Here is a 72,089-nt window from a genome sequence, read left to right as displayed (position 1 = left end):
CGCCACTCCCTAGCATACTACTCGCCAATGTCCAGTCTCTTGACAACAAGGTTGATGAAATCCGAGCAAGGGTAGCATTCCAGAGGGACATCAAGACTCCCGAAATTGTATCAGCATATCGATTGCGCAACCAGGGCTGGTAAAACCTTGGATCATTGCTATTCTAACTTCCGCAATGCATATAATGCCCTCCCCCGCCCTCCATTCGGAAAAGCTGACCACGACTCCATTTTGTTGATCCCTGCCTAAAGACAGAAGCTAAAACAAGAAGCTCCCACGCTGAGGTCTGTTCAACGCTGGTCCAACCAATCTGATTCCACGCTCCAAGACTGCTTCCATTACATGGACTGGGATATGTTTCATATTGCGTCAAACAACAATATGGACGAATACGCTGATTCGGTGAGCGAGTTCATTAGAATGTGCGTTGAAGATGTCGTTCCCATAGCAACGATTAAAACATTCCCAAACCAGAAACCGTGGATTGATGGCAGCATTCGCGTGAAACTGAAAGCGCGAACCACTGCTTTTAATCAGGGCAAGGTGACCGGAAACATGACCGAATACAAACAGTGTAGCTATTCCCTCCGCAAGGCAATCAAACAAGCTAAGCGTCAGTATAGAGACAAAGTAGCATCGCAATTCAACGGCTCAGACACAAGAGGTATGTGGCAGGGTCTACAGTCAATCACGGATTACAAAAAGAAAACCAGCCAAGTCACGGACCAGGATGCCTTGCTCCCAGGCAGACTAAATAACTTTTTTGCCCGCTTTGAGGACAATACAGTGCCACTGACACGGCCCGCAACCAAAACATGCGGACTCTCCTTCACTGCAGCCGAGGTGAGTAAAACATTTAAACGTGTTAACCCTCGCAAGGCTGCACGCCCAGACGGCATCCCCAGCCACGCCCTCAGAGCATGCGCAGACCAGCTGGCTGGTGTGTTTACGGACATATTCAATCAGTCCCTATCCCAGTCTGCTGTTCCCACATGCTTCAAGAGGGCCACCATTGTTCCTGTTCCCAAGAAAGCTAAGGTAACTGAGCTAAACGACTACCGCCCCGTAGCACTCACTTCCGTCATCATGAAGTGCTTTGAGAGACTAGTCAAGGACCATATCACCTCCACCCTACCTGACACCCTAGACCCAATCCAATTTGCTTACCGCCCAAATAGGTCCACAGACGATGCAATCTCAACCATACTGCACACTGCCCTAACCCATCTGGACAAGAGAAATACCTATGTGAGAATGCTGTTCATCGACTACAGCTCAGCATTTAACACCATAGTACCCTCCAAACTCGTCATCAAGCTCGAGACCCTGGGTCTCGACCCCGCCCTGTGCAACTGGGTACTGGACTTCCTGACGGGCTGCCCCCAGGTGGTGAGGGTAGGTAACAGCATCTCCACCCCGCTGATCCTCCACACTGGGGCCCCACAAGGGTGCGTTCTGAGCCCTCTCCTGTACTCCCTGTTCACCCACGACTGCGTGGCCACTCACGCCTCCAACTCAATCATCAAGTTTGCAGACGACACAACAGTGGTAGGCTTGATTACCAACAACGACGAGACGGCCTACAGGGAGGAGGTGAGGGCCCTCGGAGTGTGGTGTCAGGAAAATAACCTCACACTCAACGTCAACAAAGCTAAGGAGATGATTGTGGATTTCAGCAAACAGCAGAGGGAACACCCCCATATCCACATCGATGGAACATTAGTGGAGAGGGTAGTAAGTTAAGTTCCTCGGCGTACACATCACAGACAAACTGAATTGGTCCACGCACACCGACTTCTACAGATGCACAATCGAGAGCATCCTGGTGGGCTGTATCACCACTGCTCCGCCCACAACCGTAAGGTTCTCCAGATGGTAGTGAGGTCTGCACAACGCATCACCGGGGGCAAACTACCTGCCCTCCAGGACACCTACACCACCCGATGTCACAGGAAGGCCATAAAGATCATCAAGGACAACAACCACCCGAGCCACTGCCTGTTCACCCCGCTATCATCCAGAAGGCGAGGTCAGTACAGGTGCATCAAAGCTGGGACCGAGAGACTGAAAAACAGCTTCTATCTCAAGGCCATCAAACTGCTAAACAACCACCACTAACATTGAGTGGCTGCTGCCAACACACTGACTCAACTCCAGCCACTTTAATAATAGGAATTGATGGGAATTGATGTAAAATATATCACTAGCCACTTTAAACAATGCTACTTAATATAATGTTTACATACCCTATATTGTTTATCTCATATGTATACGTATATACTGTACTCTATATCATCTACTGCATCTTTATGTAATACATGTATCACTAGCCACTTTAAACTATGCCACTTTGTTTACATACTCATCTCATATGTATATACTGTACTCGATACCATCGACTGCATCTTGCCTATGCCGCTCTGTACCATCACTCATTCATATATCTTTATGTACATATTCTTTATCCCTTTACACTTGTGTGTATAAGGTAGTAGTTTTGGAATTGTTAGCTAGATTACTCGTTGGTTATTACTGCATTGTCGGAACTAGAAGCACAAGCATTTTGCTACACTCGCATTAACATCTGCTTGCCATGTGTATGTGACAAATAAAATTTGATTTGATTTGATTTGATTTATAGTGGGGTAAAAAAGTATTTAGTCAGCCACCAATTGTGGTCATACTTATTTTCCACCATAATTTGCAAATAAATTCATAAAAAATCCTACAATGTGATTTTCTGGATTTTTTTTCTCATTTTGTCTGTCATAGTTGAAGTGTACCTATGATGAAAATTACAGGCCTCTCTCATCTTTTTACGTGGGAGAACTTGCACAATTGGGGCTGACTAAATACTTTTTTGCCCCACTGTATACTCAATATTTTTTATGGGTATATATAATTAATTGAAAAGAAAAAAATGTATGTCGCAACAGCAGATAGGTTTTCATGAAATATTGAAGGGTCTCAGTCTTCCTATTGGCAGTGGTATACTGGTATTTTAAGCTTCTTTGTCATTTTGTCCTGATCCACCACTACAAATGACTAAATTGAAATGGTATTGACCGCCCAACCCGGATACTAACATGATCAGCTATTGACTAAGGGAGTGAATTTGATTCATTGTAAGAGGTTACATTGAGAAAATCGGCCGTCTGAAATGAAAACGGATGGCAATCCCTTCAGCTAAATATATTTTACCTAAACCCGCCCTGAGCACTTAAAGAACAAAAAGAAGTGTCGATCCTCTATACCCAAAATAATAATTAAAACAAAACATCCTTACCATTTACCCTCATTTCCGGGACAGACTCGAGCCTTAGATATGCCATTTTAGAAATTGTTCTTCATCCTTAAAGCATTACATGGCAACGCAGGAATTGTAATAGCACACAGGGCAGTGGGCCAGGTTGAGGCTTCACAGACCACCGTAGACAATGGTAGGGGTGGAAAGATCTCCTTTATAGTAAAAGCATTGCATGAATCTATCATCGTATTTGCAGGTCCGAGAAATAAAGTATTTTATAAACATTTAAGGCGATTTTACGTAATTTTACATATTAGCAGAATATTTTATAATTCCTCACAAATTACCTAAATTACAGGCAAAAATTAGATAGAGAGATATGATAAAATGGACACATAGGCCTATTTCCCAATGCCAAATCAAAATTGCCACAGAAACTGTCCCTGTTTGCAAATAGTTAAATCTGAGACATCAGTAGGAATCTGAGCATGGTACTTTAAAAAGTTAGGCCTACCTTTCCAACCCAGACAGTAGGCCTACCGATGCAGAAAAATGTAAGCTTCAACTGCCAGATGCAGAAAAATGTAAGCTTCAACTGCCAGATGCAGAAAAATGTAAGCTTCAACTGCCAGATGCAGAAAAATGTAATCTTCAACTGCCAGATGCAGAAAAATGTAATCTTCAACTGCCAGATGCAGAAAAATGTAATCTTCAACTGCCAGATGCAGAAAAATGTAATCTTCAACTGCCGGCTACTCTTGGCTTAACCCAATGAGAGAAGGTCAAGAAGTGTTTCCCTAGAAGCTGTCTGTGTTTAAACATCTTCTACTGTACAGAAAGTGAATAGCTTAATCAGTTGATAGTGACAGAATTAGATATAGAAGGTTGTAGCTCAGCCTGTGAATGTCAAAGAAAGGAAAGAATGATATCCCCAAATGCAACGGAGTCGAGTCTTTCCCTGGTATTTTACAGCTTGTTTCTAGCATAACGCATCACGGACCAAAGCGCTGTTATAGATCACTTTATATTATCAGATCTGTTTTATTTTCTTACAAAATCTTAAGCTAACAAGGGATAGGCCTGTGCCTTTTGCCATTTTCTGAAAATGAAAAAGCATGACCCTGCCCGATTTTCCTTCATGTACCCATTCTGTCCATTTGGATCCATCCCTAACAGGAGAAGAGTCTATAATCTTGTTGAGCTGTAGTATTGTAAGTCGCTCTGGATAAGAGTGTCTGCTAAATGACTTAAATGTAAATGTAAATGTATTGTAAGAGTTCAGTGAAGGTAATGCTAACATGATGTCATCTAAATGAATACCAGGAGAGTGTAGTCTATAATCTTGTTGAGGTTTAGCAATAGCATCACCGTTCAAAGGGAATTGACCCAAACCCTGCTCATGAATACGAGGAGAGTATGTGTGTGTACATCTGGTTGAGCTGTAGTAATGGCATCTCCGTTGGTTCAATGCTCTTTAGATAATGAGGTGGTATTGCCACTGATTGGCTAATCTCTGGGAGAAGATGTGGTGCGTAGACCATTATTGTGACACAACAGCAGGACCTTCGCTCTGGGGTAAAACATGCTGCTCTTACGGGGTCTAGTCTACGTGTTGTTTCACACAGACACACAATTATTTTGGGTTACATACAAAGCTTGAAGGTCCAGACCAAAACGTACTGTCACTCTTTCAATTGCTGTCAGAATATTTCAGAAGGTTCCACTGGGCACAGACGTCAATTCATCGTTTACTTCACATTGGTTCAACGTCATTTCATTGATTCATCCAGTGTGTGCTCGGTGGGTTTCTACGGCTCATTTGAACTTAACAAATTTGTAAATAGCCAGTGAAGCAACTCTGGCCTAAGATGGAAACCAAACGTCTCTGTAATTCTTTATTCTATGAAACAAGTTCGATGAAAGATGTTCATTCAGAGACAAACATTAACTTTCAATCTGATTGAGGTTCAAAACATGAATTACAATTGAAAAACAATTGCCTCAGGTTTTATGGCTTGCAAGTGTCATAGACCTTCAGAACTTTTTTGGGCTTACAGACACATCAAATTTAATTAGAATAGCTGTTTAACATTTCCAGTCTATTAACATAATGCATGTCTCTGCAGCACCACCCTGCAAGCTGACCATGTGACCTGAGATTTGTCAGCGTCCAGTGTCGTGTCAAATCAGAAGTGATAAAATGAGGAAGGAAACATAATAGTTACTTACTTTCTTTCCGTGGGTGACTCCCATGGCCTCAGGATGAGCTGAGATCCTCGGCAAGAGTAGGTGAGTCTGTACAGCTCCTGAAGTTTCACTTGTTCTGAAGTTTCCCTCGAGCTGGTCTCTAGTGAAGGAGAGGAGAGCGGGGAGGAATGGACTCCCCCAGGACCAAGGACAAGTTGAAAACCCTACCGCCGTCTAATGCGTGACACCAGTCTCAGAGAGGGTGCATTAAATCACCCGCCGTTCATCACACCAAGCCTGTCAACAAATGAGAGAAGCATAGAGGTCTGCCTCTTTAGGAGTGGGGGGGAAGAGAGCCTAGAGAAAGAGAGTGGGGTGAGAAAGGGGGGCAGGTGGGGAGAAGCTTGAGAAGGAAAGAGAAGGGAACGGTTGATATTTTGGTTGAGAGGGTAAGAGATTGCAAGGAAAGGAGATAACTGAGGAGAGCGAGAGAAGAGTGAGGGTCAGGGTTTGTGAGAGAGAGAGAGAGAAACAGAGACAAAGGGAGGTAGAGATAAGATAATTAAGAAGAATAAACATCAAAGACAAAAAACTCCTGACCACCTGTTCATGGGTAACCGGTGGTCCCCACTCGCCACTCTCCAAAGCTTAAGGGGGGTCCAGGGCAGATTAGGCTAATTGAGGTTGACGGAGCAGCCGGTTTGCATACGGTAATGGGGGGGCGTATTGGTGCTCTGTGCAGCCAGGGAAGGTCTAGCTGGCCACTACACCATTCATTTATCTATTTAACCTAGGTAATCCACTCACTAGCAATTGCCACTGCTATCCAGGGAGTCCTTAGCCTGGGTGCCAGTCTGTTTCATTGTCACACCAAACATGCGCATGTGTGACATGATAATGAGTGACAAGGAATTCACATTATAGCACAAACAGATCTGGAACCAGGTAAGGGAGTCCTGGAAAACACCAACAACAGGGATTAGGTAGAGATGGAATTGCAACAACACATCAACAACAACTATTTCAACAACACATCATCAGTAGGGTAAAACTAACCTGTCTCACGACAGTCTAAACCCAGCTCACGTTCCCTATTAGTGGGTGAACAATCCAACGCTTGGTGAATTCTGCTTCACAATGATAGGAAGAGCCGACATCGATGGATCAAAAATCCATCTATTTAGTCAACCAATGAGAGGTGCCTCCCTCCCAAAATAGTTGTGCTACCACACTAAACACACAACAGTGAATGAGGTAAGTCATTTCTCCAGGGAAAAGTATGATGCTACACAAAAGACAGCTAATTTCAAATTAGGCCCGGGATAATGACAATACTAAAAGTACAGTACAATTCATGAACTGTAGTTCAATAAAAATCCCATAGAGGGAGCCCAAGATTCATTATTTAATTTGAAACAACATCTCTCGAATTTCTTAAAAACACATGTTTTTTTTTATTGTTTTACATACTTTGAAACTCCTCTATTTTGAAAAAAATGATGTAACCATAATAATCTGACATGAAAAAACACACAATGAATGCCCAGTCTTAACAGAGAAGTTGTTCCTTAAAGTTGAGTGATCCTGACAGTGGTTTGTTTGATCTGTCAATCATCAAGCCAGTCCGGAACCATCTTCATAGGAAGTCTATCAAGGTCTGTACTTATAAAACGTCTCATATAGTATGAGTACCGATTCAGGATCTGTTTAGCCTTTGACATAATAATGAATAACAATACATGGATAGGATGGACATAATTCTAGATCAGTATACTCTGAGATCTCTGTATGGGATGTCTCGTCAGATCTTCCTGGGGAAGCAGCCGGCTATTTCCACCACCTCTGGCCAGTTTCCGTAAATATTGGTCTTCTGATTATTGGCAGCCAGCTGAACAAAAGAAGATAGGAAATCATCACACTGTAGTTTCATCAAAGAACCTGTCACACTATATACCATCTGCTTTATTACAAAAGTAGAGAGAGCTTATAGTACTATAGTATCTACTATATAATTGTGTAGTAGTATTGCAAAAATGTTGCTGGACAGAATAGGGATTTTATATCGATTGATCTTGATATTTGTTGTAGACAGTGTCGATGCTACAAATGCTCTCTCACCTTCTCAAAGGGGCTTTTCTGTTCTGTCCCAGCGCCTCCAGCAAAGACCCAGCTGTCTCTGAATTTGACATCCTTGATACTGCTGCTTCCCAGTCCCGCAAATATGTTCCTGATTTCATCAGTCATCCTGAGGAGAGGTTGAGGGTCAGAGTGGATGTGTGACTGTTCTAATTTGAAAACAGGATGTAAAATGAATATTGATTTATGAATGTTTGAATTTATTTAAACTAGAAATGGGCACCGATATGGAAAATCTATATCAGTTGCATTTTTATCTTGATACAATATATTGGTTTACAAAAAAAACAACATTTACAACTGTCTCTGCTCTGGGAAGTCCAGACATCCGTTTGCGGTTTGCTCATTGGGCCAGGTGTGAATGTTCTGGGAGCCTAACCTACCCACCCAGTCTGAATACAATGGGAGACCAATCTACCGAGTGATGACTCAGCAGGCATGCTACGAATACTAAGTAGACAGCCTGTGAGAAGGTCTGTGAGAGGGTTTTGTGCACACAGGAACAGCCATTTGTGCTTTTTGTCACATTATAGTGTAGGTTAACAGGAAGGATAAACCGATATCATAATATGCCTTGCTCATATATTAACATCAAACGATATATCGATATCATATCAAATGATCGATATTGGTGCCCACTGCCCACCACTAGTTTAAACTTACTTTGTCGCTGCATCATCAAAAGATGCCACCAGAACAATCATTCCGGGTTTAATCGTCTTTAAGAAGTCCAAGATGGCCTTTGTTTCTTTTTGGAGAAAGTAGGGGGAAAAAAACGGGGGGTAAAAATGTAGTTTAGATGAAAAAACAAGATAATTTCTATCTTTACATTTCCATCAGAATATAGAATGCATGTCGCTTTTGCATCCTAATAAAAAAGCTCTGACGAAGGCCTTGAGGCCGATACATAAAGCTTAATAAAGAGCAGTGATACCCCCACGCTGCTCTTGCTAGTATCGTATTCAATTGTTACCGTGCACCTGCAACAAAGATAGCTCAGGTGTGCGAGTGCCTTTTGAATGTTGCATCCTTATAACTGCCCTTACCTCCAGAGTACATGTTAAAGTAGTCAAATTTTTCAATCTTCCCATTTTCACCTATGAAAACAAGAGATGCACATTGCATAACAAGTCAGGCATGTTTTATCCCATTTCCCTTTTGCACAATCCAATCATTCACTCCATAGCAGTGTGTCTATGTGCATCACAGCTTATGTGTGGTGAAGTTAGGAGAAGCTGAGCTCACCATTCACCAGCACTAGGTTCAGGCCTGGTCCCACGTTGTTCATCACACCACTCATAACACTATGGGGATGAGAGTCACATGTCACAAGATTGCAAACACAAGAGCTGGAGTAGAAATCACATGTGCAATAGCTGAAGTGTCATGCAAAAGTTTGGTGAAAATATCCAATTTGGGACATGTTTAAAGTAGGGGTGGGCTGCATTCAAATATTTCTGTCTTGCTCACTAATCACTAGCTAATAAGTCCATTTCTGTTAACAATATGAATGTAAATTGGTTAAGAACACATACATGTTACCATCAAAGCAGATCTTTGGGCCCACAACAGTCGCTGCTCCACTCTTGATTTGAAATGCAAAATGGTCGATAGGGCAGTTTTTGGAAAGGCTGCATTTTGGATGGGAGATTTCAGGCACAGCTGACAAATACAGGCACAGACAGATATGTGTTTAAATTATATATTTAGAAACCAACGGAGAAAACAACATACTCATCCAGCTGTAACACACATCCTTATGATAAGTCTCATATACAACCAGTCAAGCAACATACGGTACCAGTCAAAAAGGTTGGACACACCTCCTCGTTCCAGGGTTTTTCTTTATTTTTCAAAACTATTTTCTACATTGTATAATAATAGTGAAGACATCAAAACTATGAAATAACACATATGGAATCATGTAGTAACCAAGAAAAGTGGCAAACAAATCAAAATATATTTGAGATTCTTCAAAGTAGCCACCCTTTGCCTTGATGACAGCTTTGCACACACTTGACATTCTTTCAACCAGATTCATAGTAGTCAAAATATCTACAAAATATCTACACAATGTAGAAAATAGTAAAAAATAAAGAAAAACTCTTGAATGAGTAGGTGTTTCCAAATTTTTGACTGGTACTGTGTGTAGATGGAAACCTAATTCAGATGTGATTCAAAGTGTTACACATGATACAAAGTGTGATACAAAGTTTAAATTAATGCAAAGTTAAGAAAATCATATTATGAGAGACATAATTAATATGTAGGACCCCCCTCCTACGTCTCTCTCCTTTAGAACCAGCACTATCACACTCCTAGATCTGATGAAACAGAGTACTGCTTTACTTTCAAGAAGTGAGGGAGGAGGCTGTGAATAGCTAAAGATTACCGACTGATAGGCGACAGAGGGTTCAGGGACAAAGAGAAAACTTCACACATCATAAGAGACACTTCTGAACTGTCTGTATCACTTTGAAGTTCAACTATTTACTTCATAATAAATTATTCCCACAGAATATTTTATTTAGGAGAAATTCTACTGTATTCAGCATTTGGCATGTATTGAATATTCGGCATGTTCAGCTATGAAGATTGATGATACTATTAAGATAGACGGGAAATAGCTGAAATGGAATTGCTTGAAACACTTACCAGCAGTGACCACAGTTGCTCTTTGAGCTCCTGAAATAAGAGAAACACAACACAGTGCTATTATACTGAGGGGAAAAACGATTAAGTAGAGGGCAAAAGAGACACACAGAAATAGATATGGAGAAAGAGTGATCTTACCAAAGATATGTTGTTGTATAACCCTTGCTCTCTGATGGATGTAGGGTGGGTTGGTATAGATTCCCCACATAACGAGGATGACGATGAGGAAAGTAACAGCATACACAACGTCTAGCAACCACAACCACAGCAACACATATGTGAGATAATGCAAATTCCACACTCAATCACATTTAACTTATTCAAAATATTTCCATACCATGCAAAAGCAGAGCTCTCACCTCGTGGTCTCATCTCAACAACCAATTAGAAGACAATTCCTTGGTATTTTGGCAGTTCTTTAAACTGGAAGAAGAGATTCCTGAAGTATTTCCTGACAGACTGGAGTACTCTCCTCTGTCATGCTGTATGGCTCAAGCAACAGTCCCCACTTCCCCTGTCATCCTGTAAAACCTACAGCAGTGTTCAACCTCAATAGAGAACCAAGAGTGATTATCCTGTAGCCTATAGTATAGAGTAAATGCCAACACTCCTGTAAGGTACATTGTGAAACCAGGATATGGTAATATGCCCACACCCACCATATAAACAAGATGGCCACACCGTGGAGGACACGACAACGGATATTTGATCAAACAATACAACACAATGAGACCTTTCACCTGAGAAAGGCAGCTTTAGCTGTTCTATTTACTTTTGCCATACCTTTACTGTCCTCTAGTGTTGAAATCAAACACCTAACGGAGAACACAGCAGTGTGATTGGGAATGGGCCAACGGACAAGAGGGCATACACTGGCCTGATGGCGTTATTGTTGCTGGAATCGCTCCCTTCCTTGATTCCATATTTACCCTTTGGATTGTTGGTTTATGTGATTAGCATACACAGGTGTGGGGGTGTGGTTGATAATGCCAGATGAGCAGAGCGTCTCTTTATTGATAAGCACTGAAGAAACTCACAGTAACGGTACTGTACATGATTTAATTTCAAAGTGCAGAAGGGCAAACACAAAACAGAAGGGCAAACACTAAACACAGAACGGCAAACACCTGCTTCTACACCTGTATTGCTTGCTGTTTGGGGTTTTAGGCTGGGCTTCCGTACAGCACTTTGTGACATTAGCTGATGTAAGAAGGGCATTATAAATACATTTGATTGATTGATTGATTGACATATTAATTTCTGCTCAGGGGGAAATACATTTATACAACATGTTTATACAATATGAAAATAAAAAAATAAACAACGAAAAACGTATGCACTCACTACTGTAAGTCGCTCTGGATAAGAGCTAAATGACAACAATAAAATAATAATTAAAGGACGTAACCACAACAGCTTGTGTCTTAAAGACAAAACCTGGGCAGCTGTGTTACGTTAACATAGTACCACATACTTTACATTAAATGTGTGAATAATACTTAAAGATGACACAACAATACTCAACAACTGAAACAGTGCTTGAAGAGGTCAGTAACAAATAGAACGATCTGATTGCGGTATACAGTGCAGACACAGCTTCTATACTTGTGAAGAATGGTTATTTTGGTCTGCTTGCCATTGGTATCGGTTATATATTTACAAATATTATTAACAGTCTAGATGTGTAGAATAAGGTATGCATGTCATGACAACAATTCCCTGAATTAGAACCAGCATCAGTGGATAATAGCCCTGTTGTAACTAGTCAATGCAAAAGAGCCCAGCCATTTCGGCACACACTTCACAGTCGACCTCAGCTAACCTGAGCGCAGAGCAGTGTCATCCGAGTGATGATTCACTCCAACATATCCTGTTGAAGGGGAGAAAAGAGAAGAAAGACACGACTAGATCTCTTATCACAGCAAAAACACCCACAAACCCTGAAAAAAATATATAGTAGACTAGACCTATGAAATAAATGGCATGTCATGTCCCAATGTTTAGCAGCCAAGTACTGTCCATGCAGGTAAAATTACTATCGTATAGCCTATGGTATAACTTAGGTGTTGCCAAAACTTTTCTAGTCTCTAAAATGTAATTTTCCCCATCCCCTGATTAAAACAGGTGTTCTGGAGTAGACTATAGTGGCTCAGGGGTAATGTTTCCCCAAGATGCAAATCTAGGATCAGCTTCTCTTCCCCCAATCCTAACCTTAATCATCAGTAGGGAAAATGCTAAACTGACCCAAGAGTCCTGAAGGCAACTTCACCCTATACCACTATAGTGACGAGGAGGATGACAGACACAGGTCCAGGTCCACCAACCTCATCAGAGTCCTCCCCCAGTGTGTAGGGCCCGGGCCCGTCCTCCTCCTCCTCCTCAGTCCCTCCTGACCCCTCAGCCTCCATCCGCCTCAGCACTGAGTACCTGTATGTGGCCTCGCTGAAAATAAATCACTGTTTAACATTTACATGATTTATTATTGAGACTATGACTTAAGCAGTTCATTATGATAGTACCCTGGGCACTACACCTGATAAGCAAGTTTACTCATTGATGAAATAACATAAAATTATCATAATGAACAACCTCATGAAGGCAATCATAAATCCTTAAAAGGCTCCATTCATATTGACATGCAGCCAACATCCAGAATACTGGACCTCCAGGCAGGCAACATGTTTGATGTTGTCTTTCATGATATTAAGATCTATAATGATCTAAAATAGAAAGGCCAACACAGCTCTATTGATGATCCATATCAATATCACAAATACCTGCGGGGAAAGCAGTATTTTCTGATGATAAAAACTGCAGCAAGAACTGCAGCAAATGTAACGAATATCACAGCTGCAATGACCCCCGGGTGCAGTCTTGCCTATTGAATGACAAAGATATGGAATTTAATTTGAGAAATGAAATGTCACAAATGTGATTGCCATTTAACCGAATGCCTAGGTATGCGCATACGTACAACTGTCAACAACGATTACATTGGCAGACAACGGATACGCTACAGCTACTTCACCTGTTGAGTTGACGACTTGGTGGGGGAGACACTTCTCATATGGATCTCATTCCTGTCCTCCGATAACTTCTGGGTTGAAGATAAACTAGTGGATGGTCTCTCACAAAGTGTTTGTTGAATAAAGAAAATAATAAATAGTTTTAAAACATTAGAAACTATTTTTCTTGAAGTCATCGCCATTATTGTTTACTTCCTGGTTGGGGTTTTCACCTGTTTACGTGGAAACGAAAGGCTTTTCTGATTGGAGGAGGTGGAATGCCTTATTTAGGGAAGTCCGAGAGTACAAGACTGTAAAGGTAGGCTATATTGCATGATTGAGTTTCGCATGTTTCTTGAATGGGGAAAAGTACAAATTCCATGAAACAGCTGCATAAATTGTAGGAATATTTTTTGGGGAAATTGTCTGAAATAAATGTTTATAATATAATATTAACATTTATAAGCAGTGAAATCAACAGAAATGTATTGTCCATAGTAATAGAGTGAATGCAGGAAAAATGAAGATAATCTATTTAAGTGCAGTCCTGATTTGTCTTGTAAATCTTGTGTAGGCAAAGTCCATGGGCGGATTGGCCATCTGGCACTTTTGGAAAATGCCAGATGGGCTGGATAATTTTATTGTTAGATGGGCTGGTTGAAATTGACACACAATAAAATATTTTTTTCTTGGACATATTAGGTGAAACAACTAATTTCTTGAATATGCCTACCTCAGTAGTCTATATATTATACTTATATATTAATACAGCACTATGAATTACTTTATAAGATGATTGCTCATGATTTGGGTCAGACTAAAACATGTGCCGATGCCACCAACTGTAAAAGTTAGTGGCACCAGTGCCACCAGGGGAAATAGTCTGATGCCCTGTAATAGTAATTAACACTTACTGTTGATTCAAGGGAACACATTTGACAGGCACTCATCTGCAATATAGCCTAATTCATTGGCTTGACTTTTATAATGTATAAGGGTTAAGCAGACAGGCAAGACAAACAGAGAACAAGAAGAAGCACAGAGTGACAGCAGAGAAGATGCTGAGACAGATACGGCGAGTTGGCGGCGCACACAGTGACGTAGGCTGGCGTGGATCCAATGCCAGGGCCAAATTCTTCTCCCAGTCCGCCCCTGGCTAAGTATAACCACTTAAATTGAACAAAGGACAAAAACATTTGAGCCAAGGGTAAAACAAACACGTTTAATCACAAATATGTGTAGAGGACACACATGACACACACACTACTGCATACACACTATACAGTACAGAACACTTAAAAAAGTCACTGTATAAACAATTAATTACAAGAGCATCCTCACCATTCCATATTAAATACAACTGAGGATAACAGAATGGTATAAATATTTTCTAAGGCTCGTTAATAGTTCAGAAAAGCGTAATTAAGTCAAAAAAAAAAAATCTATTTTTCCAGCAGTGAACATGCCTGTTCTGTTCTTTTCCTGCATTTTGCTCATCAAAAAGTTTGATGAATTAAACCAGCTCATAGTATTTCCCAGACTGGGGATCAAAGTAGCAGTTAAGAGAGGGATCATAGAGCAGATTCAGGTACTCCTCCTCATCCTCATTTTCCCCATTCACTGATCCATCAGCCCCTGAAACACAAACAGGAGGAACATGCAGTTATGACATACCATAACATGCACATACACCAGGGGGGGGTAGCCCGACTGGGACGTCAACCTGGCTCCCGACTATTCTAATACCTTAACCAGTTACATTAAGAGGTCCAACCCTTTTTATTTCCTTTGTCATTTTTTTTCTCAGAAGTGCCAAACATTTTGATGAGATTGCAAAGGTGGCATTTACATGTTTTTATTTGAACCTTTATTTTACTTGGCAAGTCAGTTAAGAACAAATTCTTATTTACAATGATGGCCTACCCCGGCCTCCCCTAACCAGGACGACACTGGGCCAACTGTGTGCCGCTCTATGGGACTACCGATCACAGCCAGTTGTGATACAGCCAGGGATCGAACCAGGGTCTGCAGTGATGCCTCTAGCACGGAGATGCAGTGCCTTAGAACGCTGCGCCACTCGGTCATTTAGCTCGCTACATTATAAATTACCCCCCATATATAAATGGAAGAGTACAACTGAACCAGAGGAGGCTGGTGGGAGGAGCTATTGTAATGGTTGAAATGGAATAAATGCAACGGCATCAAACTAGGGTGGTAAAGCTACCTGGAATTGACCAAAGTTTTTTTAATTAACTTTGGTAGTTTATACCTGAATAACTATAAAAAAAATAATTACTATTATTTATTATTTGTCCATATTATCCATGAGTTTCTAGTGGATAGACCATATCATTCAAGAGAAATAGCCTAATTAATGAAAAACAATGGCGTTATTTTCAATTAACTCTGCAACTCTTCTAACTGTTGACTGGGTTCACAACTGCCACCAGTTTGACGCCAAAATATTGACATCAAATACATATTGGCATAGTAAAATAAATCAAATGTGTAAAAAAAATAAATATATAAAGGATATTTCATGCTGAAGCCCTCATATTAAACACCAATGGTGTTCACTAAGTTGATGGTTTATATTTAAGATAATGTTTTACAGCTTTGTCATTCTATTTTTATTTTAAAATCAAGGGCCACTTGATGTCTTGTGATAGATTACATAACATCCTTGAAATATACCAAAATTCTGGTAGTTTACTGGTAAACTTAGAAAGTTTCCAATAATATACCCTCTTTTTGCAACCCTATATCAAACACATCAAACATATGGAAACCACGTTTGACTCCATTTTCTCCATCCCAGCCATTACAATGAGCTCATCCTCCTATAGCTCCTCACACCAGCCTCCTTTGGACTGAACAAGCGTTCCCATTTCCTCATAGGAAATATTCCTTTTGGCGAGAACTGAACAAGACCGTGTATGAACTGTAAGTGCACGACTGAAGAGACAGCCAACACCAGACCCGAGCAGTGTAAGCCATGAATCTGTACCCCTACTACCCTGTGAACAGAACTATTTAGTGGACTTAAATGGTTCCTGGGAGGCTATAAGGGTCTGCTGACCTTGGGACCCAGGAGAATCTTAACTTCTCCTCTGCCATTTCAGACACTCTCTTCACATCAATCAGCACAGCCACGTTTTGGATCCTCGTACCTCAGAATACCGCACAGACACATTCTGAAAGCTGTTAAATAAAAAAAGGTGATGTAATTTCCAACCCCTTGCTTTAACCGCCATTATTTTAGTTGTTAAATTGACGGGCAGTTAACTACTTAAAAAGGTAATGGAATGCTCTGGGAGAAACATTGTGTCTAATTGGAAACTCCAATGGATGATAATGAAAACTAATTACGAGACACAATGTGTCAGAGGTTTAAAATGATGTTGTAAATTGGAAAGGTTTTGCCAATTAACCCCGGCAGGCGTGTCTTTGGAAGCGCAGCCTTGTAACGAGACTGTCTCTGACCTGTGGAGTCACGGGGAGAACAGAAAGCTGCAGCCTCCTGGGATCTATAGCCCTAATTGGTCCTAGTTTTTTTGGGTCTCCTCGCCCTGCCTCGTTTCCACCCTGTGTCTTCTTTAAAGAGAGCCTTAACATTTCAGCCTGCCTAACTTCTGACACCTGTGAAACATTTCCATTAGCAGAATGTGACGGTGGTGCCATTTCACAGGTTTCTGAGAATAATAAAAAACAATATGGATTCTATAGGTTTACATGTATTTGTGTGTGTGTGTGTGTGTGTGTGTGTGTGTGTGTGTGTGTGTAGGACAAGGAGTTTGGTGTTGGAGGTGTTGAGCCAAGCCTGCACCTCTGGTCGGGGGTCCACTCCGATGGTCCCTTGTGCCCTCTGACCCCTTCCCTTTTTTCTGGCTAGGAGGAATAATGGGAGGGCTGAGGACATCCATCCATTCCCTGGAGGCAATAGGCATCAGAACACAGTCATCACTACAGAGATGCTATCAGACAATTAGGAATTCATAATATTAGTTGCGGTGTAGGTCAATTAACAATTTGTGAATAGCGGATAATGTCAAAAAAGGAGGACAGTTTTAATCAATCAGAAAACTTTGTATGTGTCGAACTGCTGTGCTTTATCTTGGTCAGGTCGCAGTTGTAAATGAGAACTTGTTCTCAACTAGCCTACCTGGTTAAATAAAGGTGAAATAAAATACTGTAGGGATCGCACCTGATGATCTTTCCATGAGGCCCACTAAAGCCTCCCATCTCTTTTGTTCTTTAGACTAGACCACCATGGGCCATCACTAACCTCCCCGTCCACTGCCCTTGGGCCTCCCAGCCCATCTCCTCTGTTCTGTTCTAACGGGCTCAACAACCGAGAACTTGTCTGTAGGACCATTTGTCAGACACAGACACATGCTGTGATTTCACACAAGTGTCTGTACACCACAGTACCAATCAAAAGTTTGGATACACTTACTCATTCAAGGATTTTTTTTTTTTTTTTTTTTTTTTTTTTTTTACTATTTCCTACATTGTAGAATAATAGTGAAGACATCAAACAATGAAATAACACATATAGAATCATGTAGTAACCAAAAAGGTGTTAAACAAATCAAAATATATTTTATATTTGAGATTCTTCAAAGTAGCAAGCCTTTGCATTGATGACAGCTTTGCACACTCTTGTCATTCTCTCAACCAACTGCATTGGGTAGTCACCTGGAATGCATTTCAATTAAAAGATGTGCCTTGTTAAAAGTTAATTTGTGGAATTTCTTTCCTTCTTAATGCGTTTGAGCCAAACAGGTAGGGATGGTATACAGAAGATAGCCCTATTTGGTAAAAGACCAAGTCCATATTATGGCATGAACAGCTCAAATAAGCAAAGCGAAATGACAGTCCATCATTACTTTAAGACGTGAAGGTCAGACAATGCGTAAAATTTCATGCACTTTGAAAGTTTCTTCAAGTGCAGTCACAAAAACCATCAAGTGCTATGATGAAACTGGCTCTCATGAGGACCGCCACAGGAAAGGAAGACCAAGAGTTACCTTTGCTGTAGAGGGTAAGTTCATTAGAGTTAACTGCACCTCAGATTGCACCCCAAATAAATGCTTCACAGAGTTCAAGTAACAGACACATCTCAACATCAACTGTTCAGAGGAGACTGTGTGAATCAGGCCTTCATGTTCGAATTGCTGCCATGAAACCACTAATAAAGGACACCAATAATAAGAAGAGACTTGCTTGGGCCAAGAAACACGAGCAATGGACATTGGACCGGTGGAAATCTGTCCTTTGGTTTGATGAGTCCAAATTTGAGATTTTTGGTTCCAACCGCCGTGTCTTTGAGACGCAAAGTAGGTGAACGGATGATCTCCGCATGTATGGTTCCCTAAAATGAAAAGCTAAAATGTCTTGAGTCAATAATTATTCAAACCCTTTATTATAGTAAGCCTAAATACATTTGCTTAACAAGTCAGATAATAAGTTGCATGGACCCACTCTGTGTGCAATAATAGTGTTGAACATGATTTTAAAATTATTATCCCATCTCTGAACCCCACACATACCACACACACGTAAGGTCTCTCAGTTGAGTAGTGAATTTCAAGCACAGATCAACCACATACATGCATCCTGTTTACAATAAGGCACTAAAGTAACTCCGCAAAAAGAATTGCCAAAGAAATGATGTTTTGTACTTAATACAAGGCAAATCCAACACAACACATCACTGAGTATCACTCTTCATATTTTCAAGCATGGTGGTGGCTGCATCATGTTATGGGTATGGTTGTCATCGACAAGGACTAGGGATTATTTTTGAGGCAAATAAAAATAAACGGAATAGAGATAAGCACAGGCAAAATCCTAGAAGAGAACTTGGTTCAGTCTGCTTTCTAACAGACACTGGGATACAAATTCACCTTTCAGCAGGACAATTACCTAAAACACAAGGCCAAATATACAGTTGAAGTCAGAAGTTTACATACACTTTAGCCAAATACATTTAAACTCAGTTTATATGCAAGAGGCCTGTATACTGCCTTCCCTGTGCTCCATTCTCCCCTTCCAGCACTACCATTGGAGTTAGAAATTAAACAATTAAATGTAAGTATATAGTGATGTATGGTGGAAACTGGAGAAAAATAGGCAAGACAGTATCATTGTATAGTAAATTACTACATTAGACATCATCCAGATAAGTATCGCCTTTAAGCTAGTCTTCATTTTTTTTGTACTTTCTTTGCCTCAGGATAAAAGTTGCTTCAGAGAACATCATGGGAGGTTTATGAAGTTTTGAATTGAACTTATTTTCTTCTCGAAGGTTTAATTTATTTTCAAAGTGGCATCATGTTTCAAAGTGGGATTAAAATGGATTTAATTGTTAAAATTGATTGTCACTAGTCTTTGTGGTAGTCAGAGGGACAGTATTACACCTTGTACTGCTGGGGGACAGACGTACTGAGAGTAGCAATACTCTTTCTCCTACACACGAGAGATGGGGGTGAAGGAGCACTGCAGACTGCATCAGCGTGTATGTGTGTGTTGTGTGTGTCACCGTACTGCTACCAGCAGGGCTCTCGCTCTCTCCCATTTATATCAGAGGTCAATGCAACAGACAGAACTGAACCAAAGGCTGTCTCCATCCCACTACTTTTAGCCCCGTCTCCTAAACTCTGACTTTCAGAACGGCACCTTTATGATTGTAGTTGATTCCTAGTTGACAATCTCAAAAAGACCCTGTCTTACTGATGGCTTGAGGCCAGTTGTTCAACTAGGAGCTAAAAGGAACGAGTCAAGTAAGTCACTGATAGTTTGAACACATCCGAAAGTAAACTGTCCACAGGTTTTAGGACATTTGTGAACGTGATAACAGCTAAGAAGTATTTTCCATTGGAGAGGTATAGTTGCTTTCCTCTATGTCTTGGTTTCCCCCTTCTATTCCACCAGTTAGCTCTGATCTTTGATATTCAAAATGAACAGTCACTATAAGTTGATATGTTATCATCACTTGACTGAGATGTGTAACTCTCTCCTCCATTCTAACAGTGTGGCTGCGGAATACATTTAGGTAAAATATGGACGTCTCGAATTTCAATCTCTAAACTGGGAAAACAACATGCTTCCACTGAGTTAGTTTTGTTGTAAATACATCTATCTACACACTCATACATACAGCAATTCTATACTTCTGTCAGATATAGATCCTACTTGATTTTCAAATTCAACTTCAAGTACTAGATAGTAACCCTCCCCCATTGTGTCCCTTAGAAATACATCATCACTTCTTCTCCAGACCGAAGCTAAAATCAAATATATTCCAAATAATATTTCCTTCGCCTACCGGAGCCATTTACACCCTCCCACTTCCCTCTGACTCCACACTGGGAGGCACAAAGCACAGGCAGATTTAATGGAAGCTATTTTCAAGGACAACGCAGCTCAACGCTGCAGACAGCAGCTACCTACCTGCAGGGAGAGGAAATTGTTAAGTGGGACTGGACGAGAGACTGTAGATTGAATTGTTAAGTCATTATATTCATGGCATAAAAGTGAACTGGGAATGGGAGGAAATAAATGTGCCTTTTTTTTACCTGACAGAAGATGAAGGTCCCTTTTAGTAAGTATTTTACCTTGAGGTTAGTGTAAAAAAACAACAACATTATCTATAGTGTACCCAGCAAACCAAAATTGGTTCTGCAGAAGTTCCCAGAACATTCGTTAGGTTGCGGCAAATATTCTCATAACACAAAAACTGTCCAGTTGTGCTGATGATTATACAATGTTTGTATAAAACATAAGCCTGATGTTGCAAGAACGTTCCCAGAACACATTTAGTCTGTTCTTTAAAAGTACCTAAAATACTTATTTAGGTGAGAACATTGTGGGGATATGACAAGAGAGGTTCCAAAAACACACACACAAAAATTAACGAACAGAAAAACTGTCCAGTTGTGCTGACATTCAGATAATATTTGTATCAGATTGCACAAAAAATGAGTTTGATGTTGACAGAACAGCCTGTCTGAGTTCTTTAAAACGTTGATTTGCTGTGATTTGTTTTATTTTTTATGTTAAGAGAACATTTAATTTTAAACATAAAAAAAAAAATTGTTATCAAAAACATTATTTGAAAGATTTTGAGATGTTGTCATCCTGGTGTTAGATAAAAACCCTAACTAGAACTTCATGGTAATCTTAGCTAATGTTCTGCCAATATTCCCGGTTTGCTGGGTATACTCCTACAGTACATCTGTGCTTGGAGCTGGAGACGAAAGAAAACGGATGTTGGCACTTCTATCTCTTTTGAAAATAGACTTTGTAAAAAGATGATTCTGTGTTCAGTGAGAATATCTCCATATCTCCATGACAGGGTGTTTAGGAGATGGAATGCTTGTTTACCAGCCTGAGGCAGAAGGCACAGATATCACACACAGTGGAACATGGTAAATGTGTCAGAAAATCACTGACAAAACTACAGCAGGGAGCAGCAGCACCGTTTCAACTGTCAAACTTTACCACTCCAAATAACTGACAGTGGAGCCTTGCAGACAATGGTGCCAGTCAGGACACTTAAGACCGAAGATTTCACTTTTGGGCTTTCAGAACACAAAACACCTTTGGGGGTCTGTCTGAATACAAAAGAAAGAAAGAAAGAACAAAAGAGAGGAGAAGAGAAAGAACAGACAAGATTTCCACTGACAGAGAGATAATTAAAGCTGGTTGTCGTGCCACATCCCACAACTCTCAGATCCACTGCAGCTGTACTTGAATACAGTAACACAAATTCAGTCATCACCTATCTAGTGTTTGTAGTATTGCTGTAGTAAATACAGGCCACTAGTGGATAGGGTTCGGTTAACAAGCCTATACTTAAAAAATATAAGCTTATACTTGAGTACACTCTTAGAAACACGGTTATATGGGAACCCTTTTAGGTTCTAGATAGCACCTTTTTTTCTAAGAGTGTACTCAAATCTGCCTTTGGGCGCAGTCAAGCAGAAACACAAGCACTCGGTCTGAACATTTGAAAGACAGAGACAGTCTCAAGGACAGAAGGTTTAGGAACTTGTGTGAAATGAAACAGAAGTATAACACAAACAAAATTGAACCTCAAAAACACTAGCCTACGTGACTGCAATTTTGTTGCCAGGTTCATTCAACAGTCATGTGGTTTAACACCACAAAGGAGCACTTAATACATCATGGGGACAGAGATATATACACCAGGAAGCCTTCCCTGCCTTTCATCAATAAATCAGACATGTTTGAGCCAACAGGAACAATGCATAATTCAACCTGGAGACAGGTGATGCAACACTTTTGTCATCCTTTGTAACATGTTGGTGGCGCTGCACGTGTGTCCTCAGAGAGTGAGACGGAAAGAGAGAAAGGGAGAGAGAGACCCACAAAGAATTTGAAAACATAAAGACAGCGAGAGTGCGGTTTGTGTGCTAATGAGTGACAACAGCCCTGCATCTAATTGAGAGGCGAGCAGAGAGGATGACAAGAAGAGCTCTAATGAGTAATGGCAATGGCATCCTGTAAGATGAGGTGAGGTGAGCCAGACCCAAGCCCAGGTGATGACAGCCAAGTAATGACAGCCAGGTGACTGGTGTATTAGACCTCTGTGTGTTTGGGCCCTGCGCCAACGGAAACACTAACTAACTTGGTGCTAATCATCCGGGACAGCCTTGGCTAATGAGACACTGATGCACTGCTACAGGTGGGAATCTGTTAGTATGTGTTCATATTTACATGTTGTGTACGGTTTCATACACTTGTCAGGAAGGGTTCCATGCCCTGGGTCTCTTGACTGATTCTGAATGGACAGATAGAATGAACGCACCCTCCATCCATTCTCACTTCAGGATCAGTGAATTATTTCATTTATTCTTTATTTAACTAGGCAAGTCAGTTAAGAACAAATTCTTATTTACAATGACGGCCTACTGGGGAACAGTGGGTTAACTGCCTTGGTCAGGGGCAGAACGACAAATTTGTACCTTGTCAGGGGAATCAATCCAACAACCTTTCGGTTACTGGCCCAAAGATCGAAGCACTAGGCTACCTGCCTCCCCGATTTCCCATCATAGATAACGTTACGGAAGAGATTTGATGGAAAGGGAGGTTACATCATTTACAGGCTGAACATATTGGCTACCTTTAAACAGTTGGCGGAGGACCCGTATTGTTAGGAAATTCAAAAAGGACAAAACCTCCTCCTCCCAACCTAATACGTAATCTGCTCGAGGGGGTTACTCAACCGGCTCATAAGTCGCGACGTCCCCTGAATGCCCATCTGCTAGCCTGCTAGCCGCGGCCCGCTAGCTGCCGAGAGCATATTGGACTGTTAGCTGAATAGATCCATTTGCCAATTGAACCCCTCTGCTACACGGAACCCTACTAATCCATCACGACTGGTCTATCGACGGAACCACACGAGGCGAAAACAGACTTTCCTCCGTCGCGAAGTCCCTCTTAGGCCCATCTGCTAGCTTGCTAGCCCCGGCCTGCTAGCTGTCTGAATCGCTGTGTCTCCAGCCAGCCCAACCACTGACTGGACCCCTATGATCACTATTGTCAATATGCCTTGTCCACTACTGTTCTGGTTAGTGATTATTGTTTTATTTCACTGTAGAGCCTCTAGCCCTGCTCAATATGCCTTAACCAACCATTTATGTGATGACATCACCTGGTTTAAACGTTTCTCGAGACAATATTTCTCTCATCATCACTCAATGCCTCGGTGTACCTACAATGTACTCACATCCTACCTTACCTTTGTCTGTACATGATGCCTTGAATCTTTTCCATCGTGCCCAGAAACCTGCTCCTTTTACTCTCTGACCCGAACGCACTAGACAACCAGTTCTATTAGACTTTAGCCGTACCCTTATCCTACTCCTCCTCTGTTCCTCTGGTGATGCAGAGTTTAATCCAGGACCTGCAGTGCCTAGCTCCACTCCCACTCCCCAGGTGCTCTCATTTGTTGACTTCTGTAACCGTAAAAGCCTTGGTTTCATGCATGTTAACATTAGAAGCCTACTCCCTAAGTTTGTTTTATTCACTGCTTTAGCATACTTTGTCAACCCAAATGTTTTAGCCGTGTCTTAATCTTGGTTTAGGAAGACCACTGAAAACCCTGAAACTGCCAAAGGGGGCGGAGTTGCAATCTACTGCTGAGATAGCCTTCAGAGTTCTGTCTTACTAACCAGGTCTGTAAACAATTCGAGCTTCTACTTTTAAAAATCCACCTTTCCAGAAACAAGTCTCTCACCATTGACGCTTGCTATAGACCACCCTCAGCCCCAAGCTGTGCCCTGGACACCATATGTGAATTAATTGCAGACCATCTATCTTCAGAGCTCGTGCTGCTAGGTGACCTAAACTGAGACATGCTTAACACCCCGGGCCATCCTACAATCTAAGCTAGATGCCCTCTCACACAAATGATCAATGAACCTACCAGGTACAACCCCAAATCCGTAAACACGGCACCCTCATAGATATCAATCTAACCAACATGCCCTCCAAATACACCTCTGCTCTTTTCAACCAAGATCTCAGCGATCACTGCCTCATTGCCTGCATCCGTAATGGGTCTGCAGTCAAACGACCACCCCTCATCACTGTCAAACGTTCCTAAAAAACCTCAGTGAGCAGGCCTTTTTAATCGACCTGGCAGGGGTATCCTGTAATGATATCGACCTCATTCCATCAGTAGAGGATGCCTTGTTATTCTTTCAAAGTGCCTTCTTCACCATCTTAAATAAGCATGCTCCATTCAATTCTTTTTAACAAGGAACAGATACAGCCCTTGGTTCACTCCAGACCTGACTGCCCTTGACCAGCACAAACACATCCTGTGGCGTACTGCATTAGCATCAAATAGCCCCCACGATATGCAACTTTCAGGGAAGTTAGGAACCAGTATACACAGGCAGTTAAGAAAGCTAAGGCTAGCTTTTTCAAACAGAAATTTGCATCCTGTAGCACAAACTCAAAAAAGTTCTGGGACACTGTAAACTCCATGGAGAATAACAGTACCTCCTCCCAGCTGCCAACTGCACTGAGGCTAGGAAACACTGTCACCACCGATGAATCCACTATAATTGAGAATTTCAATAAGCATTTTTCTATAGCTGGCCATGCTTTCCACATGGCTACCCCTACCCCGGTCAACTGCCCGGCACACCCCACAGCAACTCGCCCAAGCCTCCCCATTTCTCCTTCACCCAAATCCAGATAGCTGATGTTCTGAAAGAGCTGCAAAATCTGGACCCCTACAAATCATCCGGGCTAGACAATCTGGACCCTCTCTTTCTAAAATGATCTGCCGTTGCAATCCCTATTACTATTACTACTGTTCAACCTCTCTTTCATATCGTCTGAGATCCCCAAATCTTGGAATGCTGCCGTGGTCATCCCCCTCTTCAAAGGTGGAGACACTCTAGACCCAAACTGTTACAGACCTATATCAATCCTACCCTGCCTTTCTAAGGTCTTTGAAAGCCAAGTTAACAAACATTACCGACCATTTCGAATCCCACCGTATCTTCTCTGCTATGCAATCTGGTTTCCGAGCTGGTCACGGGTGCACCTCAGCCACGCTCAAGATCCTAAACGATATCATAACCTGCCATTGATAAGAGACATTACTGTGCAGCCGTATTCATTGACCTGGCCAAGGCTTTCGACTCTGTCAATCACGACATTCTTATCGGCAGACTCAACAGCCTTGGTTTCTCAAATGACTGCGTCGCCTGGTTCACCAAATACTTCTCTAAGTTCAGTATGTCAAATCTGAGGGCCTGTTGCCTGGACCTCTGGCAGTCTCTATGAGGGTGCCATAGGGTTCAATTCTCGGGTCGACTCTCTTCTCTGTCTACATCAATGATGTTGCTCTTGCTGCTGGTGATTTTCTGATCCACCTCTACGCAGGCGACACCATTTTGTATACCTCTGACCCTTCTTTGGACACTGTGAAAACTAACCTCCAGACGAGCTTCAATGCCATACAACTCTCCTTCCGTTGCCTCCAACTGATCCTAAATGCAAGTAAAACTAAAAGCATGTACTTCAACCGATCGCTTCCAGCACCTGCCCGCCCGTCCAGCATCACTACTCTGGACGGTTCTGACTTTGAATATGTGGACAACTACAAATACCTAGGTGTCTGGTTAGACTGTAAACTCTCCTTCCAGACTCACATTAAGCATCTCCAATCCAAAATTAAATCTCGAATCGTCTTCCTATTTCGCAACAAAGCATCCTTCACTCATGCTGACAAATATACCCTCGTAAAACTGACCATCCTATCGATCCTCGACTTTGGCGATGTCATTTACAAAATAGCCTCCAACACTCTACTCAACAAATTGGATGCAGTCTATCACAGTGCCATCCGTTTTGTCACTAAAGCCACATATACTACCCACCATTGCGACCTGTACGCTCTTGTTGGCTGGCCTTCACTTCATACTCATTGCCAAACCCACTGGCTCCAGGTCATCTACAAGTCTCTGCTAGGTAAAGCCCCACCTTATCTCAGCTCACTGGTCACTATAGCAGCACCCACACGTAGCATGCGCTCCAGAAGTTATATCTCACTGGTCACCCCCAAAGCCAATTCCTCATTTGGCCGCCTTTCCTTCCAGCTCTCTGCTACCAATGACTGGAATGAACTGCAAAAATCACTGAAGCTGTACTCATATCTCTCTCACTAGCTTTAAGCACCAGCTGTCAGAGCAGCTCACAGATCACTGTACCTGTACATAGCCCATCTGTAAATAGCCCATCTAACTACCTCATCCCCATAATGTATTTATTTATTAATCTTGCTCCTTTGCACCCCAGTATCTCTACTTGCACATTTATCTTCTGCACATCAATCATTCCACTGTTGAATTGGTATATTGTAATTACTTCGCCACCATGGCCTATTTATTGCCTTACCTCCCTTATCTTACCACATTTGCACACTGTATATAGACTTTTTCTACTGTATTATTGACTGTATGTTTGTTTATTCCATGTGTAACTCTGTGCTGTTGTATATGTCAAACTGCTTTGCTTTATTCTTGGCCAGATCGCAGTTTTAAATGAGAACTTTCTCAACAAGTCTACCTGGTTAAATAAAGGTGAAATAAAATAAATAATAATACATTTAAAAAACTATGCCCTCTTTTTAAAAGACAAAACTTTGTTTATGTGTTGTTTATTTTGGGGACAAGATTTGAGGTATGCTCACCTTGGATTGGAGTGTAAGAGTGGGTTCATTTCCTTCTGATAGTGATGGCCCTGTTTGGCCGGCTGAGAACAACAGAACACAACGGATGAGGAAAAGAGAACGTCATAATCTACGAGCGATGCTATAATCATTCAGATTCTAATCTCGGCACCCAGAAGACAGTCTCACATGCAGGCTGGCTGCTCACATTTTAATTTAAAGGCTGTCAGTCACCAGAGACTAATAACATAAAAATATACCCGCCACACACATTTAGCATGTTGCTATCTTTTCTAACTATCTCATACAGTATTATGTGAAATCACAATCTGCGTATTAACAAAAAAAGCTTCAGTGCACCTCCCTCAGCTGCCTGATGGGGGCGCTGTGGCTACATATGTTACTACAGAGTGCAAAGGTTCTCAGTATTTATCTCAGGACTCTATAATGGCACATTTCCATATAGGATTTACCCCAGTGTTTTACCCCAAATACTTTTCTGTTTCAATCTACGCGGGCCGGCACCGGTGTCTCACCGGGCCATGGCTCCGGCAGACCTGCTCTCACTTGGGGCCAAAACCAGGCCACTGGTACTTTTCAGATGGCAATTACATAACATTGGCTAACTGTGAAACTCAACACCTTCTTATGAAGCAACTGTTTTGATTATGCAGAGTTTGTTGATTTTACTCTCCACAGGACCTCACGGTCAGCCCTAGCTACGGAAACACCGTTTCTCTAGTATAACAGAACGAAGTATACCCTAGCGTGACACTGATGTTACAGTCGAAAAAGCAGCAATGTGAACACAGCACATCAAGCTGTTATGGCAGAATTGGGGTGAGCTGATGTAACTTCTCACAGGTTATGCTACTGTTCTGTGTTATGCTTTTCATAGGCTCCTGGTGTGTCTGCACCCTAACACAAGCCCACTGTGTTCCCGGAACTGTTGCTGTATTGAAATAACTGTTGTGTAAACAACATGATTGTATTATCACCTCCCACTATATAAGGGACATGAAACCATTTATTCTTTGAGTTCTTCCCTGTGAAACCAGAGGTGGATCTCCCCTGCAGCTTCTTGATGAAAATATTCACTATTATATATACTATTAGTCTCTGCCTGATCTTTGGATCGCGTTTTCCACAACAAAGGTGAGCAGCCAGCTTGAGAGAGAGAGAGAGAGAGAGAGAGAGAGAGAGATAAGCCCCATTTGCACCTTGATTTATCACTCAGGAGAGCTGCCTGTAAATAATGGCTTAAGGACATAGGAAGGCATAATAGATATCTGGGCCCACTTCATTGCTTCTGCAAATTACAGTATGTGAGTATGAAATAAGCAACACTAACCCCCTACGTCAATGGCAAACGTCCTGGGTAAGACATCTTCATTTGTTCTCCATCTTTGGGGTACATGACTCACCATAGGTATGTGTGTCCAGGTGGATGGCTCATCACTGCTGGTGCTGATGCTGACGTTACATTGGTGGATCTGAGAGGCACTGAGACCTGTTGCTCCTCCCCCCTCCTCTTCTTCCTCCTGCTCCCGCCGTAGACTGGCCAGCATATGTAGCTCCTCCTCCTCCTGCATACGCAGGCTGTCCAACAGACGCAAATCACAGCTACTGGACCCAACAGGCTCATGCCTTCTCTCCGCCCTCTCCTCTCCCACCTTCAAATCGACAACAAACAAAATCAAGATGGATTACACACTGCATTCCAGACATTACAGTAAAAGAATTTGACAGCTTTTTTAATGGGCTTTGTGGTTTGACCATGGTGTGTATCAAGCACATGCCTCAAATTCCTAGAATCTCATTCATCCTTTTTCATCACATCCACAAATAGCAAGTTCTGTTCGATCCGTCCAATAAGAAGAAACAGGTCAATGACCTGAGCCCAACCAACCCCTGTGTAAGTGTAACAAAGATAAGTAATCAGTGTGTTTAAAACAGCATGTCTCAGTTTTCCCATCCGGGGCCCAGCCCAGGCTTGGATATCACCCACTGGCCTGTGGCTTGGCTGGCATGATTGGACAAATACAATTTGATTTGACTTGATGGGAGGACAGCTCAACAGCCTTCACTTGGCTACCTGCTGGGGACATGGAGCAGGGTGTGTCAGTGGTTGTAAGACTGCAGCTTACTGGGCTGTGTTCCACTACAATGAGGTGAGGGTTGAGGGGGGTGTCTGAGCCTCATCAGCGACCCAGGCAGCAGGCCTCCTTTGTGGGCTTGGGATCCCTCCACTCCCCTGTCTTTTGTGGACCTCAGGAAGAGTAGCTGCTGTGTCAGCTAGAGCTAATGAGGATCCCTAAAGAATATTTCAAAAAAGACAAAATACTGTGCTCTGATCATGGATCCCCTGGTTCCTCTTAGGAGGAGCGGCTGGAAGGTGGGAAGGGAGTGAGCCCCGGGCACCTCAAGGTGTGACAGCTAGCCCCCCACCTCTCTTCACCCTCTCTCTCACCCTCTCTATTTTAAATCGCAGAATCCTTCTCCTCAGCACAGCATGACTGACAAACCTGCTCTTAGATCACTGCTCTGCTCTGCTCTGTACATCACACACTTTAATGTGAGCAGAGGAGATGAGGGGAAGCGAGGGATGAGGGGAGAGACAGGCAGGCAGGCGGGCGGGTGCGACACGGCGTGTCATCATGCCATCAGAAGCTGAACAGCACGATGCCAAGCCCTTTAACAAGCTTCTCTCTACATTTCCTCACTCACTCTTCTTCTATCTAAGCTTCTCTCTCTCTTCTATCTAAGCCCATCCTGACTGCAACCACTTGAGCATCGGAGAGGAGTCAACCCCGACCATAAAAGAACGACTGGCACAAAGCAGGCAGCCACATGACTGTCACATCCACTCTTTGTCAAAAGGGACCTTTCCTCTCCCCTGAAAACTCTCTTCAGACTTTTCAGACTTTCCTGGATGTGTCCCAAACGGCACCATATTCCCTATATAGTGCACTACTTTTGCCCACAGCCCTGGTTAAAAGAATTGCACGTTACAGGGAATAGGGTGCCATTTGGGACACATGCCACATCTTTAATTAAACAGTGGGCTCTCTTCTGTTGTGAGAGGTCAAGGGGAATGACTGTTCTCTCCTACAGTTCCCAGTGATAATTCTACATCCCTCGTTCAACATGCACTCTGCTCCCTCTTTTCTTCTCACTCCCTCGCTTTTTGTGTATCCCTCCACCCACGCCACTGATTCCCTGTTTTCTATCTATTATTAAGCTTTGGCGATATGTCTGTGGGAGAATGAGGATCATCAAGGGGCACAGACAAACTCACTGTATCTATCTGTATCAAAACAGAGATTTATTTTCAGCTGGTCTGGGACATTTCAACCGGCAGACTTGTAACTACATGTTTTCAGAGGGGGGAAATCCAGGAATTTGCAGTGCTTTTCTATTGATAAAACTACAATACAGTATACTACTGTAAACACAGACCACTGAAGAAAAACAATCACAGAGAACTCTAGGTTTAACTAAATAAAGTACTATAGGCACAAGTAGCTAGTAGGAATCTCAGCTTGAAGAAGCAAAACATGAGGCAGACTGAAGAGAAAATATGAGGACATGCTATCCTTTCACCCTTGTGATACATCCATGTCCTGTATATGTGACTACTAGGCTATAACTTGAATATGACACATCCATGTCCTGTATATGTGACTCCTAGGCTATAACTTGAATATGATACATCCATGTCCTGTATATGTGACTACGAGGCTATAACTTGAATATGATACATCCATGTCCTGTATATGTGACTACGAGGCTATAACTTGAATATGACACATCCATGTCCTGTATATGTGACTACTAGGCTATAACTTGAATATGATACATCCATGTCCTGTATATGTGACTACTAGGCTATAACTTGAATATGATACATCCATGTCCTGTATATGTGACTACGAGGCTATAACTTGAATATGACACATCCATGTCCTGTATATGTGACTACTAGGCTATAACTTGAATATGACACATCCATGTCCTGTATATGTGACTACTAGGCTATAACTTGAATATGACACATCCATGTCCTGTATATGTGACTACTAGGCTATAACTTGAATATGATACCTCCATGTCCTGTATATGTGACTACGAGGCTATAACTTGAAGTTACTGATGATCAGTCTGTTGTCTTGGGGAGGAATCACACAGTGGCACATCTGATGTGTTTTGACAACTGTAAATCCCCGTCGGTTGTGGCATCAGGCATGTGGCTGGCTGCTCAATTAGACTCTCAGACAGGTTCTCCCTCCCTCTTTCTCGCTCCCCCCTCATCCTTCTCTCCTAGTGGCTCCCTCCCTCTCATCCCACCCAGGGCCTCCCTTCCACCCAGGGCCTCCATCCCAGAGTGGCAAGAGACAGTCAGGACTGATGGTCACTTGACAGCTGCTCACTTAATTATAACATGAGAAGTATAGGAGGAAATGGAAGATGGCGGAGTTAACAGCAGAACTTTCTCTCTCCTGGTAAATCATGTGCTTCTGTTCTGTCCCACAGGGCGGGTAAGAGCTTCTGACGAAGACAGTGCGATAATAAGGATGTGATTGTGAATACTAAATGCCTGGCTGCAGACAGACAGTACCTAACCTTGTCTAATGTGGCGTCTCCTCGGGGGATGATCTCTCGCAGAGATCTTCTGCTCAGTGATGTCCTGCTGCTGCTCCTGTCCTGAGTCTGGCTCGCCCCCCCTTCTCTTCCCCCAGGTCCAGACTGGCCCAGACTGCTGTGTCTCTGCCCCTGCCTGGTACCCTGACAGGGTGACCGGCAGCGGGTTGGGACCATCCCAGGCATCTCTAATGTTCTCCTGTATGCTTGGGAGTCAGTGTGGGGAGCCAGCCTGTTTTTACACCCTGCAGGGTCTGTGTGGGTTAGGGTTCGCTCTATGGTAAATGTTCGGTCTGCAACACTGGACCCACTGGACCCAGGCCGTGCTCTGGGCGGAGTGTCCTCATCTAGGCCTGATGATCCGGGGATACCAGGGGTGGAGCTGGGGGGAACACCAGGAGTACCAGGGCTGGGGGGGACACTGGACATCTGATAGAGGAACCTGGAGGAGGTCTCTTCCTGGGAGAAATAGAGAGGAACAGTTTAAAAATAGGATTTAAAAAAAAAAAATATTATTAGAATATGAGTAATGGTAGCCAGGCAGGCATATCTAAAAGGACAGAGTAGGCACTGACGCAACACCTTGAAAGAAAAAGACGTCTGCCTCAAGAAGGGAATTATAGCACAACCTGCCACAGATGAATGCAAAAGAATGCGCGTGCCGGCCAGCTAGCTAATAAACTGCTACGGCTATACTGTACGATTCCATACTGGCGGCTAGCCGTGGGCTGGTATCCCACGTCCCAAATTACTTGCAATTAACTATGGCAGCAGGCTATCTGAAAAGACTCAACATTAGTCTTGCTTAGCTGGCATAGGCTAAAATGGCTTTAAAGTAGTGTAAAGCGCTAGGCTTTCATCCCGGCTAATGGTCTCTGTAGGTTTGGCTTGAAAGCAGACGGCTCTGGTTCCTGGTTCACTAATGAGGACAACCTGGTGATAGGGCATGTTAAGTTTGACTCCTAGCCCGAACCCCATTGACTCTTCTTCACTCCTCCTCTTCCTCCATTTTACCTCTCTTCTCATCCTTTTCTTCTGCTGCTTTTCGTTTCATGCTCAGAATCGTATGTCATTGAGTGGGGCACTGATGTCAGTGGTGTGATAGAGGTCAGTTTAGAGTCAACACCTCTGGCATGGCCATTTACTAAGCATGATCCAACTGGGACGAGGCATCGAATGTGGATGTCCACTGGGGCGAGGCATCGAAAAAGTATGTCCATATGAATTTAATATCTAGTAATAATCAGGGATACATTTTTTTTATTTTTTTATTTCACCTTTATTTAACCAGGTAGGCTAGTTGAGAACAAGTTCTCGTTTTACAACTGCGACCTGGCCAAGATAAAGCACAGCAGTTCGACACATACAACAACACAGAGTTACACATGGAATAAATAAGGAAGAATAATCTGATTTCCCTCGTTGGTAACATTGTATTTTATGTAGTTACACTTTTAGGGCAATCTGTCTTTTGGTTCCGACATACAGTGCCAGTCAAGAGATTGGACACATACTAATTCAAAGGTTTTTCTTTATTTGTACTATTTTCTACATTGTAGAATAATAGTGAGGACATCAAAACTATGAAATAACACATATGGAATCATGTAGTAACCAAAAAAGTGTTAAACAAATAAAAATATATTGGAGATTCTTCAAAGTAGACACCCTTTGCCTTGATGGCAGCTTTGCACACTCTTGGCATTCTCTCGACCAGATTCATGGGGTAGTCACCTGGAATGGATTTAAATTAACAGGTGTGCCTTGTTAGAAGTTCATTTGTGGATTTTCTTTCCTTCTTAATGTGTTTGAGCCAATCAGTTGTGTTGTGACAAGGTAGGGGTGGTATACAGAAGATAGCCCAATTTGGTTAAAGACCAGGTCCATATTATGACAAGGACAGCACAAATAAGCAAAGAAAAATGACAGTCCATCATTACTTTAAGACATGAAGGTCAGTCTACCACTACTAAAGGACACCAATAATAAGAAGAGACATGCTTTGGCCAAGAAACACAAGCAACGGACATTAGACCGATAGATATCTATCCTTTGGTTTGATGAGTCCAAATTTGAGAATTTTGGTTCCATCCGCCATGTCTTTGTGAGACGCAGAGTAGGTGAACAGATGATCTCCACATGTGTGGTTCCCACCGTGAAGCATGGAGGAGGAGGTGTGATGGTGTGGAGGTGCTTTGCTGGTGACACTGTCAGTGATTTATTTAGAATTCAAGGCACACTTAACCAGCAGGGCTACCACAGCATTCTGCAGCGATAAGCCATCCTATCTGGTTGCACTTAGTGGTACTATCATTTGTTTGTCAACAGGACAATGACCCAAAACACACCTCCAGGCGGTGTAAGGGCAATTTGACCAAGAAGGAGAGTGATGGAGTGCTGCATCAGATGACCTGGCCTCCACAATCACCTGACCTCAACCCAATTGAGATGGTTTGGGATGAGTTGTACCGCAGAGCGAAGGAAAAGCAGCCAACAAGTGCTCAGCATATGTGGGAACTCCTTCAAAATTGTTGGAATAGCATTACGCGTGAAGCTGGTTGAGAGAATGCCAAGGGTGCGCAAAGTTGCCATCAAGGCAAAGGGTGGCAATTTTGAAGAATTTCAAATATAAAATATGTGTTCTTGCCATAATTTGGACTTGGTCTTTTACCAAATCGGGCAATCTTCTGTATACCACCCCTACCTTGTCACAACACAACTGATTGGCTCAAACGTATTAAGAAGGAAGGAAATTCCACATATCAACTTCTAACAAGGCACACCTGTTAATATAAATCCATTCCAGGTGACTTCCTCATGAATCTGGTTGAAAGAATGCCAAGACATTTACATTTACATTTAAGTCAAGAGTGTGCAAAGTTGTCATCAAGGGAAAGGGTGGCTACTTTGAATAATCTCAAAATATATTATGATTTGTTTAAAACTTTTTTGGTTACTATATGATTCCATATGTGCTATTTCATAGTTTTGATGTCTTCACTATTATTCTACAATGTAGAAAATAGTACAAATAAAGAAAAACCCTTGAATGAGTAGGTGTGTCCAAACTTTTGACTGGTACTGTAGGTTAGGGAGAAGAGGAAGCTATTTTCAGTGTTTAATAACAGTTTTTTTAAGGCCAACTGGGACTACCTGTGGATATGGTAGTAAGCTGTGATGTTGGATATTTGAACCCATGAATTACCTAAAACATGCTGTGTGACTACTGTCTAGTCTGTTGTTTATTCAAATTAACCTTGGTCTCCCAGAGTAATATGATTGGCTGAAAACAAGCAAACAGAACAAGATGGGAATTGAAAGAAAAATAGAAAGCTCCAGAGGTTTTACAATATGTTCTTCTAGACGAGCAGAGCAGCTCACACACACACACACACACACACACACACACACACACACACACACACACACACACACACACACACACACACACACACACACACACACACACACACACACACACACACACACACACACACACACACAGTTAGAGAGACATCAATCAAAGTGGCCTAATTAACAGTAGCAGAGCATGTGTATGTTGAAGATGAAACTGATTTCCCTCAGGACAGTAGAGGAGAGAGAGAGAGAGAGAGAGACGGATCAACACAACAACTAAATTATCTTTCTCTATCTCACACACAACTGAATTGAGGATGAACACTATATATTCTCAATTCTAAAGGAAGTTAACTAGTCTGAGCCAGCGGAGTGATATGTTTCTCACACAACAAACTGAATTATATTTCTCATACAGGACCCATAAAAAAATAAACTGAATCATATTTTTTCTTTTATATAGAAATGGACTGAATGTATAAAAGAACTGACCCTCGCTGCTTTTTTGTCTCCTTGTGGAATCCATTAGGCGAAGCCAAGAAAAGAACAATGAGCACCTCAAGGACCCGCCATTTATTCTGAATTTGACTGTTAATGAAAGTCTTAAATCTGAATAATTATATTCCTTCTTAAATTTAAAACCAGTCAAGACAATTCGTTTTCCTTTGAATACATCTAACGGTAATAGCCTATGTACTCATTACTTATAACATTCTCCTCGTCAGCTCTTTATCAGCAGCTCTTTATTACTGGGTTACATTGCTGTGTAAACACTTTCTTACATTTTATATTTGAGTCATTTAGCAGACGGTCTTATCCAGAGCGACTTACAATTAGAGCATTCATCTTAAGATAAGTAGGTGAGACAATAACACATCACAATCACTTTGCACTAATGGTCTCAGATATAAGATTTAAGAGTATAATTAGTTATTATATACACTTAGTTTATGCTTTGGTTAAGTTTAAAATCTACCCTTTTATTGGCCCATAGAGTGTCTCATAACTTTTTTTTCAGTTTCAAACAATTGCTTTAAGGAAGCAGCTCCTGGAGTTGTTGTGTGGCGGTGGTAGGACTGCTTATTCAGGAGATCTGAAGGTCATGGGGGGTCAGAGAGGTTTCTATTGTACAATCTCTGAGGTTCCTATTGTTGAGGTTTTTATTGAGGTTTCTATTGAAGCTAAATGTACCAGAGCAACTAAATGTTTTGAAGAAGAAAAACAATTATGTTGAGAGGACTGTGTCAGGGGGCACAGGGTCTTGTGTGTGTGTGTGTGTGTACTCTTCATCCTCCAGCAAATCTGGAACAGACCCAGTCGTTTGAGACACATAGACATACCTCCTCACTCTCGCTGGCGAGGAAGTCGTCGTCTGGCCTGGCCCCCCTGTGCCCTCCCGTGTCCTGCTGGCTGTAGGTGTCAGTGGCCTGAGCTGCGTCCTCAGTCCAGCAGGTCTCTCCATGTCCCTGGCCCTGTCCCTGGTCTCCATATCCTTGTCCCTGTCCTCGCTTGGCTGAGTGGGGCCAAGAAGAGAAGGTGAACACGTTTTCCACTGAGAACTGAGGCTCAGAGACTTCATCCACATCACTCTCCCCTTCACTGTCATCACTGTCCGAGTCCTGCAGGGGTAATGGTGATGGGGGGAGGTCAGGGACAGGGGTCGACTGGTCAGACAGAAGCTCTGGAGAAGATTTGGAGGGCTCCAAACAGGTTCTGTCCTCGTCAACAGGTCTGGGAGACAACAACTTGTCTAAGAGAAGAATAACAACAACAACAGCTTTACAGTCAATAAAAACATGAGACTGCTCTGATTGTCTTCTCCAATGGTTCTTGTTGACTCGATTTGCTCGTCCCGTGATTGATACTAAAACTAATTTCCATCTTACTAAATTCATACAATGAAAACACAATGCCTAACCCCGGATGAATGCATTGCACAATCCATAAGGAGTATTCAATATCAGAGTGCGTAGGCTGCTGATGCACAGCCCAAGCCTCTTGTGTAAGACACCCCTCTTGAGTCAACGAGCAATGGTGATGATGAATCCAGAATAATGACAGAGATCTTATTACAGTGATCAATGGATCCATCTTAATTTCTTCATCATCAGGAAAACCTCCTGCTGTTCTCTGCCTGCCTGGGTTCATTTTCATATATGCAAATAACTACTGCCTAATCACAGTACGGCAGAATGAAATGAATTCGATTATGCCATGGTTGCCAAAAGCAGGCCTGTGTTAATTTCCACTCCTGCATAGATGTATATATTTTGGTCAGGCTTTTGTTAATAGAGGCATAATGCCTTAATGAGCATTTCAGATATGCATAAGCGGAAGCCGAAGCATTGAAAACGATTGCGAATGTATTTGTCTGTGGTATGCAGGGAGGGACTGGGGGAGAAAAACGCTTCGCCTTGGTAGAGCGGGGCTCACCCGCCGGCACACAAACGACATCATTAGTAGTGTGGGCGCCATTCTGCCGCAGAATCATCGCTCACACACCCATACCTCTGCCCATGGGGTCTGTCTACAGTCCCTGGCATTAGAAAACACCCAGGCAGGAACACACTGCTCCAGAGGCCTGACTGCATGTCATCCAAGCTGATTAATAGTAGCATTGGCTTATTGCAGACAATGACATTGGCTGTATGTGTATGTATGCTGTGAAATGTTCACCAATGGAGTCCAGGTCCACTTAGGAGGTCCAGACTTGGAACACATCATGTTCATTCACTCCAGTGGAGGCTGCTGAGGGGAGGACAGCTCATGATAAGGGCTGGAATAGAGCGAATGGAATAGTATCAAACACATGGGAACCATGTGTTAGATGTTGATACCTCTCCACTTATTCCGCTTCAGCCATTACCACATGCCCGTCCTCCCCAATTAAGGTGTCTCCAAACTCCTGTGATTCACACATTCAAGAGCCCATCCATCCACTATGTTCAAGTGACTCTCATCAGACCAAACGTAACTAATGAATTCTAATACTTTCAGCGTGCTAGGCTCTATGGCTGCTTCCCAAATTAAACCCTATTCCATAAGTTGGTGGTTGGAGATATCCCTCTAGTGGTGTGGGGGCTGTGCTTCGGCAAAGTGGGTGGGGTTATATTCTGTCTGTTTGGCCCTGTGCGGGGGTATCGTCGGACGGGGCCACAATGTCTCCCGAGCCCTCCTGTCTCAGCCGCCAGTATTTATGCTGCAATAGTTTATGTGTCGGGCGGCTAGGGTCTGTCTGTTAAATCTGGAGTATTTCTCCTGTTTTACCCGTTGTCCTGTGTGAATTTAAGTATGCTCTCTCTAATTCTCTCTCTCTTTTTCGCACTTTCTTTCTCTCCTTCTTTCTCTCTCTCGGAGGACCTGAACCGTAGGACCATGCCTCAGGACTACCTGGCCTGATGACTCCATGCTGTCCCCAGTCCACCTGGTCGTGCTGCTGCTCCAGTTTCAACTGTTCTGCCTGCGACTATGGAACCCTGACCTGTTCACCGGACGTGCTACCTGTCAGCCCAGACCTGCTGTTTTCAACTCTCTAGAGACAGCAGGAGAGGTAGAGATACTCTGAATGATTGGCTATGAAAAGCAAACTGACATTTACTCCTGATGTGCTGACCTGACCCTACAACCACTGATTATTATTATTTGACAATGCTGGTCATTTATGAACATTTGAACATCTTGGCCATATTCTGTAATAATCTCCACATAGCACAGCCAGAAGAGGACTGGCCACCCCTCATAGCCTGGTTCCTCTCTAGGTTTCTTCCTAGGTTCTGGCCTTTCTAGGGAGTTTTTCCTAGCCACCATGCTTCTACACCTGCATTGCTTGCTGTTTGGGGTTTTAGGCTGGGTTTCTGTACAGCCCTTTGAGATATCAGCCGATGTACGAATGGCTATATAAATAAATTTGATTGATATTTAGTGCACTTATTTTGACCAGGACCCATAGAGCTCTGGTTAAAACCACTAGTGCACTACATTTGGAATTTTAATTCAGTGGCCTTCTGGTTAGTGTCCGCCCAGAGATTGGAAGGTTGGGAGTTCGATTCCAGGCCAAGTCACACCAAAGACTGTAAATGGTACCCGATAGTGCCCATGAAGCTCATCACTAAGCTAAGGACCCGGGGACTAAACACCTTCCTCTGCAACTGGATCCTGGACTTCCTGACGGGCCGCCCCAAGGTGGTAAAGGTAGGCAACAACACATCTGCCACGTGGATCCTCAATACCGGGGCCCCTCAGGGGTGCAATCCTAGTCCCCTCCTGTACTCCCTGTTCACCCACGACTGTGTAGCCAAGCACGACTCCAACACCATCGTTAAGTTTGTTGTCGACACAACATTGGTAGGCCTGATCACTGACCATGATGAGACAGCCTATAGGGAGGAGGTCAGAGACCTTCAGGACAACAACCTCCCCCTCAATGTGAGCAAGACAAAGGTGATCGTGGACTACAAGAAAAAGAAGGCTGAACAGGCCCCCATTTACATCGACAGGGCTGTAGTGGAGCGGGTTGAGAGTTTCAAATTCCTTGGTGTCCACATAACTAAGGACCTATCATGGTTGAAACACACCAAAACTGTCGTGAAGAGGGCACGACAACATCTATTCCTCAGGATACTGAAAATACTTGGCATGTGTCCTCAGATCCTCAAAAAGGTGCACCATCGAGAGCATCCTGACCGGTTGCATCACCGCCCGGTATGGCAACTGCTTGGCATCTGCCCGCAAGGCGCTACAGAGGGTAGGGTGTACGGCACAATACATCACTGGTGCCAAGCTTCCTGCCATCCAGGACCTACAGTTGAAGTCAGAAGTTTACATACACCTTGGCCAAATACATTTAATCTACATTTTCCACAATTCCTGACATTTAGTAGTAGTAAAAATGTTCCGTCTTAGGTCTGTTAGGATCACCACTTTATTTTAAGAATGTGTAGTTTCAGAATAATAGCAAAGATAATTATTTATTTCAGCTTTTATTTATTTCATCACATTCCCAGTGGGTAAGAAGTTTACATATACTCAATTAGTATTTGGTAGCATTGCCTTTAATAGTTTAACTTGGGTCAAACAGTTTGGGTAGCGTTCCACAAGCTTCCCACAATTAGTTGGGTGAATTTTGGCCCATTCCTCCTGGAAGAGCTGGTGTAACTGAGTCAGGTTTGCAGGCCTCCTTGCTCACACACACTTTTTTCAGTTCTGCCCACAAATATTCTATAGGATTGAGGTCAGGGCTTTGTGATGGCCACTTCAAAACCTTGACTTTGTTGTCCTTAAGCCATTTTGCCACAACTTTGGAAGTGTGCTTGGGGTCATTGTTCATTTGGAAGACCCATTTGCAACCAAGCTTTAACTTCCTGACTGATGTCTTAAGATGTTGCTTCAATATAATTTTCCTTCCTCATGATGCCATCTATTTTGTGAAGTGCACCAGTCCCTCCTGCAGCAAAGCACACCAACCAGATGATGCTGCACCCATGTGCTTCACGGTTGGGATGGTGTTCTTCGGCTTGCAAGCCTCCCCCTTTTTCCTCCAAACAGTTCTATTTTTGTTTCATCAGACCAGAGGACATTTCTTCTTTGTCCCCATATGCAGTTGCAAACCGTAGTCTGTTTTTTTATGGCGGTTTGGAGCAGTGGATTCTTCCTTACTGAGCGGCCTTTCAGGTTATGTCAATGTAGGACTCGTTTTACTGTGGATATAGATACTTTTGTACCTCTTTCCTACAGCATCTTCACAAGGTTCTTTGCTGTTGTTCTGGGATTGATTTGCACTTTTCGCACCAAAGTACGTTCATCTCTAGGAGACAGAAGGGGTCTCCTTCCTGAGCAGTATGATGGCTGTATGATTCAATGGTGTTTATACTTGTGTACTATTGTTTGTACAGATGAACATGGCACCTTCAGGTATTTGGAAATTGCCCTCAGGGATGAACCAGACTTGTGGAGGTACACCATTTTTTTGGGCTTGGCTGATTTCTTTTGATTTTCCCAAGATGTCAAGCAAAGAGGCACTGAGTTTGAAGGTAGCCTTGAAATACATCTACAGGTACACCTCCAATTGACTCAAATTAATTATGTCAATTAGCCTAGCAGAAGCTTCCAAAGCCATGACATAATTTTCTGGAATTTTCCAAGCTGTTTAAAGGCCCAGTCAACTTAGTGTATGTAAACTTCTGACCCACTGGAATTGTGATACAGTGTGTTATAAGTGAAATAATCTGTCTATAAACACTTGTTGGAAAAATTACTTGTGTCATGCACAAAGTAGATGTCCTAACTGACTTGCCAAAACTACAGTTTGTTAACAAGAAATTTGTGGAGTGGTTGAAAAACAAGTTTTAATGACTCCAACCCAAGTGTATGTAAACTTCCGACTTCAACTTTATATACTAGGCGTGTCAGCGGAAGGCCCAAAAAATGGTCATAGACTCCAGTCTCCAGACTATTTTCTCTGTTATCGCACGGCAAGCGGTACCGGAGCGCCTCCCCCTTTTTACACTGCTGCTACACGCTGTTTATTATCTACGCATAGTCACTTTACTCCTACCTACATGTTCAAATTACCTCAACTAACCTGTACCCCCTGCACATTGACTCTGTACCGATAGCCCCTGCATTTGGTCTCATTATTGTTATATACTTTATATTTTATACTTTAATTTATTTAGTAAATATATAACTATTTTCCATGAACTGCATTGTTGGTTAAGGGCTTGTAAGTAAGAATTTCACGGTAAGGCCTGTTGTATTCGGCGCATAACATTTTTATGACCTAGAATATGTGTACAACTACAACAACTGTACAACTACAGTCAGACTGTAGACTCTCCTTCCAGACTCACATTAAGCATCTCCAATCCAAAATTAAATCTAGAATCGGCTTCCTATTTCGTGACAAAGCCTCCTTCACTCATGCCACCAAACATACCCTCGTAAAAACTGACTATCCTACCGATCCTTAACTTTGACGATGTCATTTACAAAATAGCCCCCAACACTCTATTCAGCAAACTGGATGTAGACAGTGCCATCCATTTAGTCACCAAAGCCCCATATACTACCCACCACTGCGACCTGTATGCTCTCGTTGGCTGGGCCTCACTACATATCCGTCGCCAAACCCACAGGCACCAGGTCATCTATAAGTCTTTGCTAGGTAAAGTCCCCCCCTTATCTCAGCTCACTGGTCACCATAGCAACACCCACACGTAGCACGCACTCCAACAGGTATATTGCACTGGTCATCCCCAAAGTCAACACTTCTTTTGGCTGCCTTTCCTTCCAGTTTTCTGCTGTCAATAACTGGAAGGAATTGCAAAAATCTCTGAAGCTGGAGTCTTATATCTCCCTGTCTAACTATAAGCATCAGCTGTCAGAGCAGCTTACCAATCACTGTACCTGTACCTGTACACAGTGTAACGGGTTTCCTCCTCTTCTGAGGAGGAGAAGGAAAGATCAGACCAATGCGCAGCGTGGTAAGTGTCCATATTTTAATGAAATCTAACCGAACACTGAATACAAAAGAACAGGAGAAATAAATGAAAACAGTTCTGTGTTTTTTTATTTTACTAGGCAAGTCAGTTAAGAACAAATTCTTATTTTCAATGACAGCCTATGAACAGTGGGTTAACTGCCTGTTCAGGGGCAGAACAACAGAATTGTACCTTGTCAGCTCGGGGATTCGAACTTGCAACCTTTTGGTTACTAGTCCAACGCTCTAACCACTAGGCTACCCTGGGGCCGGTAAAACACAGACACAGAAAACAACTAACCACAACCCATAGTGGGAAAACAGGCTGTCAAAGTATGGTTCTCAATCAGAGACAACGATCAACAGCTGCCTCTGATTGGGAACCATACTAGGCCAAACACAGAAATACAAAACCTAGAACACACAACATAGAATGCCCACCCCAACTCATGCCATGACCTAACTAAAACAGAGACATAAAAAAGGAACTTAGGTCAGGACGTGACACACAGCCAATCTGTAAATAGCACACTCGACTACCTCATCCCCATATTTTTACTTACCCTTCTGCTCTTTTGCACCCCAGTACCTCTACTTGCACATTCATCTTCTGCACATCTATCACTCCAGTATTAATGCTAAATTGTAATTATTTTCGCCTCTAGGGCCTATTTATTGCTTACCTCCCTACCCTTCTACATTTGCACAAACTGCACATAGATTTTTCTATTTTTCTTTTCTTTTGTGTTATTGACTGTATGTTTGTTTATGTGTAACTCGGGGTGTTTTATTTGTCGCACTGCTTTGCTTTATCTTGGCCAGGTCGCAGTTGTAAATGAGAACTTGTTCCCAACTGGCCTCCCTGGTTAAATAAAGTTGAAATAAAAAAATATTTTTTGTTGAATTTGATTTGATGCTTCTCTGCTTGGGAGTAAGTCCCTGTGATAGACTATTGTCCTGTCCAAGGGGTGTACTTGTAAATCAAGCTGCCTCAAGCTACTGACTCCTGCTCCTATGAGCCATTCTGGCTCGCACAAGGCGACTTACCATACAGGAAATAGTGTGTCATTTGGGATGCAGACTAGTAGTTCAGCGGTATGAAGTGTCTATGAACATTCAGCGCACTTTTGTCTCAACACTATAATCACCTTTTCTAATTGTGCTGCTGTGTGGAAGACCCTGAGCCAAACCCACAGGACTTCCCCCTCTGACTCTTATTTAATGTGCCATTACCATTAATGAACGTACTGCGCTTAGACTGAGAGTAAGAGGGGAGGGCTGCAGTGCTGCCTCCTGCACTGCACAGGGACAGCTCCAGGCTTTTGGAGATGGGAACAGCCCATAAATGTGCTTAGAGCAAAAAAAGTGTGCATTTAGTGTGGCTGGGGTGGTGGGGTTAGCAAAAAAACTCAGACAAGTATTTCATAGCCTTAGCAATGTGTAGAAATGGGTGAGACTTCAGAAGCTGGGTATTATTACTGTAGCTGGAAACTACTGAGGCAAATATACTAATGGCTAAAGTTGGCCAAACTTGCCAATTAATTGAGGTAGATGGAAGTAAATCTTGGTAAGAACCATCCTTGGAAGTGTCATGCCAGATAAGCCATCTGCCACATACTGTAGCTCCAGATTGTGATGGTTGGATGTCTGCTCTGGAGTAGGAACTGGATAAAGGGGTTAAAGTGTCTTCACTTCACTCCCAAATCAGAAACAGAAGCACTAGCCGGAGCCCGGCTGTATCCATTTCTTAAAAGTTTGTCAGTTTAGAGAAGTGTCTGACCTTCTGTTTGGTCTCCACTCATGTCACTGGGGGTCAAAAGTTGTTGGTTCCTGTCTCCATGGTGGCTAAGTCCAGTGTCTATGGGTCCATTTACAACAGAAAAGAGAACATCTACCCTAAGACCACCACACTTCACACTTAGACACACAATCCAGTTCACACAGACATGCTGTCTAAAGCTTTCATAATACATACACAGCTCACCTGAGCCAGGAGCCAATTTCTCCTTCCCTGCACTGTGTACCCGTAGCTTCCTGGACCCCGCCTTGTCTGAGGACGCTCTGTCTTTAGGTGGTCGCGGCTGCAGGCTCCCTGGCTTCCCTGTACATTACACAATGAGGTTACATTCAAAACACAAGTCACAATAATAGCCTGACAAACACATAACGCAACGTTAGAACCTGATTAGATAACAGTTTGTTAATGGCTAGCGGAACAGCTTACGGAGTACTGAATAGTATGCCACAGTAAAACCATCTTTCGTTCTCAATAAAAGGTATTTCAGAAAACGAGCTCTATCCAATCCATCAATAGTGAGTGCAGCAGACTAAATAAAGCTAGCTATGCACAACTAAAGCTAGATATTTTAATGATCTTCTTATACACTCCATCACACTTCAAACGTACTGCATTACCAAGTCTAATATATTAGAATTTAGGTCAGTGAGTGTATAGAGTCAGTGTGCGGCTGAATTACTATCACATAAAGGAGCATGCTAACCAGACATACTTATGTAATATTTCAATTACGCACTCAGATTGAGAAGGGAAACCATAACTATGATGAACGTTGGGGAGTCAATGATTCTGTCATACCATTGTACTAATGAACCAGTGTTTACGGTTAGTTAGCTTGGTGGAAAAGGACAGCTGTTGAAAGTACATTAAATATACACTGATTTAACTTCTCTTAGGGGAGCAGTAATTCGACAAACTGGGCTGAATAAAGAAGGCTCGGCAAAACTAAGGAGGAAGTTGTTTTTCAGATTTTCCCAAATCACAATTTCCAAGTCATGTCTGTGACTATTGGTCAGTGTGGGAAGCACACTGTGGAATAAATGTATGGTTTCTGTAGTAGTGTGGCATGCACATTATTAATGGCCTATAAAAAAACTCTCAGTTCATGCTTGAATTTCTGTTACAGCGATTTGAGATTTGCTGATGCTAATGATAACAGTCGACACTACAGTGTGGGATCCACACCGGCAGACATCTGGAAGCCCTATCGTCTGAAAACGTCTGAAAACCAACTTCATCAAAAAATATCTTGATTGATCCCACAGCACCCTCATGATTACTATGACTGTGAAATACGGTTGTCTCACCTAGCTACTTTAAGATGATTGCACTGTAAATCACTCTGATTAAGAGTGTCTGCTTAACGACAATGGTATTAAAGATGAACTGAAACATTTTAGTAAGTTAAGGTGATTTCGATAACCAAATGTGATAAAGAAGCATGTTCCTACCCTTAAAACTGCTGAAAAACTCATATTTATGTTAAAATGATTGAAAATCATTTGACTACTTGGTCTCCCGAGTGACGCAGCGGTCTAAGGCACTGCATCAGTGCTAGAGGCGTCACCACCGACACCTTGGTTTGAATCCAGGCTGTATCACAGCCGGCCGTGATTGGGAGTCCCATAGGATGGCAAACAATTTGGCCGGTGTAGGCTGTCATTGTAAAAAATAATTTGTTCTTAACTGACTAGTTAAATAAAGGTTAAATTTAAAAAAGGGCTGTGTGTTGCCATGTTGATAATGTGTCATCAACGACATCACTTGATTGGTTAATCTGACAGGCAGCCCTGATTAGAATGCATGTGTCACGAATCCCGCCGGCCTACTAGCACCGATCCCCTTTTCTGTTTCATTTAGTTGTGTCTGATTAGTTGCACCTGTTTTGTGTTTAGGTTGTGATTGTGGGCTATTTAAACCCAGTAGGCCCGCCGGCTTTTGTGCGGGCTTGTTTCTCTGTTCGTTTTGTGGATGTGATATTTTTTGTATTTCTCCGGACTGTTTGTGGTCTGTTTTTGGGCCGGTCATTGTATGCGCATGGTGTTTTGGCGTGACCTACTATTCTCCGGAATAAATACAGTTGTCCTTTACCCTCTGCTCTCTGCGCCTGACTCCGCACCCACTACTCCGAGAAGTTGTAACAGCATGTTAGTAGCCTCATTGACAATATTTTCATTTTGACAACAATAAAAAAATATATACAGTGCCTTGCGAAAGTATTCGGCCCCCTTGAACTGTGTGACCTTTTGCCACATTTCAGGCTTCAAACATAAAGATATAAAACTGTATTTTTTTGTGAAGAATCAACAACAAGTGGGACACAATCATGAAGTGGAACGACATTTATTGGATATTTCAAACTTTTTTAACAAATCAAAAACTGAAAAATTGGGCGTGCAAAATTATTCAGCCCCTTTACTTTCAGTGCAGCAAACTCTCTCCAGAAGTTCAGTGAGGATCTCTGAATGATCCAATGTTGACCTAAATGACTAATGATGATAAATACAATCCACCTGTGTGTAATCAAGTCTCCGTATAAATGCACCTGCACTGTGATAGTCTCAGAGGTCCGTTAAAAGCGCAGAGAGCATCATGAAGAACAAGGAACACACTAGGCAGGTCCGAGATACTGTTGTGAAGAAGTTTAAAGCCGGATTTGGATAAAAAAAGATTTCCCAAGCTTTAAACATCCCAAGGAGCACTGTGCAAGCGATAATATTGAAATGGAAGGAGTATCAGACCACTGCAAATCTACCAAGACCTGGCCGTCCCTCTAAACTTTCAGCTCATACAAGGAGAAGACTGATCAGAGATGCAGCCAAGAGGCCCATGATTACTCTGGATGAACTGCAGAGATCTACAGCTGAGGTGGGAGACTCTGTCCATAGGACAACAATAAGTCGTATATTGCACAAATCTGGCCTTTATGGAAGAGTGGCAAGAAGAAAGCCATTTCTTAAAGATATCCATAAAGTGTCGTTTAAAGTTTGCCACAAGCCACCTGGGAGACACAACAAACATGTGGAAGAAGGTGCTCTGGTCAGATGAAACCAAAATGGAACTTTTTGGCAACAATGCAAAACGTTATGTTTGGCGTAAAAGCAACACAGCTCATCACCCTGAACACACCATACCCACTGTCAAACATGGTGGTGGCAGCATCATGGTTTGGGCCTGCTTTTCTTCAGCAGGGACAGGGAAGATGGTTAAAATTGATGGGAAGATGGATGGAGCCAAATACAGGACCATTCTGGAAGAAAACCTGATGGAGTCTGCAAAAGACCTGAGACTGGGATGGAGATTTGTCTTCCAACAAGACCATGATCCAAAACATAAAGCAAAATCTACAATGGAATGGTTCAAAATAAACATATCCAGGTGTTAGAATGGCCAAGTCAAAGTCCAGACCTGAATCCAATCGAGAATCTGTGGAAAGAACTGAAAACTGCTGTTCACAAATGCTCTCCATCCAACCTCACTGAGCTCGAGCTGTTATGCAAGGAGGAATGGGAAAAAATTTCAGTCTCTCGATGTGCAAAACTGATAGACATACCCCAAGCGACTTACAGCTGTAATCGCAGCAAAAGGTGGCGCTACAAAGTATTAACTTAAGGGGGCTGAATAATTTTGCACGCCCAATTTTTCTGTTTTTGATTTGTTAAAAAAGTTTGAAATATCCAATAAATGTTGTTCCACTTCATGATTGTGTACCACTTGTTGTTGATTCTTCACAAAAAATACAGTTTTATATCTTTATGTTTGAAGCCTGAAATGTGGCAAAAGTTCGCAAAGTTCAAGGGGGCCGAATACTTTCGCAAGGCACTGTAAGTGCCTTTTTAGAAGGCTCTCCTGTTATAGACTAGCTAGGTCAGGATTCCCCAACTAGCGGCCCACTGGACGAATTTGGCCCGCGGGTGATTTTATTCATTTTAGTTTTCTAAGCAAAAATGTAAGAACATTTTTTATTTGAAAATATATATATTTTCTTGAACATAAAACAAGAGTGATTTTAATTTTGGAAATTTGTTCCAATGTATTCCCACACATAATAAAGAGATATACAGTATGCGATCATATACAAATGTAAGCAATGTTTGAAATTATTCTGTTTTAGTCCAATATTATATCCGTTTGTGCTTCTTGCGGTCAATCTGCAGTTTACAAATTATTGTAATTATGTTCTGGCCCCCTGACCATCTGCTTAAGAAAAAAATTGGCCTGTGGCTGAATCTAGTTGATGATCCCTAAACTAGGCGATATGGCATGATAAATTGACCAAAAAATTATACTGTGTGTTGTGGGCTATCATAGCCAGCTAGTCCAAAACCACGGTATGCTCAGCTATCCTTGATGGATATTTTGCATGCTAATGTCGTTATCGGAACAGCTTGCTACAGATCAGGATTTTACTATGGATTATGGATTTCACTATGGACATTGGTAATTTGGTCTCATAAATCTTACAACTAGCTGCAATTGATTTAATACGAGTGGACACTGTTAACAACCCGACATGTCTGTTGCTAAATCTTTTAGATCAGACACCTAGCTAGCTTCAATACTCCTTTTTCTAGCCAGCTGTTTCTGGCCCAGCTAGCTTGCTAGCCTCTACTGGGTTTGAAGTGAAGTCCCTCACTGCAAACCATATTGAATACCGTTTCATGCATAGTGTATACGATCTGCAAAAGTGACTTCATTACCATGCAGTTGGCTAGCTTACTAACCTTGTTTGCTGTTAGCTAGCTTGCTGGCAAACACAGTATGATCAGATGCACATGTCAAAACTACTGTAATGTTTAACATAGCTAGACCTTGCTCGCTGAACGGATACCAAAGGCTATGAGTAAAGTAGGCGCGCGGACGCTCTACCATTCCTATTACGCTGTTTCAATATGGCTGCAGCCACATCTCTGTAAGCTTGAACAATTTCAAATATTATGTTCTAAAAGTATTGTCCTAACATCCCGTTCAACAAGGTTACCTAACATCGACATGTAAAACAATGTTGTAGGTTGATTTGAGCATTTCAGTTGAATGTAAATGTCTATGTCATTTTTACTTGACGTTGTGTGGAACAGACGACAGAGAGTTGTCCTTACCTGCCAGCTCATAAACAGAGTCATTCTTCTGGCTACTGGGACCAGGTTGTTTCTCGCTCCAGTCTCCATGATCCTGATGTCTCTCTGAAGCAGCTGTTCTATTTGTTCTTGCACCAGATACAGACCCCTGTGACAGAGAGAAAGAAGGAGAGAGAGGGAGCAAGCGAGAGAGACAGAGGAAGAGAGAGAGAGAGAGAGAGAGAGAGAGAGAGAGAGAGAGAGAGAGAGAGAGAGAGAACAAGATTGGCAAGAAAAGGGCAACATTATGTTTATTTATTTTCCTGTTTGTACTTTAACTATTTGCATGTCGTTACAACACTGTACATAGCCATAAATGTCTCTATTCCTTTTAAACTTTTGTGAGTGTAATGCTTACTATTTACAATGTAAACATATGTTTCCCATGCCAATGAAGCCATTTGAATTGAGAGAGAGAGAGAGAGAGAGAGAGAGAGAGAGAGAGAGAGGTATAAAACACATTATAAAACATAAATCAAATCAGAGCACTAAAGGCAGAAACAGAAAAGCAAAAACCAACAAAAGAGGATCACAGAGCGTATCTCTCTCGGGAATCCTGGAAGACACTGGCATCCCAATGATGGGAGATATGACAGGCGGATAATAATACAGAAATAGTTCAGATGCGTCAAAGACCCAAATAACTTCCGGTGCCTCAAGACAACATCCGTTGATTCTTATCATCATCAAACTATTGGAGAAAAAGAGAAAACAAAAGCAGGAATTCCTCAAATACTATTCACAAAGGTCTCTTTGTGGATGTGATATCTATGTTTGGAGAGTGGGCCAGCGGTACAATAAAATAACAACAGCTCCTCCCAAAACTTATTTTCACACTATTGGTAAATGCAATAGTCACATCGTATGATAAATGTGTTCATGTGGTTATTCAAAAGAGAGACTCTAACACTCCCATGCAACATATTTATATATGAAATCAATCCATGTTTGGACAGCAAGCTCCCTTCTCAGGGGAGTATTACCATATTCATGCTCCGGTGTGTCCTCCCGTCCTGTGTCCTCCCGTCCTGTCCCTGTCCCTCTGAGAGTCCACTATTCTTCCTTCCGGTCAGTGGAGGGGGTCCTAAAACCCTCGACCCAAATGCGATGTGGGAGGCGTCCGGCTGGATCTTGGGGCCTCGAGCAGCACTGGCTACCCTGCCACTGCCTGACTGATCTGGAAGGTACAAAAATAAACGGATACTCATTTGTTATTAATGTTTACAACGCATAGGATCATCTCTTTCAATGTAATACTGGGGAAATAGATAGTGATCGTGACTGTGATAGTGATCAACAGCGATGTCTGGCTGTTTAGTGTAATTTTCAAGTAACCAGCTCAAACACATTACACATAGGCTTAATGTAGCATATCAGCCTATTACTATTAAACTGTTACTCGCACTGTCACCACTTTGCACTTATTTGTGTTTCATTAATATTACTCGAGGCTAAGAATAACACAACAAGAGACAAACGCTGCCTATGTAAAAGGCAGTGATATCCTGACATTGCAAATAGATTCCAGCTGATTTAACATATGGATTTGAGCTTGATATTACAGTGGCATACTAGCACCCCTCTGCACATAATTCATTTACAAGCATAAATTACACCCCTCTCAACCAAGATTGATAAAAAAAACGGACAGAGTTGAAGTCAGAAGTTTACATAGACTTAGGTTGGAGTCATTAAAACAAATGTTCAACCACTCCACAAATGTATTGTTAACAAACTGTAGTTTTGGCAAGTTGGTTAGGACATCTACTTTGTGCATGACACAATAATTTTTTCCAATAACTGTTTATAGACAGATTATTTCACTTATAATTCACTGTATCAAAATTCCAGTGGGTCAGAAGTTTACATGTACTTAGTTGACTGTGCCTTTAAACAGCTTGGAAAATCCCAGAAAATGATGTCATGGCTTTAGAAGCTAGTGATAGGCTAATTTACATCATTTGAGTCAATTGGAGGCGTACCTGTGGATGTATTTCAAGGCCTACCTTCAAACGCAGTGCCTCTTTGCTTGACATCATGGGAAAATCAAAAGAAATCAGCCAAGACCTCAGAAAAAAAATTGTAGACCTCCACAAGTCTGGTTCATCCTTGGGAGTAATTTCCAAATGCCTGAAGGTACCACTTTCATCTGTACAAACAATAGTATGCAAGTATAAACACCATGGGACCACGCAGCTGTCATACCGCTCAGGAAGGAGACGCGTTCTATCTCCTGGAGTAGAACATACTTTGGTGCGAAAAGTGCAAATCAATCCCAGAACAACAGCAAAGGACCTTGTGAAGATGCTGGAGCAAATAGGTACACAATTTTCTATATCCACAGTAAAAACAAGTCCTATATCGACATAACCTGAAAGGGAGGAAGGAGCCACTGTTCCAAAACTGCTACAAAAAAAGCCATACTATGGTTTGCAACTGCACATGGGAACAAAGATCATACTTTTTGGAGAAATGTCTTCTGGTCTGATGAAACAAAAATAGAACTGTTTGGCCATAATGACCATCGTTATGTTTGGAGGAAAAAGGGGGAGGCTTGCAAGCCGAAGAACACCATCCCAACCGTGAAGCACGGGGTGGCAGCATCATGTTGTGGGGGTGCTTTGCTGCAGGAGGGACTGGTACACTTCACAAAATAGATGGCATCATGAGGCAGGAAAATTAAGTGGGTATATTGAAGCAACATCTCAAGACATCTGTCAGGAAGTTAAAGCTTGGTTGCAAATGGGTCTTCCAAATGGACAATGACCCCAAGCATACATCCACAGTTGTGGCAAAATGGCTTAAGGACAACAAATTCAAGGTATTGGATTGGCCATCACAAAGCCCTGACCTCAATCCTATGGAAAATTTGTGGGCAGAACTGAAAAAGCGTTTGCAAGCAAGGAGGCCTACAAACCTGACTCAGTTACACCAGCTCTGTCAGGAGGAACATGCCAAAATTCACCCAACTTATTGTTGGAAGCTTGGGGAAGGCTACCCGAAACGTTGAACACAAGTTAAACCAGTTAAAGTCAAAGCTACTAAATACTAATTGAGTGTATGTAAACTTCTGACTCACTGGGAATGTGATGAAAGAAATAAAAGCTGAAATAAATCATTCTCTCTACTATTATTCTGACATCTCACATTCTTAAAATAAAGTGGTGATCCTAACAGGCCTAAGACAGGGAATTATTACTAGGAATTGTGAGTTTAAATGTATTTGGCTAAGGTGCATGTAAACTTCTGACTTCAACTGTAGGTATGTTATATACACTGATATAACTAATCAGAGAAATATTGGGAGTGGGAAATAAGCACCATAGCTTCCTTTATATAAATGCAGAAGCTTGAGTCTGATTGGTTTGAAACACCACAACTTACAGGCCTGGGTCGTTCCACAACATGAGCCCCTTTTGCATCCTTTTGATATTTTAAGTAGAAATGATGCACCAATATTGGATTTTAATAGCCTGTTATATTAAATGAAGTGCTCTTTAATATAGACCATATGGAAAATTCTATAAATCAGATTTTTGTATACCCCTTGTTAGTTTGTACAGTAGTTTCTGAAGATTATTATTTATTTAAGGTGATTATTGATTTATTTTAAGGTTAAAAAAACAACTCAATTTATTCATGGTGAAACTATTCCTATTTAAAAATTATTTTTCAAAAGAAACATTAAACATCAGTCCTCACTCACTTGGTAGAGCATGGCACTTGCAACACCAGCATTGAGGGTTAGATTCCCACAGGGAACCAGTATGAAAATGTATGCACTCACTACTGTAGGTCGATCTGGATAAAAGGGTCTGCTAAATGACTGGAATGTCAAAAAATGTCAAATCTAATAGTGAAAGCGGGTGAGCTGGTTTTACTTTTTTTGTGCAATTTTCTGGTTTTGTGGTGGAAAACTGAGTGGGTCGAGCATTACACGCCAACCCTGTTTCCCATAAATAGACAGGCAATAATTTTTTCACAATATTTTATTTCTTTGTGAAGCTTGCATTCAATTGCCCCTAATTGCTGCATACAAGAAGCTTCCATTCCCCCTGTCACAAGGGGATTTATGGCTGATTTAAGATGAAATCGTCAACTCTGTAACGTTCAACACCGTTACTTTCTTTGGCACTTAATAGGCACTTACCATATAACAAATAAATAATAATAACCTCTTGAGATTGTTTTTTTGTGTGTAAAAGTTGAACATAAAAGCTCGTCATGACAGAATGTTAAAATTAGGGGAAATAAAGGTTTTCTTCACCACACTGCCCAAAAGGGAACAACCCGCCTACACTTTTCCATAGCAAAGTGCCTAGTGATAATTGGATGAATCTAAAGACAAGGTCACACCATTGTTGAAAAGACAAAACCAAGCATGCAATTGGTTCAACTGTTCTCTCTCAACAACAACAAAAAATCTCTATAAATGTTTCATCTTTTAATTTGCTGTTTGGCTGACGAATGTACTAAACTCAAGAAACAGTAATTAGCAACAGTCTTTTTTACACAATTAGATTGGATGTCTACTTTAATAGCAATCCCTTTTAATCATTATTAGGCATGTTATGCTAATAACTAGACCAACCAATTATGAGAACTAATTTACAAGAAAACGAACGGTGTGTGTGTGCACGAGTGTGTGCATTGCATGTGTGTCTCTCTCTTCTGGTGTGTGTGTGTGTGTGTGTATGCATGCATGCGTCCAAGTGTGTGTGTGCATGTGATTACTGTTCATTTCTAATGGCACGGCCAAGTGACTCAACATGCTGGAGACAGCTGTCAGAACAAATAAATATGCGCTGATAAAAAGGCCACAGAGGTACTGTCTGTCTGTAGGGGAGCAGAGTGGGGCTCCTGAATCACTGGCGCATGTCTTTCTCCCTCATAAACACATATAATTGCTGTTCTCTCTCTCTCTGGGTGTACAGGTGCGGGGTGATGTGCGAGCCAAATTCCAAAGGCCACCTGGGTTTTAGAGTGCAACAATCACACTGTGCCGCCTGCAGCAGAGTGGAAGCTTTTAGGTGAGAATAAATGCAAGTCCTTTAAAGTACTACTTACTGCCTGTTCTGGATTTTCATTGCTTTCAACCATAAAACAACAACAAAAATGTACACAAAACAACAACAATGGAACTTTGACCGCCTTTCAAAGTTATAGGGATGGCTATGTAAAGCCACAAAATCCCAATGGGCATTGCTGTACTCTGATGATGCTGTCTTCCTGGGTATGCCTTTAAGGCCCTGTCTTTATGTATTTAATCCCTCAGAAACTCTATTAGACTTTACATACCATCTGTGATAGCAGCTCAGGAATCAACAGGAGATTACTGAACTGACAGATTATTATGTAAACCATGAGAGACAAGCAAACTATCTGATTACATGCAACAAAAGTGTCTGGAAAAGCACAATCTATATTCGACTGCTTATTTGTGTTTAAACATGTTATGGACATATTGAAAAACAAAACACATTTTACATTTCAAAGATAAAGATTTGCAATATGCTGCTTTCAATAAATGGAAAACTGTTTGCAACTATGGGACTATGTTTACTTTGGTTAGATGTGGGGGTCTGAGGCTGAGTTTAGCCAGTCATGAAGCATATCCAATCAGGGAAACAAAAACAGAAGGAGCCAGAAAGGGCAAACCAATTTCAGAGAATTACTGGTGTCTGTTTGAAACAAATGGAAAAGTCTGGCTTATATGGAAATTAATTGAACTGAATTATTCTTTGTTTCTTGGTCAAAGACCGAACAAAATGGACGTAGCCTTGAACTGTTTGATGAAAATAAATACTGGACTTGATTTGATTGTTTTGTATTACTGGGTTATTGTTACTATTATCGGACGATCACTTGGTTAGCTATTGACACTCAAGAACTCAGATGAACAAGATCTCAAGCTCTATCCCAACCATAAGGTGCTTGTTCCAACCAAAGAGGGGGATTAGAAATAAACACAGAGCGCAGCATTTGTTCTCTCAAATGAAGAAAGTCACACCCACACATGATTTTGAGTGTGCAACTTTCTTTTTTTACTTGTATCCAACACCTCACGGAAGGGATGTAGGTTCTTTATCTATTTACTTCATAGATGTGTTGTCTCACCCACCAGACTCAGAGTTGTGAGGGCAAGTCTTCAGGTCTGCCAGTCTCAGCCTCTCCATGTTCTTTACCTGGATCACCTGGTGGACGTCAGGGGGAAACTGGCAGCTCCGAGGGATCGAGTCCATGGGACCATTTACACCAATATATAGGTCTACAGAGGGAAAACAAAAACAAAAAACTACGCATGAAACAAGAGAATGAATAAACCAAAAGTGATCTAGCTGAAAACATAATCATGGAGGTATTGGCTTTCTCAAGGAAGAGAAAATAAGCGTTTTGCATTATAATTCATTAAAAAATGTAAAAAATCCAGGCCTATCCATTTTCCAGATGAACTGGCAGGCGGTGTAGTGGGTGTACACACACACACACACACACACACACACACACACACACACACACACACACACACACACACACACACACACACATGCTCACACACGCTCACACACACACACCAGTAATCTGCAGCTCAAGGTGTTGCTGTGCCATATCAAACATCACTGTCGTGATGCTCTGTGAGGGATGGAGGTGTGAGGTTGGACTCACCATGGGGTGTATCATTGATTCACCATGTAGGCTATTCACATGATACACATCGGCTTACCATGACTGTTTAAGCAACCTACCATGGTAGGCCAAGCATCCATTTTCAAAAAGGCCTAATGTTCATGAGAATAAAAATGTACAGTTTAATATCCATGGAATAGACAAAAATGAAGAAGACATGTCTTGCCATGATGGAGCGTTTAGAGTGTTTTGGTGTGACTGAATGACTGACTGACTGACTGACTGACTGAATGTCTTACCTCCATCAGAAGCCCCTGCAGGCTCAGTCTTCATGGTGAAGATTCTCCGTAACTTACAGCTGGCAGAGACAGTGATTCCATCCAGGGATAAGAACCCTGCACCTTTAAACAGCTCACTGGTGAATGACACAAGGTCGATGCACATGTTGCACCACTAGAGATGAGAAAAGAGGGAAGAGAAGGAAATTGTTTTGTTCAGACTATCTAAAGCAATTTAAACAGTTGACAGCTCTCCTCCTTGTCCCTGTTTTTTTATTTTTTAAGTTTGTTGAAGCAATATCCCAGCTAACAACAAATGCTCCCATAACTTTAGAGAACATTCCTTTACAGGTCAAATGCAGACGTTTTCATCTCAATATCAAATCATTTGTGGGTAACAATTAAGTACCTTACTGTGATTGTTCTACTAAACTATATGGAATAAAAAGGTCATTCCAAAGATTATTATTCTATTTGATTTTGGATTTTTAAGACCCCTTGAAGTATCAAAAATGAATTTGAAAAAAATATTTATTTGGCCTTACTGCTATTAGCCCATACAAACGCATTGAATAAGAAAGAGACAGATACAATGGCAACCATGTTCTGTGTATGTTTGGTGTGACGTTGATAGAATATTCTCAGAACCCTCAGAAAACAGGACACGCAAATGTTCTTGCAACGTCCCATGAAACATGTCTTGAACGCTAATATTGAATATTCTGAGAACATGGTAACCACGTTCTCGGTAAGTTATGTTTGACATTAAGGAATTATCCTAACTCTAACACCAAAACGTGCTAAATAGGCTCTCATAAGGTTTTTTGCTGACATCGATAGAATGTTCCTAGAACTAACGGAAATCTGGACACTCAAACATCAGGAGAACATTACAGATAACAATTACTAAAATGTTCTCTCTCCCTAGAATTGTAAGCTGGGATAGTATCTTTCGAACTGGTAGAAATTTGCAGAACTTTCTTAAGTCACAAGCAACCTCGATATATTGTACTTGTGTTAGTGGTGGAGGCGAGGGTAAGACTCACAACGTTGCGTTTCAGACCGAAAGGTATCCTTGCATGCAAGGGTGTAGCAGAGAACTCTTTATGAACCGTGGATAGGTACAGCCTCCTTTTCAGATGACCTAAATCAGTTATCCTGAAAAACAAGTGAAGGAATTCATGAGTTAATAGTGAACAGCAATTATATATTACAATAAACTTTCAAGTCATAGAACAAAAATCTAGAATCTAAAAGGGTTCTTTGGGCTATCCCCATAGGAGAACCCTTTGAAGAACCCTTTTTGGTCCCGAGAAGAACACTTTGGGGTTCCATGTAGAACCCTCTGCTGAGAGCCACTGAAAAACATCCCCACAGCATGATGCTGCTACCACCATGCTTCACCGTAGGGAAGGTGGCAGGTTTCCTCCAGATGTGACGCTTGGCATTCAGGCCAAAGAGTTCAATCTTGGTTTCATCAGGCCAGAGAATCTAGTTTCTCATGGTCTGAGAGTCCTTTAGGTGCCTTTTGGCAATCTCCAAGCGGGCTGTCATGTGCCTTTTACTTCAGGCTTCAGTCTGGCCACTCTCCCATAAAGGCCTGATTGGTGGAGTGCTGCAGAGAGGTTTGTCGTTCTGGAAGCTTCTACCATCTCCACAGAGGACCTCTGGAGCTCTGTCAGAGTGACCATCGGGTTCTTGGTCACTTCCCTGACCAAGGCCTTTCTCCCCCGATTGCTCAGTTTGGCCGGGCGGCCAGCTCTAGGAACAATCTTGGTGGTTCCTAACTACTCCCATTTAAGAATGATGGAGGTCACTGTGTTTTTGGGGACCTTCAATGCTGCCCTCGACACAATCCTGTATCGAACTTCTATAGGACAATTCCTTCAACCTGAATGGCTTGGTTTTTGCTCTGATATGCACTGTCAAATGTGGGACCTTATACAGTACACAAGTGTGTGTCTTTCCAAATCATGTCCAATCAATTAATTTTACCACAGGTGTACTCCAATCTAAACATCTCAAGGATGATCAATGGAAACAGGATGCACCTGAGCTCAATTTCAAGTCTCATAGCAAAGGGTCTGAATACTTACGTAAATAAGGTATCTGTTTTTATTTCTAATACATTTGCACACAAAAAAGAATTCAACCCGTTTTCACTTTGTCATTATAGGGTTGTTATTATTGTGTGTAGAGTATTGAGGTAAAAAATTTAATTTAATTGATTTTAGAATAAGGCTGTAATGTAACAAAATGTGGAAAATGTCAACGGGTCTGAATACTTTCTGAATGCACTGTAACCCTAATTGCTCCTGTAAGTCACTCTGGATAAAGAGCATCTGCTATATGACTAAAATGTGAAATGAAACGTTATGGTTTTAATAAGAAAAATAAGATTGATCTTTTAAAGGAACAAACCTGCAGTTGCTACATCCATTTTTTTGACATATAAATTGATGATATATACTCATTGATTCTTGAAGAATAGAATTAGTAAATGCCTCATGAGCTTTAGTTCAACTGTCGTACCCCATCAAAACCTAAAATATAAGCTTGTTTTTCTCCAATATTTGTAAACATTGTAAATGTACACAAAACTGTAGTCTCAATATATGCTTACAGCTATAATTTCTTTGAAATTGGATGGTCCTTGCATCAAAAGCTCTTTAACAAATAACATTTCTCCAGGCCTGTCCCTCAGCTGTTAACCAAAGCCATTGTTGTTTCAAATGCGGATTCCCTCTTTAACAGTGAGGGAGAGCTGGCCTATTTTTCCACTTACACAGTTTTCAGGAGTATAATCTATTGCCTTGTGTCCGCGTGATAAGATGCATCCCCTCCATTGTTAGAGGTGGAGGGTAGAAGAGAAGAGGGAATTAATCAATGTACATGCTAATTCACTTTCACCACCTCCACTGAATTATAGCACCTATCTACCGATCCCCACCCCTAAAACAGAATTCAATTTGTGTGAGGAATGAAGATGTGTTGAGGGGTGAAAATGTAATGTTACAGCTAGCTTAAAGCCCCTGAGGGTGTGTTATTAAGACATCAAACAAAGTGTCATTATAATAACATTTTGTATATTGGCCTATCTTTTACAGCATTCATTGTACGCTGCATGCATTCTCTGCAAAGACACACACATATACATAGGATTTCATAAAAAAATCATATAGGTGTAAAAAAAGTTTTTTTTTAATTAATAGCCAAGGGGAGATCACACACACAAACACACTGTTGACCCACCATTTCTGGTAAATTGACTTGGCTGGTGGTGGTCAAAGTAACAAATGTGATACCAAATCCTTCTGGATACATGCAAGAGTATGTTACATCTTAGATGAAAGGGCATAGTACAAAAGAAATAGCATGGCAATTCTGTCTACAGTTTAGTAGCATAATAGCACTGGTGGCTAAAAGCCAAATGGCTCAAAGGCAGAGCACAAATCATTTCTCTCAGTCTCAAGGCTATATGGTTCTTCTGAATTAAGTATACATGCATCATTGATACGGAACTGACACAACCTTCAGTTGAACAACGTGAACAATGAAACATTTGCTACTTTGGGTACAGAGAGCTTTCGGCAACTTGAGCCAACTCAAGTTCGGATTTGTCATACATTGAGGACTGTGTGATCTGAGGCATAGAGATTGATGAAAAACTGTTGTATACTTAAACAATTTTAAGTTATGTGTGTGCAAGTAAGCATGTTACTCATGATTAGGGTTGAAGATGTTACCAGTAAACTACTAGAATTTTTGTAGCTTTCAAGTTTTTTGGGGAATTTTACAAGATGATATCGAATGGCATTTTTTTTGGTACTTCAGATTATCACAGGTATCTGTGCTTATTTCTGTCCCTCTGTGTGGCCTTATCACATGTAAAATATATAAAATAATTCAATAATATGATTTTAAAATAAAACATTTAATTACAAAGCTGGGGAGGTACTACTAAGCTATAAGGGCACAAGGCGAGACCCAAATGCAGACACAAAAGGCAGATGGTTGAGCTCCGATATATATTATAGCAAAAGGGGTAGGCAAAAGGCAGGTCGGGTACAGGCGAGAGTTCATAAACCAGGTCAGAGTCCAAACAGTACAAGATGACAGGCAGGCTCGAGGTCAGGGTGGTCAGTCAGGTGGGCTCAGAGTCAGGAAAGTCAAGGGTCAAAACCAGGAGGGCGAGAAAAGAGAGACTGGGAAAAGCAGGAGCTGAGACTCAAAACCGGTGGTTGACTTGACAAACAAGACGAACTGGCACAGAGAGACAGGAAACACAGGGATAAATACACCGGGGATAATAAGCAACACCTGGAGGGGGTGGAGACAAGCACAAGGACAGGTGAAACAGATCAGGGCGTGACATACGCTATATGCATTTTTTTTTTAAAGACGGTCATACCTAGGATAATTTTTCTATTTGATTTAGAATTTTAAGACCCTTTGAAGTATCAAAATGAGTCAAGAAAATGTTTTGATCAGGAAACATTTGTTAATTTATTTTGTCACTAAACAGTCTCCATATATACTGTCTAACCACATTTTTTTCAACTGGTACATTGACAACTGGTACATTGGGGATATTCAAACGAGACTTGTGAGGCCTGTGGACGTCCTAGAGTAAAACAACCGGCATTTACGTGTTCGTGAGTTTCACCTTAACACAGAGGGGTCACATTAGGGTGTAGTTCAAACTGACAGACAGAAGTTGGCAGATTGGCTGTACCAACTTCAGACTAGTCCCAAGACACGTGTGGGGGTCGTAGAGCAACACGGAGAACACCATCGTGTTCTTGAGACTCTCATCTCTCCATGGAGGGGTCATAATAAAAGTTTTTCTAGGCCAAACCGTTCAGATGATTTTGTGAGAAGACCGATTGTCGGAAGTGTTACATAGGCGGATGCGGTGGATTGAGATGCATCCAACTGATATCTCTAGCTTAAACTGACATATTTTTATGGGGATTTTCGTATTATGCTAATTAGATTTACGAAGGGGGCACGAACATCAACCTTATTAATAAGGCTATTTTCTGTTGAACTATATGGTCTATCCACCAAAAACTCATGGACAATATGGACAAAAATATTGAAATTTAAACATAGAATTGCCGAAAATACTGAAAAATTACTGAAGATTGCGGTAACTTTGGTAAATTACTGGTAGTTTTGCAACCCTACTCGTGAAATGATTCTAAGCAACAACACGTAAGAATACGGCACATGGCTTGGGTTCTCCTCCGTCCTCAATACACACACACACACACACACACGCCATGTTAACAACTGATCAAGCTATCTGGCCTACGAAAGCATTACAGCATTAAGACCTTATTCTACTTACAGCTGAGATGGTGTGTTTAACCTCTATTCACACAGGCACAAATTAAGACAAGGCCTATCAACATGGCTGTCCTGATGCTAAACAGCCTCTCGCAGGGTCCCAAATGGCACCCTATTCCCTTCATAGTGCACTACTTTTGACTAGGGCCCATAGGACTTTGGTCAAAAGTGGTGAACTATATAGGGAACAGGGTGCCATTTGGGACATCCACTGTCTCCCAGCATGTCTTTCCTCTGTAATGGACTTTGGAACAGTGTTCACCTGTTACCTCTACTCCGCCTAGCAGATATGATTAAACATCTCATCTCCTCACCTCACCCAGTGTCAGGGTACTACACTGGTGAGCACCAATTACTATTACTGTGATCAGTTCTGAATGCAATCATAACGTACTATGCTATTATTCATCTGCACTATATATACAAAAGTATGTGGACAACCCTTCAAATTAGCGGAGTTGGCTATTTCAGCCATACCCATTGCTGACAGGTGTATAAATTTGACCACACAGTCATGCAATCTCCATGGACAAACATTGGCAGTAGAATGGCCTTACTGAAGAGCTCGGTGACTTTCAACGTGGCACCATCATAGGATGCCAACAAGTCAGTTTGTTCAATTTCTGCCCTACTAGAGCTACCCCGGTCAACTGTAAGTGCTGTTATTGTGCCTAGAAGCAACAACGGCTCAGCCGCAAAGTGATAGGCCACACAAACTCGCAGAATGGGCCCGTTAAGTGCTGAAGAGCGTAAAAATCGTCTGACCTCGGTTGCAACACTCACTACCAAGTTCCAAACTGCCTGGAAGCAACGTCAGCACAAGAACTGTTCGTCGGGAGCTTCCTGAAGTGGGTTTCCATGGCCAAGCACCCGCACACAAGCCTAAGATCACCATGTGCAATGCTAAGCGTCAGCTGGAGTGGTGTAAAGCTCGTCGCCATTGGACTCTGGAGCAGTGGAAACGTCTTCTCTGGAATGATGAATCACACTTCACCATCTGACAGTCCCGACGGATGAATCTCGGTTTAGCGGATGCCAGGAGAACGCTACCTGTCCCAATGCATAGTGCCAACTGTACTTTTGGTGGACAATGCCCCATGCACAAAGCGAGGTCCATACATAAATGGTTTGTCGAGATTGGTGTGGAAGAACTTGACTGTCCTGCACAGAGTTCTGACCTCAACCCCATCGAACACCTTTGGGATGAATTGGAATGTCGACTGCAAGCTAGGCCTAATCGCCCAACATCAGTGCCGACCTCACTAATGTTCGTGGCTGAATGGAAGCAAGTCCCCACAGCAATGTTCTAACATCTGGTGAAAAGCCTTCCCAGAAGAATGGAGGCTGTTATAGCAGCAAAGCGGTGACCAACTCCATATTAATGCCCATGATTTTGGAATGAGATGTTCACATATATTTTTGGTCATGTAGTGTATCTTCATCATCTGCAGGGAGGGCGGGGGGAAGGGGAGGGAGGGAGTTTGAGAGAGAGAAAGTAGGAGAGGAGGAATTTATGAAATAGAGGAAAAGAAGCAAACTGAAAGCCTAAAGTAGTTCTTCTGGCCCATTTTCCACAGAGCCCCCTCCTCCATCTGAACGATAGCTTCATTAACACTAGCGAGTAACCATGACCAATGTCTCTAATGGATTGCATTTTCTCCAGCCTACAGTTTTACATAATTACACGGTACCGGTGACCAGGACACAATCGAAACGCTGCGTTTTTCCATTATTGCATCTTTATTAATTAGTGCTTCAGAATAACAAAGACTACACAGAAAGATGATGCATGAAATTCATCGACATCACGTCAATGTTTTCACTGCAGCGGGACCAACAAGTCTGCTCTGTCCAATGATATAGGGCCTATTATCAGCCCAATATAGGGCCTATATATACACCAGTAATACATTAATAAGGCCTATATTTACTCAATTTAGAACAATTCACAAAAGTGTTTGAAGAACACATTTGGCAGACCGAAAGTCCCAAACTGATTAAGTTTCCATTTCAACCAAATGAACTACAAGTTACCAGCAAAGAAAGTGTGCAGCCATGACTGTTGCTTCACTTACCTCACCCTGTTCATTATTGTGACTACAAATCAAGCCAGGGCTTTGAATATGATCAACTGCCAGCGCCTGTTTTCTAATCTGGAAATTAGTTTTGCAGCACAATGGATTATCTTCTTGCTAAAAGCCAATTTTACAAATGTGTTATTGTCTCTCTCAAATAGAAAAAGGTTGCTGAATTAAAAAGAACATTTGAATTGAACTCACTCTAGATAATGTAACACCTGATTACTTTTGTTTATAATAACTTTTTAATATCCACCTCATCGGAAGTGTTGATTTTAGCAATTCTGATTATGGAAATTCTTCTGAGGATGACAGGCTTACACATAGAGTTTAGAGTGTATGCCATCTCTCCTTTACTGTGTACTAAGCACACTGATTTAAGTGTGTGTGTGCGTGTGTGTGTGTGTGTGTGTGTGTGTGTGTGTGTGTGTGTGTGTGTGTGTGTGTGTGTGTGTGTGTGTGTGTGTGTGTGTGAGAATGTGTGAATGAATTAATTAAAGTGTGTGTGCATGTGCGTGCATTTATATGTGTGTGCATATGGTTGCTGCTCTGTGAACAATGTGTAATCCTTTTGTGTAAAGCTAACCCGAGCTTCAACATGATGATCTGCTACTATAATTACATATACTACTGCCTGCAGAACAGAGTTTCCTAATGGGTCAAACTATAAAGGTCCTATGTCTGCCCAGCGTGACACAGTATAATGTGTCACAGAGATACATCAGTCCCTTCATTAAAATGGTCAGGTCCTATCAAAAACATTGCTTCAGTTCAGACACACCACCACTGTGGGCTTTTATTCTTAACTTAATGAAGTTTCAGTAGACAAAAGATTACAGAATTATCCAATACTAACTCACTGTCATTATAATGAGAGTGAGAGAGAGCGAGAGCGAGAGCGAGAGCGAGAGAGAGAGAGAGAGAGAGATAGACAGACAGACAGACAGAGCGAGAGTGTGTGCATGCATGCGTATGTCTACATTAAAAGGTAACGGATGTCTTTTGGAACCAATAAAAATGTCACTCTGTTTTCCTGAGGAATTAGTGGCTGGATATAGATGATCAACTCATGTTGGGAGGAGGGAGAATAAATGTGACCAGGGGCAGTTAGATTATGGCTGACAGACAGCTTCAGTGTTAAAGATGTGTGATTACAGTGTTTTTTCTGGTATGAAGCAAGGCCATGAAGTAAGTGAAAATAAGAGGATACTGGTCTGGTAGGCTACTTACACAAGCTCTGTAGAGAAGTCTTTACATTGGGAAACATTCACCTGGAGGACCAAGAATCTCTGTACCAGTCCAACTGGAATGACAATCAAACAAACATACATTATTCAACCTACAGTAAATTAGTAATAGATTCCGTGCCCTATTTTTTCAATAGGCCTAGTTGGGTACAATATTCTTAGGTCTCATTCAAACAGTATATGGTTGAGACTTACGAGACATTTTTCCATCCTTTGGCATCTGCATTTTAATAGCATGGCTGCTCCCCTCCAGACTGTACACAAAGCTCTTGACCTCTTTGTCAAACTCCTAGAGCAGAGCAATGCAAAAATTCTAGATTATGATGATCAGGTTATTCATATCAGCAGCGGCAGATTGGCCATCTGGCAATTCTGGCAAATGCCAGATGGGCTGGACCATTTTTTTGCACATGCCATTGCGCAGGCATAGGCTTATATTGTGCATTCGAAAAGTATTCAGACCCCTTGATGTTTTCCACATTTTGTTACATTACAGCCTTATTCTAAAATGGATTAAATTGTTTTTTTCCCCCTCATCAATCTACACACAATACCCCATAATGATAAAGCAAAAATAGGTTTTTATATATTTTAGCAAAGTTATTAAAAATAAAAAGCTGAAATATCACATTTACATAAGAATTCAGACACTTTACTCAGTACTTTGTTGAAGCACCTTTGGCAGTGATTACAGCCTTGAGTCTTCTTGGGTATGACGCTACACGCTTTGCACACCTGTATTTGGGGAGTTTCTCACATTCTTCTCTGCAGATCCTCTCAAACTCTGTCAGGTTGGATGGGGAGCATCGCTGCACAGATATTTTCAGGTCACTCCAGAGAGGTTCGATCGGGATCAAGTCCGGGCTATGGCTGGGCCACACAAGGACATTCAGAGACTTGTCCCGAAGACACTCCTGCAATGGCTTGGCTGTGTGTTTAGGGTCGTTCTCCTGTTGGAAGGTGAATCTTTTCCCCAGTCTGTGGTCCTGAGCGCTCTGGAGCAGGTTTTCATCAAGTATCTCTCTGTACTTTGCTCTGTTCATCTTTCCCTCAATCCTGACTAGTCTCCCAGTCCCTGCCACTGAAAAACATCCCCACAGCATGATGCTGCCTCCACCATGCTTCACGGTAGGGATGGTGCTCTGACATGCACTGTCAACTGTGGGACCTTATATAGGAAGGTGTGTGCCTTTCCAAATCATGTCCAATCAATGGAATTTACCACAGGTGGACTCCAATCAAGTTTTAGAAACATCTCAAGGATGATCCCACCTCTTCAAGGAATACCTAGGATAGGATAAGTAATCCTTCTCACCCCCCCCCCCCCTTAAATGATTTAGATGCACTATTGTAAAGTGGCTGTTCCACTGGATGTCAGAAGGTGAATTCACCAATTTGTAAGTCGCTCTGGATAAGAGCGTCTGCTAAATGACTTAAATGTAAATGTAAATGATCAATGGAAACAGGATGTACCTGAGCTCAATTTTCGAGTCCCATAGCAAAGGGTCTGAATTCTTAATAAGGTATCTGTTTTTTATGTTTTCGCTTTGTCATTATGGGGTATTGTGTGTATTTAATCCTTTTTAGAATAAGGTGGTAATGTAACAAAATGTGGAAAAAGTAAAGGGGTCTGAATACTTTTCGAATGCACTGTATGTCCCATGGGTAATTGCAAATTAATACACCTATGATATTAGTTAGTGCACATAAAGATGTATGTAATTAATCTATAAAGAACAAAAAAATAATAATGCTGGAGTCCTATTTTGACAGTAGAATAACAACTATAGTTTCATTGTCAACCCAAAATTCATGACAATGATTGGAATTAGTTAGCACATAAAAACATCTTGAATTATGCATTCCTGCTTGGACGTGTTAGGTGAAACAACTTATTTCATGAATAGACCTACCTCAGTAGTCTATTTATTATACTTCTTAATATGAGTAAAACACTATGAATGATTTCATAAGATGATTTCTCATGATTTGGGTGTGATCAGGATTTGGGTCTGACCAAATCATGGGCTGGTGCCACCAACCTTAAAAGTGTAAAATGTTCGTCTGGTGCCCTGTAATAGTAATTAACACTTGGTGTTGATTCAAGGGAACACATTTGACAGGCACTAATTTGCAATACAGCCTAAATCGGCTTGGCTTTTAAAACGTATAACCTAAGGCGCAGACAGGCAGGGAGACAGACAGAGACCCGGAAGAAGCATAGCGGGGGGGAGGGTGCTATTTTTTCCGACCTACAACTGAATGGGAAAAATCATGCAATATGTCTGGCTCAATATACAACTCACTTTATTTATAGCTGATTTTCCTCCACAAAGTTTCCATTTTGCAACAGGATCTTTCCCTTGTGCACTGAAGATCTCTACAGCAGCTCCACCCTTTGAAGGAAATCGTTTTCATGACACAGACAGTGAGTGTTTGAAAGGTAACGGTCAGGCTATGTTGTACATTGAAGATTTGTTAAACTAAGATTTACCTGATATTCGTTCTTAAACATGTTTCAGGTAGGATATCTTCTTCCCTTTGTCAACCACTAATGTTAGCTAGCTAGATAACGTTCTGGACTGGCATGTGACCACTTCCAATAGCTGGCTACAGTAACGTTAGCTGGCTAACGTCATTTTATTTAACCTCGGCATGCATGTGTCTTGCTATCAGTCGAGTGTTGGCTTTACAATCAAAGATTGTCGGCACGCTGGCCACAGGAGTGTTCCAAAACAGAGCAAATTCTCGAAATAATTCTTCATCGTTGAGTTTCAATGTTTGCTAGCTAACTGGCAAATGCCAAAGTCTGCTAGCTAAATTCCACAGTCAAGTTCCCTAGTCATTTGAGTCGGGGTGTCTCCATGGTGACAAGACGCTACACTGTAGCACGAGGCTGCACTACTGTAACGAGATCAGATCTAGCCAGTCTATCCCAGTCTGCATATGAGATAGTAAAATGTGTAGAATTGCAGGCAATTAACTTTAAAACAGCAAAAGACAGCTTCTAGACGGCCAAAAATGCATTTTACGTACATGTCTTCTGGATTTCAACCCATTTGGGAGCCAGGCCCAGCCAATCAGAATACGTTTTTCCCCAGAAACGGGCATTATTACAAACATAAATACTCCTCAGTTTCATCAGCTGTCCCGGTGGCTGGTCTCAGACGATGAAGAAGCCAGATGTGGAGGTCCTGGGCTGGCATGGTTACACGTGGCCTGCGGTTGTGAGGCCGGTTGGACGTACTGCCAAATTCTCTAAAATGGCATTGGAGGTGGCTTATGGTAGAGAAATTAACATTACATTTCTGCAGTCAGAATGCCAATTGCACACTCCCTCAACTTGAGACATCTGTGGCATTGTGTTGTATGACAAAACTGAACTGAATTCACCAATTTGTAAGTCGCTCTGGATAAGAGCGTCTGCTAAATGACTTAAATGTAAATGTAAATGATTTTAGAGTGGCCTTTTATTGTCTCCAGCATAAGGTGCACTTATGTAGTCATCATGCTGTTTAATCAGCTTATTGGATGGATTATCTTGGCAAAGGATAAATCCTAACTAACAGGTATGTAAACACATTTCTGAGATTTTTGTTGTTGAATATGCTTTTTGTGCATATGTAATGTTTCAGAGATATTTTATTTAATCTCATGAAACATGAGACCAACACTTTACATCTTGCGTTTATATTTTTGTTCAGTTTGTGTGTGTGTATATATCCTAGAATTAAATACTTAATGATTGGGGAACATTTTACGAACAGCACTAAATATTGAGATGAGTGAGATGCAAGACTTCACTCTCACACAACCACACTGTGCATGTGCACAGATTTGCTTCACGCTCTTACAGTGTGGGAGCCACGGGACAAAAACAGCTGAGAAGTTTAGCCTCGCGCTTCAAAGCTCTTAGGTGTTGCAGAAATTGACACACTATGCTGTTTACTTAGCGAATCTACGCCATTACTGAGTCGACCTTTAACATTTATCAATCAAAAGAACTGAAAGAAATGCTACAAATGTAAAGAAAACAAGACACATGTTTAGGCTTGAATTTTTTTAAATAAATGACACTTTCAGGCATTAAGCTAGAGCTAGGCAATAAATTGACTCATCTCAAAATTAGAGTAGAACAGTTTTGCATTTTCAAAATTACTAAGAAATATATCATTAATGAGTGAGACATACATGTAAGCTAATACAGCAACACCTGACATCAAGTTCATGTAGTAACTTTATGATTTCTACAATAGCAACATTGTTGTTATATAGGACTTTAGAAATGGCTTTTTAATTACTTAATAATTGAGTTATCACACAAGTTGAATAAAGTAGTGTAGAGTAGTTTAAAAAACACCCAACTCATTGTTATGCAATTACCAAATTATTATTTAACATCGTGCTAATAAAATGTTGCTTAGTGTTATAACACAGGAACAATAATAGTTTAATCAAAGACAGTACACTATTAAGATATGCAGAAACTGTTTCTCCAATAGAAATCCCCGATCACACTTGTAAGCGATGTCATGGCGATGTTGGCTAGCTAAGCTCATGCACAGAAACACATCATCGGGTCTAACGGTCATTTCTCGCCGAACTGCACATGTGCAGGCCTTTAAATCGAAGGGTTGTTTTTCGATATAAGGTTGTTTTTGGTGAAAATGAAAACATGTCACTTTCACCAGGTTGGAGTAATAATGAGCGCAGCGGTCTAATGTACTGCATCTCAGTGCTAGAGGTGTCACTACAGTCCCTGGTTCGTATCCAGGCTGGATCACAACCGGTGGTGATTGGGAGTCCCATAGGGCGGAGCACAATTGGCCCAGCGTCGTCCGGGTTTGGCCAGTGTAGGCTGGCATTGTAAATAAGAATTTGTTCTTAACAGACTTGCTTATTTAATTTAAATAAAATTAATACAAATAACGTGTTCAACTATTTCAAGAGATTATCCAGTATTTATTTTTTTTATCCAGGAAAAACCTGTTTTCACTTTGCCATTATTGAGTATTGTGTTTAGATCAATGAAGTCCTTTTTTAAAAAAACATTTTTTTTTTAGAATAAGGCTGTAACTTGTGGAACGTAAGGGGACTGAATACTTTCTGAATGCACTGTATGTGCATATTACTGTGTGTGTGAGCAAATGATGGAGTGAGTGTTTGTATGCGTTGGAGTGTCGGTGTACGTAGGTCTGTAGGGCCCTGTGAGCGTGCATAGCAAAATGTATTTGCAAATAATGACAACATGACAACAACAGTAGCTTTAGATGATAGTTAAATATAGGTTAAATAAAAATTATGTAATGAGGAGGGGATGGGATGAGTGGGCAGATTGTTGGGCAATCAGAAGTCACTAGATGCAGAATTTTCGTCTGGAGGGAGAGGAGAGAAAGAGTTAAAGGATGAGGAGAGAGGAAAGAGGCGGAATCAAGAGATGCTGCGGCTAGTTCTTCCTGTCACTTGTCCTCGACAGGCAGACAGTTTCAGTCATGGTTTCAATAACATGGGCCTGGTTGAGTTGGAAGCCCTCTCACCACGTCAAGGCCGAGAGAAGTATTTTGATTTTAATTAAGGCCTTTATCCCCCTACTCTATCTTTGTAGTGCATGACCTGATGGGGCTTGGATAGGTGTAGCAATATGGTGATGACTCAACCCTGCTGTGTAATGGACTCTGGGAGACTTCTGCCATATTACGTACACAAATCTAGAACCTCCAGATATGTAAACACTAACTAGAAACCAATGTCCAATTCCATACAAACCCTGGCCTCAAATTTGATTTGGAATTGGACACAAAATATTAATGGTTAAGGAGAAGGAGTTAAGGACCAGTAAATAACTGGGCAATTGAACTGTCAATTTTAGTCAATTGAAAATGTTACTTGCAATGAATACATTTAATATGCAAATGTATACATTTACAGCCAATTTGAGCAAGTTTCAAATATTTACCAGCAAACAAATGGAAAAATATACAAACATTTACATGCTTGTAAACATTACTTTGAATACAAGACAGATTACATATGCTATATACTTACCAAGCAACTTACCAACTTCATAGCCAATTTCTGCAAGAAAACGCATCTTTATACACATTTTAAACAATTTTACAACAGGTTATTTACAATAAGATACAATATACAACAAGATGCAATGTAGTAAAATACCTATCGTCTTGAGGTGGGGAGCCGGCCATTTAGTGAAAACAAGTGTGGGGAAAACATCAGACAAAACAGATCAAATCAAAATCAAATCAAATTTATTTATATAGCCCTTCGTACATCAGCTGATATCTCAAAGTGCTGTACAGAAACCCAGCCTAAAACCCCAAACAGCAAGCAATGCAGGTGTAGAAGCACGGTGGTTAGGAAAAACTCCCTAGAAAGGCCAAAACCTAGGAAGAAACCTAGAGAGGAACCAGGCTATGTAGGGTGGCCAGTCCTCTTCTGGCTGTGCCGGGTAGAGATTATAACAGAACATGGCCAAGATGTTCAAATGTTCATAAATGACCAGCATGGTCGAATAATAATAAGGTAGAACAGTTGAAACTGGAGCAGCAGCACGGCCAGGTGGACTGGGGACAGCAAGGAGTCATCATGTCAGGTAGTCCTGGGGCATGGTCCTAGGGCTCAGGTCCTCCGAGAGAGAGAAGGAGAGAATTA

The 72,089-nt window shown here is 41.7% G+C and overlaps 3 protein-coding genes across 5 annotated transcripts in view; all 3 read right to left on the bottom strand.

Annotated features, from left to right (window-relative positions):
* The window catches only part of LOC135539758 (actin-associated protein FAM107A), a 13,235-nt gene extending 6,468 nt beyond the window's left edge, over positions 1-6,767 (bottom strand). For both annotated transcript variants that reach the window (XM_064965850.1, XM_064965854.1), the window contains exon 1: positions 5,477-6,767. In XM_064965850.1, the coding sequence (XP_064821922.1) occupies positions 5,477-5,500 (24 nt within the window). In that variant the 5' untranslated portion in view covers positions 5,501-6,767. The remainder of the gene's footprint in view (positions 1-5,476) is intronic.
* Positions 6,768-6,859: 92 nt separating this feature from the next.
* si:dkeyp-67f1.2 (uncharacterized protein LOC556106 homolog) lies at positions 6,860-10,877 on the bottom strand. Of its 2 annotated transcripts, none has more exons than XM_064965849.1 (9): positions 10,563-10,877; positions 10,364-10,474; positions 10,226-10,255; positions 9,106-9,232; positions 8,816-8,874; positions 8,617-8,667; positions 8,234-8,318; positions 7,553-7,679; positions 6,860-7,322 (listed from the first exon to the last, which is right to left on the bottom strand). In XM_064965849.1, exons 2-9 carry the CDS (start codon positions 10,431-10,433, stop codon positions 7,236-7,238), a joined length of 636 nt encoding a protein of 211 aa, XP_064821921.1. In that variant the 5' UTR covers positions 10,434-10,474; positions 10,563-10,877; the 3' UTR covers positions 6,860-7,235. The 2 variants fall into 2 exon arrangements, with proteins under 2 accessions (XP_064821921.1, XP_064821920.1); XM_064965848.1 differs by having other exon boundaries at positions 10,585-10,876.
* A 3,567-nt stretch (positions 10,878-14,444) lies between these two features.
* cfap20dc (CFAP20 domain containing) lies at positions 14,445-67,935 on the bottom strand. The gene is made up of 17 exons (XM_064965847.1): positions 67,915-67,935; positions 67,727-67,816; positions 65,616-65,709; positions 65,404-65,476; positions 57,790-57,901; positions 56,765-56,918; positions 55,960-56,106; positions 50,822-51,015; positions 49,821-49,947; positions 44,899-45,024; positions 44,704-44,781; positions 36,787-37,127; positions 32,072-32,548; positions 28,873-29,121; positions 27,470-27,531; positions 17,057-17,160; positions 14,445-14,865 (listed from the first exon to the last, which is right to left on the bottom strand). Exons 1-17 carry the CDS (start codon positions 67,933-67,935, stop codon positions 14,744-14,746), a joined length of 2,571 nt encoding a protein of 856 aa, XP_064821919.1. The 3' UTR covers positions 14,445-14,743.
* Between the last annotated feature and the right edge of the window lie 4,154 nt (positions 67,936-72,089).

The sequence above is a fragment of the Oncorhynchus masou genome, chromosome 5, assembly GCF_036934945.1.
Source record: "Oncorhynchus masou masou isolate Uvic2021 chromosome 5, UVic_Omas_1.1, whole genome shotgun sequence".
In the NCBI taxonomy this organism is placed as follows: Eukaryota; Metazoa; Chordata; class Actinopteri; order Salmoniformes; family Salmonidae; genus Oncorhynchus; species Oncorhynchus masou.
The sequence above is the reverse complement of the archived record's forward strand: the minus strand, read 5'-3'. Positions and strand labels throughout refer to the sequence as shown.

What these genes read in the sequence shown, in the direction of transcription:
- si:dkeyp-67f1.2 (XM_064965848.1), bottom strand. An exon ending in AGCAACTGTGGTCACTGCTG is followed by an intron (nt 9,233 to 10,225) that starts GTAAGTGTTTCA and finishes TGTATTTGTCAG; the next exon opens with CTGTGCCTGAAATCTCCCAT. An exon ending in AGAAAAGCCCCTTTGAGAAG is followed by an intron (nt 7,323 to 7,552) that starts GTGAGAGAGCAT and finishes TCTTTTGTTCAG; the next exon opens with CTGGCTGCCAATAATCAGAA.
- cfap20dc (XM_064965847.1), bottom strand. Translation starts at nt 67,935, where the DNA reads ATGTTTAAGAACGAATATCAG. An exon ending in CACACCGGAGCATGAATATG is followed by an intron (nt 49,948 to 50,821) that starts GTAATACTCCCC and finishes TCTCTGTCACAG; the next exon opens with GGGTCTGTATCTGGTGCAAG. An exon ending in CTCTGTTTATGAGCTGGCAG is followed by an intron (nt 45,025 to 49,820) that starts GTAAGGACAACT and finishes TGTAATGTACAG; the next exon opens with GGAAGCCAGGGAGCCTGCAG.